This window comes from Schistocerca piceifrons, chromosome 1 (assembly GCF_021461385.2).
Source record: "Schistocerca piceifrons isolate TAMUIC-IGC-003096 chromosome 1, iqSchPice1.1, whole genome shotgun sequence".
NCBI classification, from domain to species: Eukaryota; Metazoa; Arthropoda; class Insecta; order Orthoptera; family Acrididae; genus Schistocerca; species Schistocerca piceifrons.
Genome location: NC_060138.1, coordinates 551,807,894 through 551,879,982, shown reverse-complemented (window position 1 = coordinate 551,879,982; position 72,089 = coordinate 551,807,894).

Below are 72,089 nucleotides of genomic sequence, written 5' to 3'. Positions count from 1 at the left end.
GACTGAAATGAGATTTTCAGGTTATTTTTCTTATCAAGTTCCTTTAACAAATCTAGACTGAAATCGCCACAGATTAATAACTGCTTGTTGTCGTCTGACAGAAAGCCTAAAAAGGAATTCATATTCCTCATAAACAGCCGAAAATTTTCCAGTGGGTGATCTATATACAGCTATGGTTAAAACACAATTGTTTCTCAATATCAGTTCGCAAGCATACACTTCTGTGTCCTGATGACTACAAAATCTACTTGTCTCAATCCTTTTAAAATTACGTTCAGTCTTAACGCACAACGTCTCCGACAAAGAAGAAGTTCAAAAAGGAGACCCTCAGCTGGTAAAGTCATGGCTACAGTCTTCCGGGACTCTGTAAGGATTATTCTGTCCGATGTCCTCCTTCACGGTCAAATGATCAACTCCAAGTCCATTGCGAGAGCCTCAGAAAAATTGAGGAAACGATTACGGCGTGTTCGTGGTCACAAAAATTCGAACGCGTTCTCCATGAGTGTAGGGAGTGACATGTAATAATGGTGAGGGCAAGACACCCCCTAGCACTTGTATACTAAACTATGGGACGCCTGGACCAATGCCGCGCGGGGTAGCCGCATGGTCTGGGGCGTCATGTCACCGTCCGCGTTGCTCCTCCCGTCGAAGGTTCGAGTCCTCCCTTGGGCATAAGTGTGTATGTGTGGTCCTTAGCGTAAGTTAGTTTAAGTTAGATTAAGTAGTGCGTAAGCGTGGGGGCCGATGACCTCAGCAGTTTGGTCCCATAAGACCTTACCACAAATTTCCAATTTCCTTGCTTGGACCAATTTCAGCAAAACTTGGTACGAGTATGACTCCAATCTGTAAAAAAACTGTTGGGGAGTGGAGAAAGGACCACTCCTAAACTAGTATGCAGGCTAGGATATGATTACGACGATGGAAAGTTGTTTTTTTCTTTTTTTGTGAGGGGAAGGTGAGCTATGATGAAGTAAATGATAGAGATGTTTGTGTTCAACCGGATAAGACGGAAATGGTGTACTGAGTCACCAAAACTGGTCGCCATATAATAAAAGAACTAAAACAATGGCTGCAGGTGTTTCATTTTATTAAGTGAATGTCAAATTTCATTTTCGAAGAGAGGGAGGCAATTGATTGGTTCCGAAATGAAATGGAAATTTTGTAGGCGCATGTTAGGTTTAATATGTTGACCTGACTCGCGGCCTGCCAGGTCTATAAACAACAGGGAAATCTATGGGGTTTTTGGAGCCACGTTTGCAGGTGTATTTATGTTTGTGTTCACCTTGGGTGAGAAGGGAGAAACATTTAACGAGTCAATAAAGGATGTGGCAGTAAAGGATGAGGCAACACAAGCACCAGTATCAACAGAAATCGGTGTGGAGGAAATATGTTAACGTAACCGGAAATGACCTAGATTAGTGTCGTGATACGGTATTCGGGGCTGCTAGCTTGTCTGGGTCCTTTCCTGTCGTCATGTGACCCGTCTGGTTGGACGTGGATGTGGGGACGGAAGATGCGACATGTGAAGCATAAACGTGGAATGTGTGGAACAACCTCAACCGAACTTGACATTGCCCAGCACCGCTGGGTAGGGGTGGAGGTGGAAAGGTGGTGACTTAGGAAATAGCTGGAGATGACTGAGTGTCGTATCCAGAGGCTTTCGGGGCCATTTGGTGGTCGGTGACAGCTACTATGACATTTCACTCCTGTTGTAGAGGTAATAGTAGCGATGTGGTGACGTGAAAGTAACTGACCGCGCAATGTCGAGTAGTCAGCTGGTAGTTAAACACGTAACGGCAACCACAAGCAAGGCCGCTACCAGTAAAGGTAGGCAGCCGACACAGGCCACCAGGAGGCTGTTAGTGGGCTGCGGCGGTGCGGCGTGCTAAAACCCCGGAGCTGGTGGCGGGATTGGCTCACCTAATCCTCTTAAGCTGCCGTGACCGCGCGAGTGAAGCGGTCTGCCCAGAGTCTGTCGCCATACGTTCCGGATCGCTCTCCGTGCGACACTCGAGAGACATCGAGGCGACTTCCTGACACATTAACCCTTTACCTGGCAATGTATATCCCAAATAACATTAAAATTGCATACTGTTTTCTGCAATATGTTTCAGGTTTCGTCTTTGGATTCGATAATGGGGCTTGCAAGCAACTTTTAAGTTCTTATACACAGCGACATTCTGTTGTCTCTAGTGAAAAGTTTCCAAACAGTGTGTTTCTTTAGCAGACACCGTGAAAGGTTATATGAGAACCAGTTACCGCAGTAGCAGTTTCTTTCGATTTTGTAGCCCTGTAGCTTTTTGTGCAATGCAGACTGCTTATATAAAGGAAAGAGGAAGTCTTGAGGGTGCTTTATGTTATAAAAGTGTTTGGAAATTCTTACCTGTGACATTGCAAGTGGACAGATATTATCAGGGAAGAGGAAGTCTAGCTTTCGATATTGTATAGATAACAAGTCCAGTTGCTGTACCAGTGAATGATGTTCGATATAAAAGTTTTTGTCGCTGGGCAGATTATGGGCCAAGAGGAAAAATGTATGCATTACCATCAGGGGTATTCGGCTGTAAAATGTGCAACTGCTACGTGATTTGTACCAAAAGCAATCATTTTAAGACATTTCATAGACATCTTTTTTCAGCCACTGGAAAAACTTGTATTTATGTTGTAGCACCCATGTGCCTTTTGGAGGCAATGATAATGGCAAAACACTGTATTAAGAAAAAAATGTATGTAAAATTGTTCACATAGCCAACTACATCTACTTAAGTAAGTTAATATTTTATAGTAATTTCTGTGCATGCCAGACAAACGGTTGAAACAGCGTGCCAACTCAGGGCCAAAGCAACGACCCTTCCCTTTCGCTGTCAATGCTCTTAGAGCAGGGATTAAAGATTTATTCCAGAAACATACTTTATGAGGTGGCTAAGCCATTCTCTACCTTACATTCCTAGAAAGCTACTCCAGGATAATGTTGATGGGCTGTAGTCTTTGGATATTGAGATTTTATTTAATTTTTTATTGCTTATAATCTTGCATCCGCCATCTAGAACCTAATGCAGGTCATGTTTTCGCATAAATACAGATTTGACATTAATTTCTGCTCCAGAGTAAAGTCAAGCGCCGGCACGACGTTCGGGAACGTCAGAGCAGAGAGGGCTGTGAAGGAGACTTGAGCCAACTGCACGCGGACCGACCCCTATCTAGGACGACGACGCGACGGCAGCGGCATCTACGGGAAGAGAACATAAGCGCTACATCCGACTGGCCGCGGCAAGTTCTACGGAAACGCCAAGACCAGCGGCATGGATGGAACAATCCACTGTATTACTTCACTTGTATTGGAATCGCTATACTGATTGACATGGGCCCTTTGCTTGTGACACACCTCTGTATTTCTCAGATTATTGTCATTTATTTTCTGTAATAAAACTCATTAATACGATTTGCTTGAATTTATGTCTAGCGATCCGAGAAGCCAGTTTCCTAGACACCCCATCTTTGACAACTAGGCAGGATACAACAATTTCCTTACTTGAAATTCGATTTATAGCATTCACATGAAAGGAAAAATAATCGAAATACAAGAACCCATCCAAAGCTCCTAATCCATGGTCTGTTGTTGTTGTGGTCTTCAGTCCTGAGACTGGTTTGATGCAGCTCTCCATGCTACTTACTCTATCCTGTGCGAGCTTCTTCATCTCCCAGTACCTACTGCAACCTACATCCTTCTAAATCTGCTTAGTGTATTCATCTCTTGGTCTCCCTCTACGATTTTTACCCTCCACGCTGCCCTCCAAAACTAAATTGGTGATCCCTTGATGCCTCAGAACATGTCCTACCAACCGATCCCTGCTTCTAGTCAAGTTGTGCCACAAACTTATCTTCTCCCCAATCCTATTCAATACTTCCTCATTAGGTATGTGATCTACCCATCTAATCTTCAGCATTCTTCTGTAGCACCACTTTTCGAAATCTTCTATTCTCTTCTTGTCCAAACTATTTATCGTCCATGTTTCACTCCATACGAATACTTTCAGAAATGACTTCCTGACACTTAAATCAATACTGGATGTTAACAAATTTCTCTTCTTCAGAAACGCTTTCGTTGCCATTGCCAGCCTACATTTTATATCCTCTCTACTTCGACCATCATCAGTTATTTTGCTCCCCAAATAGCAAAACTCCTTTACTACTTTAAGTGCCTCATTTCCTAATCTAATTCCCTCAGCATCACCCGACTTAATTAGACTACATTCCATTATCCTTGTTTTGCTTTTGTTGATGTTCATCTTATATCCTCCTTTCAAGACACTGTCCAATCCGTTCAACTGCTCTTCCAAGTCCTTTGCTGTCTCTGACGGAATTACAATGTCATCGGCGAACCTTAAAGTTTTTATTTCTTCTCCATGGATTTTAATACCTACTCAGAATTTTTCTTTTGTTTCCTTTACTGCTTGCTCAATATACAGATTGAATAACATCGGGTATAGGCTACAACCCTGTCTCACTCCCTTCCCAACCACTCCTTCCCTTTCATGTCCCTCGACTCTTATAACTGCCATCTGGATTCTGTACAAATTGTAAATACCTTTTCGCTCCCTGTATTTTACCCCTGTCACCTTCAGAATTCGAAAGAGAGTATTCCAGTCAACATTGTCAAAAGCTTTCTCTAAGTCTACAAATACTAGGAACGTAGGTTTGCCTTCCTTAATCTAGCTTCTAAGATAAGTCGTAGGGTCAGTATTGCCTCACGTGTTCCAATACTTCTGCGGAATCCAAACTGATCTTCCCCGAGGTCGGCTTCTACTAGTTTTTCCATTCGTCTGTAAAGAATTCGTGTTAGTATTTTGCAGCTGTGACTTATTAAACTGATAGTTCGGTATTTTTCACATCTCTCAACACCTGCTTTCTTTGGGATTGGAATTATTATATTCTTCTTGAAGTCTGAGGGTATTTCGCCTGTCTCAAACATCTTGCTCACCAGATGGTAGAGTTTTGTCAGGACTGGCTCTGCCAAGGCTGTCAGTAGTTGTAATGGAATGTTGTCTACTCCCGGAGCTTTGTTGTGACTCAGGTCTTTCAGTGCTCTGTCAAACTCTTCCATGGTCTATACAGTTTTATCTACTCTACTGTCATAGCAGGTGGGCTGCGGGTCAGGTAAAAACGTCGAAGTTAAGGCAAGGCCTGTTTAAATAGCTGTAGAACATTCTAAAGTGGACGAAATTTTCACCCTACAACGAAGTATGCGCTGATACGACATTTACTGGCAGAGTAAAACGTGTGCCAGTGCGAGACTCGAATTCGGGACCTTTGTCTTCCACAGGCTGTGGATAAGCCATGTCTCCGCAGCATCCTTTCTTCCAAGAGTGGTAGTCTTGCGAGTTTCGCAGAACTTCTGTGTGTTTGGGAGGTAGATGAGGTACTGGCAGAAGTACTGCTGCGAGGGCGGGTCGTGGGTCGTGCTTTGGTAGCTCGGTAGAGCACTTGTCCACGAAATGCAGACGGCCCGCGTGCGAGCCTCGGTCCGTCCCATAGTTTTAATCTGGCAGTGAGTTGCTGTTTTAACCTGCCAGGAAGTTTCAAATAGGCGTGCATACCACTGTAAAGTGAAAAATTATTCTGGAAACAATTCTTCAGGTGGCGGCTAAGTCATTTCCCCGCAGGAAGAGCTGGGCCCACAATTTATGCAGGAGAAATTCTATTAAGTTTGAGGGGTAGGAGAACTAATGACATTGATAAACATGCGAGGGTGGGTCGTAGATCATGCTTGAATAGCTAAGTCGCTAGAGCACCTAGAGCAAATGTCCAAGGTTCAGGCATGTCAGTTCTTAAGAAGCCATTACTGCGGAAATCTACTGCTTTGAACTATTCGAACATTGCTTGCGTCTATGAAAGAGGATTCTCAAATGACCGGCCGCTGTGGCCGAGCGGTTTTAGGCGCTTCAGTCCGGAACCGCGTTGCTGCTACGGTCGCAGGTTTGAATCCTGCCTCGGGCATGGATGTGTATGGTGTCCTTAGGTTAGTTAGGTTTAAGTGGTTCTAAGTCTAGGGGACTGATGACCTTAGATGTTAAGTCCCATAGTGCTTAGAGCCGTTTCAATTTGATTCTCAAACAGAAGGAGTAAATTCTCTAGAGCTATACCTCCAGGGAACATCACATCTGCCTCAAACTTTTCCGGAATCCACCGCGCATCAGCCCTGAAAGCGACCGCAGGTGAGATTGTATTATCTTCCTCAGTGCTGAGCAACTACACGACGAACAAGAAGATCTACTGGAAGAAGATCTTGTGAAATATAAGGTGCTAATTACTCCGACAGCTGAAGTTAAAATATGTGGGAGCCCAGTTAGGTCTTAAGTCAAATTGAGAAGCAAGCTGTGTGCTACAGTAAACAAGGCATATAATGAGCTACCGCAATCAGGAATCGACATACCAAGCTCACCGGTTAGTGAATCCAAAATAAAAGGAGCTGTTTGTTAATACAGGAAAACGGTAAACTGTCAAGTAATGTTGAAGATGGAGACTTAACGAGATGTATATGGGATGGACGCAGTAGTCGTGCCCACTTTGAGAGATGAAGCTATCACAGGGTCAGATTGTCTGACAGAGCACAAAGTAGAAATGGACTATGGAGAAAATGAAATGAGATTTTCTGATGGAAAAAAAGAGAAGAATATAAGTTTCGATGAGAAAACGACAGTAGATAGCCTACGAAAATTTACCCGCATACACCAAGTAGCAGCCTTTGAAGATGTAATAGAAGAGGAAAATTTAGTAAACTATAGCCAGAAGAGTATAATCCCTGTCAATACAGAAGAAGCAAGTGAGCTTACATGGGAAGAAGTCAACAATAAAATACAAGAAATTACGAATATTGATAGAAGAGCAGCTGAGAGGCTACTCACATTAACTGAAAGTGACAGAAAAGTTGTTGGAAACAGGCCAGGAATAGTAAAAGGCTAAAAGGCCCACCATATAATATAAAAATAAAGCCAAACAAGCCATATTTTAGGCCACCTTACCACACTCAGGAAAAGAAGCAGAGGGAATTATAGAAGATGCTAACAAATGATGTAATAGAGAGAGCTCGAAGTCAGTACAACAGCCCACTAGTTATTGTGGGTAAGAAGAATGGTGGTGTGAGGTTTGTGTTGGACGTAGGACTAGCCAACAAGGTATCTGAACTGGAAAGGGACCCCTCCTCGCTATCTGTTCTCTCCGGAGACATACGAATCCTCTACAGTTACTTGTGCTCTCTGCAGGTTCTGCCATGTGAGCCTCGTAGTCAGCAGAAGATCCACTTCCCTTAGTCATCCTCCGTGCGAATGTCGACCTCGGCGTTAGTGAATTCTCGGTAAAATTCCCAGCATCTCCAGGATGTTTCAGCTACCACCAATTGTCTTTGTATCTTACAATATCCCTTTCTAGCACCATTTCTGTTGAATAGGCCAGGAAATCTACGTAGCAGGACTTCCTAGTATATGTTCAGATGTACTAATGGTGTTTTATCTATCTATTTATCTATACCTTTGTGACGTCGGTGGCATTCGTTACGTTATATATAAAAAATTATATATATATTTTATATATTTTATTTTTAATTTATCGGCATGATTCTTTCTCTCAGGGATGTTGTCTTTTCTTGTCACTTTTACTTACGTGCATAAGTAAATATGAAGAGTGCTTGAAGGGCCTCAGTTATTCATGTAGCAACTTTAGATTTTGAACGTGATGACTAAAATATAGTTGCCGTTAACTGAATTGAATGTAATTTTGTTAATTTCTATTTATTGATTGCAAAGCAAGGCTCGAGAGGATTTCGGTTGTTGCCGTGGAGCGGCCAAGATAAAACTTACTGAACTCATGGAATCTGTATAATTTAAAAAATGAACATTAACGTAAATTAATTATCTGTTGCAATTTAAAAAGTTTCTTACAACGAAATCTCTCGCATTTACAGTAACTGTCAACACTGAAAAATTAATACTTCGGCGCGTAATGGCCGACCAGAGGCTGCATCGGAAGATGAGCTTTCCGCATCGCAAATTACTGAAAAAATGCTTATTAAAAATAATTAGTCACTGCGAGCATTTGACGTGACAACTATTACAAAGAAATTCATTTTGTGATAATAACAACAATTTTATTTTATCAGAAATACGAATAACTTACATAAAATATGTGTAACCGCTCAATGGTTGCCTTCTGTATAGCGAAACAAAACAGTGTGTGTACCGTAAAATATGTCCTTCCTCCTCGGCCGTACAATCGCGTCTCTTTCGATCATGTTTTATTTTCATAGACATTAAATAAAGATGCTACCCTTAAATTTTCACTGCAAATCAGTTGTTTCATGAACATTAACTATATCTGTTACACTAATTATATTCATAAAATACTTTAACTGCGGTTTACAATCGATAAAAATGTCAATATTTATGTGACGTACCGTCACACCTTCCTCACACGTAAACGAAGAAATTATGCTACACGTCACAGTTCATTATCTCCAACTCATTACTCATGGAAAACACACACGAACAGAAAGCACCAGCATGCCACATGCAACAGAAGGTGTTCAATATGCTTTCCGTGGGCACTGATACACGCATCACCCCGCCGAGGATGCTCTGATGTACTCCTGGAGTGTTGCGTATGATTTCGCTGCCTTCAATAATACGGGCACGTGGACTCTGAACGTCTTGTACTGGGGTTCCATACACAACAACTTTCAACTGTCCTCACAAATAAAAGTCCATTGCGTTTAGGTCCGGAGAGCATGGAGGCCAGGCAACTGGTCCATCTCTACCTATCCAATCTGTCACAGAATCTGTTATTTAGAAGCCGACGGACATTAACAGTAAAATCGAGAAGTGCACCATCGTGCATGAAGTACATGTTTCGTCGCACAGTTAAAAGCAAATCTGCTAAAAGATCAGGCAGAACAGTCTCTAGGATATTATGATAACTTCGTCCGTTGAGAGTGGATGGAAGAAAGTGAGTCCCTTCAAAATAGTCACTAACAATGCCGGCCCAAACACTGACAGAATATCTCTGTTCATGACTTGCTTCAACAATTGTATGAGGGCTGACGTCTGCCTGTACGTGCCGATTGTGTAACTTCAGATTCTGATCTCACTGAAACGACACCTCGTCTGTGAAGAGCACCGTTGCACCAAAAGTAGGGCTCACACTTTGTTGAATAAACCATTCACAGAGGAGAACCCGTGCAGGAAAACAAGCTGCTGATAGTTCCTGCACACGCTGTTCAAAATGTTGAAATGTGTGTGAATTCCTAAGGGACCAAACTGCTAAGGTCATCGGCCCCTAGTCTTGCAAACTACTTAAACTAACTTAAACTAATTTATGATAAGAACAACACATACACCCATGCCGAGGGAGGATTCGAACCTCCGGCGGGAGGGACCGCGCAGCACACGCTGTAAATGATATGAATACAGCTAGACCTCGTGTAACATTCGCGAGACAAGCGTGTGGTCAACATTCTGCGTTGCAGCTACCTGTCTTGTACTGACAATAGGGTCGTCATCAACTCCGTGAAGAATTGCCGCTTCCCGCTGCAGTGTCCTCGTCCTTCTAGGCCTCCCCCGGTCGCGAGTATCAGGCTTAAATGCGCCATGTTCCCCAATACGACGAACAGTGGCACAGTGGCTTCAAACGTTTTCCTATCAGGGCACCTCCGTCCAGGAAATCTCTCCCGGTACGCGAGCACCATTGCCGTTAGCTAATCCATACATCATACATCAAATGAGCGTCTGCCATCTCTGCATTTGTGTACACTGCCATTACACGAGCCAAGTCTGTGGTTAACTCTGCGTAGTAACCCGTATGCTTGCAAAGGTCGTACTGATCGCTGGAACAGTTTATGTTACCTGTAAACAAGAAATGACGTGCGTCCCATGGCAACAGGGACATGTAAAACAAAACACTGGCGGTGCACAACGTGACCAGGTGTCACCAAGATTCTAACGTTCTGTTCTTGCGTGTTTCCCGTGATTAATGAGTTGGAGAAAACAAGGTGTAACATGGGAACATGTTTCCATAGGCCGGCCGGAGTGGCCGTACGGTTCTAGGGGCTGCAGTCTGGAACCGAGCGACCGCTACGGTCGCAGGTTCGAATCCTGCCTCGGGCATAGATGTCTGTGTTGTCCTTAGGTTAGTTAGGTTTAATTAGTTCTAAGTTCTAGGCGACTGATGACCTCAGAAGTTAAGTCGCATAGTGCTCAGAGCCATTTGAACCATATTCATATCATTTCTTCGGCTACATGAGAGGAATGTGTCCTACAATTTGCGCCGTACATTTTTGGTACACCCTGTATATCTACATATTGATTGAGCATTTTTATTATTCTGTAGAGATATTCGAAGTATGGCCACCATGACCTGTCAGGTAGTTTAAAAATGTTCAAACGTGTGTGAAATCTTATGGGACTTAACTGCTAAGGTCATCAGACCCTAAGCTTACACACTACTTAACCTAAATTATCCTAAGGACAAACACACACACCCATGCCCGAGGGAGGATTCGAACCTCCGCCGTGAGCAGCCGCAGAGTCTATGACTGCGGCGCTCTAGACCAATCGGCTAATCCCGCGCGGGTGTCAGTCCTATTCCTCTAAATAGACCTTTGTGCCTCATAGTTATCCTCTCCTTGATACTCGAGAAAATCTGTACCCACTACGACCCGTAGTGATTTCGATCCAATTTCTTTTCCCCTTTCGTATTAGTTTGGTTTATATTTTTTGGCCATTTTCAGCAGAGTCCCTGTACGATGAAGATAAAGGAAACTTCTTTCTCTCACGATAATATCTAATCGACACAAATCTAGTATCATTCATTTACGTATGGCAATATAAACGAAGTACCACTAACATATTAGCTCTACAACTTTACTTCCGGTGTTCTGCAATAGATGGCAGTAGCGGCAAATGGTGGTGTACGTGGCAGGCACTTTTATAAACATAATGCCGACAAAACATCAGTCGATTTGTGATTGCATCATAAAGTTATTATCGATTGAATATGTCAACATACGAGTCCAGTTCTCGTCATTTGTTGGAAGTTCTAATTTTCTGCTTTAACTTGAAGAAATCTGCGGTTGAGGCTCACAAAATACAGGATGAGAAGTATGGTGAGGCACCTGTTGAAAGAACGTGCAAAGAAAGGTTTCAACGCTTCAAGAACGGTGTTTTTAACGTCGAAAGCCGGTATGGTGGTGGGAGAGAGAAGGTCTTCGAATCTACTGAAACCAACGGAAACAATCACAAGCGATAGTTCTTGAAAGCAATTGACGCGTCTGAACCGAGCAGTGAAATACAAACGGCCACAATAGAATTGTGTCCGATTCACACAATGGCGCGCGACTGTTGGGGGGGGGAGGGGGATCGGACACCAAAAGAAACTAAGATCCCACTTGAAAATGTCTTCCACAGAAGGGGACGAAAGGTTGGGTTTAAATGCGAAATTCATTCGATGATGGTATAATAGCCCGGAACGTTTCATTAACTGTGAGAAATGACGCTTCCAAATTTTGCACAACTCGTGATAAATAAGTCAGTTGAACAACTACAATAATTCCTTTGCCACTGGCGATTATGGTTGAATACATGCACTGCCAAGATTGCAATATAAGCTAGTTGTCTGACGCAATACGATCACAGATAGGCCAAGCGACAGTATACAGTCAGAAATTAATCAACGGGCGCTAATTGGCCTCATCCCAACTCATGTCTCGGAAGCACAGGATTCACGTATTTATCAGCTAACAATAAATGAGCCTTCTAAAAGTCATAAAATCGCACAAGTAGAACTAAATTCAGAGTAACCAAGAAACAAGATATAATAATATGGTTGATTGATTGGTTGATTTTGGGGAGAGGAGCAAAGAACGAAGTCATCTGTCCCATCGGATTACGGAAGGATTGGGAAGAAATTCGGCTGTGCCCTTTAGAAGAAATCGTCCCGGTTCTTGCGTAAAGCGATTTAGGGAAATCACGGAGTATAATAACATGAAAATGTTCAAGGATCCCCTTTAATGCACCGCACCCCAAGACTGGTCGGAGCTGCATGTTATTGAAAATAACATTGGGGTGACCAAAACTGACTAATAAAACATAACCATAATAATTAGTCTACCCAAATTGTCAAAGTTATCGTTAGAACTGGCACATGAGACCACTGTCTAAGTACATGCATGCTTTACTATCATCTAACTTCACTTGTTGGTACGAAGTTTTTCGCGAAGGAGCCCTTGCATAAAAAAATTGACGCGGCAAGTGAATCGAGAATTTTCTATGCAACTCACTTGATGTCTCAGTGAAATTTAATATCCAAAATATTGCCAAACAATGCTGAATCGCCGTCTTACAATAGCGGCAGGACGGGCCACAAGCTTCGTTTATTCTTCCTAAGCCACCCTCCCCCACCAACTCCGCGACCAATATGCCAGAGTGCTACCTCTCACTGCCCACAGCTGAGTCGCAGACGTCATCCACCGCAGCGCCCTTCTCGCCTGCAGGCAGTCTGGAACAGCGCTGCGAAGGCGCGCTCCTATCAGTTGCCGGCCGCTGCGGGGAGCTCAGCTGCCGGCGCTCGTCGTGACGTTCGTAACATCACATGTACTGCTTGACGATATATTTTTTTTTATTTATTGATTTTCAATTCCCCCCGAAGGGGGCGTGCTGGCAGCAGCTTAGTACGCTGCTCTACAGCCTACAGACTTTTTTTAAAAAACGGGAGAAGAAAAGAAACAAGAAAAACAGGCGATAAAACGGTGACTTAAAGTGTAAAATGGCGCAAAAATGCGGAAAGTTAAAACAGAAAGCAAAAGGGGTTGGCAATGTTAATAAATTACACAGGAATCAGACAAGTAACATAGTAGACACACAATTAAAAAACATGGGGACAGTCTGGTTTCTGTTCACAAGAGATGAAAAATCACACCCAGCGACAGTATGATGGCCGTTCGCAACACTTCCCAAAAGACACACACGGAACACTCACTGTAAAAACACTCACTGTAAAACACTGCACGAAAATAAGCGTCAAATGAAAAACTACCAAGAACGAAAGTTGTCTAGCTTGAAGGGGGAAACCAGATGGCGCTATGGTTGGCCCGTTAGATGGCGCTGCCATAGGTCAAACGGATATCAACCGAGTGTTTTTTAAATAGGAACTCCCATTTTTTATTACATATTCGTGTAGTACGTAAAGGACCACTGCATGACGGAATGGCGATGTAGTTCCAACATGATGGATGACCGGCACATAGCTCGCATGTGGTTGAAGCGGTACTGAATAGCATATTTCATGACAGGTGGATTGGTTCACCGGATCTGACGTCCACGGATTTCTTTCTGTGGAGAAAGTTGAATGGTATTTATCATCGCGATCCACCGACAACGCCTGACAACATGCGTCAGCGCATTCTCAATGCATGTGCGAACATCACGGAAGGCGAACTACTCGCTGTTGAGAGGAATGTCGTTACACGTATTGCCAAATCTAATGAGTTTGACGGACATCTTTTTGAGCATTTATTGCATTAATGTAGTATTTACAGGTAATCACGCCGTAACAGCATGCGTTCTCAGAAATAAGTTCACAAAGGTACACGTATCACATTGGAACAACCGAAATAAAATGTTCAAACGTACTTACGTTCTGTATTTTAATTTAAAAAACCTACCTGTTACCAACTGTTCGTCTAAAACTGTGAACCATATGTTTGTGACTATTACTGAACAATCTATCACAAAGCGAAAAAAGTGGTCCAACTAAACCATTCATATTTCTTTACGTACTACACGAATATGTAATAAAAATGGTGGTTCCTATTTAAAAATAACGCAGTTGATGTCCGTTTGACTTGTGGCAGTGCCATCTAGCGGGCCAACCATAGCGCCATCTGGTTTCCACCCTCAAGCTAGACGAGTTTCGTTCTTTGTAGTTTTTTCGTTTGATGCTAATTTCGTGAGATATTTGACCCGGTTACTATCAGTGGACCACCCTGTATAAAGATTTCCTGTCTGCTGTGTTTAAATAAACCTTTATGGCTACTTCGTAACTCATATTGCTTACAGTTCATTGAGGAATATTGAAAAGAAACTAAACATTACACTGAAGACTAAAACATATTCTGTGTACTGCTACTACGAACATTTATTGCAGACGCGCATTGAGACAATGTGAATGTCACCTCACAGATGGAAACGCCCAGTGAGAAATATGTCTGGTTGACACAGTGTGTAATCAGAAGCATGGTATGCTGTAATAAAAAACGTTTTTAAAAGTTATGAAGTATAGGAAAAAGCAGTACTGCCTTTGTCATCAGTTAATAACAAAATTTGAAATCGCTATCGCATTTCTGCACGCTCCCTACACAGAAGAAAACGGTGGTACTAACATCGTTTAAAGTCTTACGTGAACGCAGTTCGCGAAAGTATGGTCGGAGTTCGTAACGAAAATTTAAGTGAGGAGAAATAAGACGAGAGTCCCATGAAGTAAGTGGACAGGAACGACACAGGCGAGGGAGGCAGCCAGCCAGGTAAAGGCGACAGACCGCCAGTGGCAATTGGGCTGCGGTCGTAAAGAGAGGGGCGAGAGTTCGCAGGCGTCTAGCCACGGCATCAGGCAGCGTAAACAGGAAATGAAGCTTTGCTCCGCGTCCTGTCAGTGACAACGAAGCTAGACGCTGCTGTGTAATAGCCAATACCGTGTGTGTGCGCGCGCGCGCGCGTATGTGTGTGTGTGTGTGTGTGTGTGTGTGTGTGTGTGTGTGCGTGTGTGTGTTTGATGAAAGCGTGCGAGTATAGACTCGTCTGCAAACCCAGTTTGCGTCTCAATAGGACGTGGTCGAATGAAGTAAATATATTTGCGATGCTAAGAGGCTTTTAAAAATGCACAGTCTGATCGTTAGTACCGTGACGCCACTACGAGCTCGCCAATGTAAAAGGAGGCGCTAGGTATTATGTTGTCAGTAGAGAAGCGATAACAGCTGAAAGGGTCCGTCAAGAGGGTTCAGGTACTTCCAACATGGACTAGTCATTAGACGCCACCTGAGCAACCCTTCTAAATTATTTATTTCTAGTTTCTGCTACCAGTCACTTTTTATTTTATGTTTAATCTAACTTAATACAACGCGTTTCGAACATGTTCTGTTCATCTTCAGGCGTTTATACATACATACATACGGAGAAATGTTACTTAAAAAGAAACGGTCTTAAACTAGATTAATCTAGAATTCTTTGTCCATTGTTTGTTACTATGGCGACTGGTGTGGGGGGGGGGGGGCAGTGTATGGCTAGAAATCGAAATCAGTGATGTCTTCTGCTGGTTTTCTTCCTTGTGGTTGACTATGTATGATATCACAGCCTGTATAGGATGCAGATAGATTTGCATCAGTTATGTGTTTCGAAATTAGTGTGAAAGGCTTTTATATGACGGTTGATCACTTACGATTTCATCATCTTGGTGCTTCACTTGCATCACTGGTGTAATGGCCGAGCTGTAGATTGACATTACACTACTGCACACTGTATTTTTGTCACTGATTGCCAACGTAATTCACCACAGTGGAAGACTGGTACACATCTTCTTCAGCACCGGAGTCAGAGGTCATTCAGTTTCACGCCCTCCTTCTTCCTGTTCCGTTTGTTCAAAACGATTCCTATGTGGTCAGTAATGGATTTAATGAAAGGCGGGAAAACTTTCGATTTCACAGGATTTTGTGCATCGCTATAATTTTTGCGCGGCGGTCATAACGTTCTTTTCGCGTCAGCGGAGAAAGAAAAATGCAACGCATTCGTGAGCTGATTTAATTCCGCGTTAAGCCGCTCTGGTTCAAGATGTCCCTTGCCCTATCAGCCAACGTTTTTGTGGTGCCTTGGATTTGTTGTGGGCGGTGGTTCGAATCCCAGTGTAGGAAACACTGTGTGTCCGTGGGTTTTCTGGAAACACTGTTGCCTAAGCTACTACCTTCCTTCTTGAAAACTAGCACACCAAGAAAATTTAATCTTTTGCCTGCCTCCTCCTCCATGGTAAACACCTCACCAATGCGTTGCTCGTCCGGTGAGCGTTAAGACTGCCGCGCAAAAATCATAGCAATGCACAAGCGCCTATTCAATTGAAAGTTTTCCTGCCTTATTCTAAGGTCGTTACTGACAGAAGAGGAATAATCTTGAGAAAATGTAACTGCAGATCCAAACGGAAGATACAGGATCACTTGAAGTTGGCCAAGGATGCTCGCAAACCGTTAGAAACAGCTGGGAGTTGTAGAATTATGTGTAATTGTGAGGAGGTGCATGGGGGGTACTACAAAAAGAACTGTCAAAAACAGACTAGAAGAACACAAGAGAAACTGTGGAGGCGGAGAGACTGACAGGTCAGTTGTTGCAGAATATGATTTGCAGCCAGGAGACCAGCACATTCATTTTGATAGGAGTCAAGTGCTAGCAGGCACAAGCGGATACTATGAAAGGCTGTGCAGAGAGGCCATATAAGTTGTTGCACCCCAGGAATTTCAATAGGGAGGAGAAGTTCGTGAGATTGAATGCCATCTGGTTCTACATCTACATCTACATCCATACTCCGCAAGCCATCTGACGGTGTGTGGCGGAGGGTACCTTGAGTACCTCTATCGCTTCTCCCTTCTATCCCAGTCTAGTATTGTTCGTGGAAAGAAAGAGTGTCGGTATGCCTCAGTGTGGGCTCTAATCTCCCTGATTTTATCCTCATGGTCTCTTCGCGAGATATACGTAGGAGGGAGCAATATACTGCTTGACTCCTCGGTGAAGGCATGTTCTCGAAACTTCAACAAAAACATGTACCGAGCTTCTGAGCGTCTCTCTTGCAGAGTCTTCCACTGGATTTTAACTATCATCTCCGTAACGCTTTTGCGATTACTAAATGATCCTGTAACGAAGCGCGCTGCTCTCTGTTGCATCTTCTCTATCTCTTCTGTCAACCCTATCTGGTACGGATCTCACACCGGTGAGTAGTATTCATGCAGTGGACGAACAAGTGTACTGTAACCTACTTCCTTTGTTTTCGGACTGCGTTTCCTTAGGATTCTTCCAATGAATCTCGGTCTCGCATCTGCTTTACCGACGATTAATTTTATATGGTCATTCCATTTTAAATCACTCCTAATGCCTAATCCCAGGTAATTTATGGAATTAATTGCATCCAATTGCTGACCTGCTATATTGTAGCTAAATGATAAAGGATCTTTCTTTCTATGTATTCGCGACACATTACACTTGTCTTCATTGAGATTCAATTGCCATTCCCTGCACCATGCGTCAATTCGTTGCAGATCCTCCTGCATTTCAGTACAATTTTCCATTGTTACAAACTATCGACATACCACAGCATCATCCGCAAAAAGCCTCAGTGAACTTTCGATGTCATCCACAAGGTCATTTATAAATATTGTGAATAGCAACAGTCCTACGACACTCCCCTACGGCACACCTGAAAGCACTCTTACTTCGAAAGACTTCTCTCCATTGAGAATGACATGCTGCATTCTGTTATCTAGGAACTCTTCAATCCAATCACACAATTGATGTGGTAGTCCATATGCTCTTAGTTTGTTCATTAAACGACTGTGGGGAACTGTATCAAACGCCTTGCAGAAGTCAAGAAACACTGCATCTACCTGGGAACCCGTGTCTATGGCCCTCTGAATCTCGTGGACGAATAGCGCGAGCTAGGTTTCACACGATCGTCTTTTTCGAAACCCATGCTGATTTCTACTGAGTAGATTTCTAGTCTCCAGAAAAGTCATTATACTCGAACACAATATGTGTTCCAAAACTCTACAACTGATCGACGTTAGAGATATAGGTCTATAGTTCTGCACATCTGTACGACGTCCCTTCTTGAGAACGGGGATGACCTGTGCCCTTTTACAATCCTTTGGAACTCTACTCTCTTCTAGAGACCTACGGTACACCGCTGCAAGAAGGGGGGCAAGTTCCTTCGCGTACTCTGTGTAAAATCGAACTGGTATCCCATCAGGTCCAGCGGCCTTTCCTCTTTTCAGCGAATTGTTTTTCTATCCCTCTGTCATCTATTTCGATATCTACCATTTTGTCATCTGTGCGACTATCTAGAGAAGGAACAACAGTGCAGTCTTCCTCTGTGAAACAGTGTTAAAGATGTATACGTAGGTATTCGGTGAACTGTGGACTGATAGCAACGGCGGACGACGAAAACCGACAACGGCCGATTGTGCGCGGGTATTCAAAGAGAGGCGAACGAAGTCTTGGCGCGTACGTTACAGCACGTGACACTTAACGAGTGCCAGCACCCGTCTCCAGCTGGGAGCGAGTAACTGTTTCAGACGTGTTTAATTATTCTTAATCGCTCGCTCAAATATATGCAAGCCCTCGATAGCACACGTCAAAGTTAAGTTCTTTAGCGGGCACATTTTCATTGACGTTTTAATTTCTCTTGGGAACTGAACGTAGCCGAGCGTTCGCGAAATGTGGCAGACAAGGCGACTTCCGTGGCGTAACGAGTTCGCTGTTAGGCCCGTATTTCTCGTGTTTCCCGATTCGAGCCATTTGACGTCACGCCACTGCCTAAGAGCACACGTAAGCGGAATTTTGCTGCAGTCAGCGGCGAGCCAGGGTGTGAATCGGTCACTCAAAGAATCTACGATCCCCCTTGAAAATATCCTCTGTAGATGGTGACGAAATGTTCAGTTTTAATGTGAAATCCATCCGATCACAAGGCATAATAGCCCGGAATATTTTATTAACATAAAAGTTGATGTTTTACAAGTACCTTTATTAGACATTCAAGCTCAGTTCGACTCGATGTCGAACTTGAGTAGAGCCATTGTTACCGTTAGAGGTGGCTGGCCTGTGTTCTAAATTTCGCGCACTGTATATCTCCCAATCACACAATAAGAAAAATATCGTTATTTCCCGCCCTTCTTGGTGTTGCAGTTTTAAGGGCCATTAATTTAATTGACGATAGATTTCAACTGGAGTGGCAACTGTTTGCGTTTGAAACTCCAAAGGAATTAAATTTTGGAGAGAGTAGCTGCAGGAACTTTTAAATTAATGTGAGTGGAAGACAATTCTCATGGAAGCAAATAACGAGATGGAGAACTAATACATTACGAAACTTTCGCGGCTGTCCTATCAGATCGCCAAGCCGGACACGAAACCACAGCATTGTGTAACAGATCATAGGTTCCGCGCCACTCCACACAACTCTGGGACAACTCACTCCTCACAGTTCTGCGACAGCTAAGAACTGCATTGGTTACAGTCATTCAGTAGATGGAGTAATCACGATGCGGCATTCGATGTAACTGCAGCATCAATATTCATGAAGTCATGCTAAAGTTGAGAAAAACGAGGTTATGTAACCACAAAACAGCATTTCTAGTATATCTCGAGATGACCGATTAGCGTTTATAGTTCACCATCTCTTTCTCCTAACCACCGTCTTTCTCTGGGACTGACTGCGGGTAAGGGTGAAGGAGCCACAGGTCAGCAAAGAGAAAGCATTAAATGTGATCCTCATTCTTGTCATTCGTGAACAATGCACAGTGTCCTAGAGTGCCCCCCTTCCGTTGCCAACATGAAGCATAATACCACTCTAGTACAGACAGATATCCGGAGATATAGTCGCATTCCTTTGATTTCACTATGGTAATCATGGCTCTACTTCGTCAGCCCAAAAGGATCGAAACTGGATTGACAAAAAACTTATCCGAATCTGTGGAAAAAATTAATATTTGGGTCAACATTTGTAAAACTCTAATTCCTCTGTCTCAAACCCCACCATATGGGGAGCCAGGGAGAGTTTTAGTTTTAGCGAATCAAAATTTACGAAGTAAATAAGTATTTTTTATTTATCCGTAACCATTTTCCACGCAAAAATGAGAACATGGATTTTCTTGAATTACAGCGCCAACTACCAAGAATCAAAACAATTGTTTAAGACAAAATGTACGTAGTTTTTTATGTATAATCTGATTCTGCAATAAAAAAAATTGGGGTCCCATTTGAAATTTTAAAGTTGCCTCCCACCCCCACCCCCAGGGGGCTGGGGTGGCAGTCTAATTTTAGCACCAACAGATGTCCCCCTCGAAAATAATCAACTTTGGATTCTACACATTTTTTGTCTGAAGCTTATTTTTCGAGTTATCCTGGTTTGTCAACTTAAAATTTACACCCAGTATATATATATATATATATATATATATATATATATATATATATATATATATGTGTGTGTGTGTGTGTGTGTGTGTGTATATATGTGTCGACAAACTCAATTATTTTTGCCTGTTACCGATATCCATACTGTTAAGATATTGGTCCCAGGAATTCCAAGATCGAATCAGAACATGTACAGTGCATCTTCAGACTACCTCAGACATATAAAAAGCAGCGAGCAAGGGACTTCAGTTTATGTATGCAGAGAGAGGAGATTCGATAAAACCTGTTTTACTTTTTATTGACCTATTAAACCATGACTACAACGTACATTTTATGTTTTTATGGGGTAATGTTCGTCTATTACGCTTTTGACGGATGATCAATGCAATGTTTGTTCAAATGATAAAAGATATTTTTGTGTGATACAATTACACTTTAACAACTTTCAGAACTTTTACCTGACTTGCACTGTCAAACGTTGCTTCTAGCCGAATTGCATGGTTATAGATCAACAGGAAGTACCCTATAGGTTTTGGTTCAAATGGCTCTGAGCACTATGGGACTTAACTTCTGAGGTCATCAGTCCCCTATAACTTAGAACTACTTAAACCTAACTAACCTAAGGACATCACACACATCCATGTCCGAGGTAAGATTCGAACCTGGGTCCGTAGAAGTCACGCGGTTCCAGACTGAAGCGCCTAGAACCGCTTGGCCACCCTGTCCGGCTTTAGGTTTTGATGAGTGAGTTTTCGAATATCAAAATATGCGACACAAATGACCGAAACTTTTGACTGCGTGGGCTTAGAAGCCTGAATTTCTCACACCGCCAAAGTACCATAGACTTCAGTATGTTAGAACTTGATACGCCAACATCTACCAAACTAAATGGAATCTTTAAGAGACGGACAGACAAGCGGATAAAAAATGACAAAAATATTTTTTCGTGTTATATAATTACAAAGTAACAATTTTTGAATTTTTTTCCTGTACTTATACTGCGAAAACTTGCTTTTTGTCAAATATCATGATTCTAGGTCAACGGGAAGCACTGACTACGTTTTGATGAGTGAGTTTTCGAGTATAAAAATGTGTGACATAAATGGCCCCACCTTTTTATTGAAGTTTAAAATTTTTGCACCTCCAATGGATCATAGACTTTAATATGTGACATAGATATAGACATGATACGTCAATCCGTTCCTGAGGAAAAGGGTTCTTAATAGTCGGACGAGACGGACGACAAAGCTATCCTATAAGGCTTCCGTTTTTGCAGACTGAGGAACGCAACCTTAAAAAGAGAGAAACGTTAAGGTGGTGGTTTTAATGCCTCAGGTGTTCTACATGGTCTTCTTCCAATGGAGTACAAAGCACAGAAAGAGCATACAGCCATGTGAAACCATCAGAAAAATCCTTGTTTGGGATATTGTTCAACTCTCTCGTCACATTGTCTTGAACGTCAGTCATGTAGTCAAAACGTTGGCCATTCATGTAAATTCCTGCACTTTGTCATTCTGCGGTAGGTACGTAATAAGAAGACTCATCATCCATGATGACCGAGCGAGCTGGCGCAGTGGTCAGCTCACTGGACTCGCATTCGAGAGGACAACGGTTCAAACCCGTGTCCGGCCATCCTCATTTTGGTTTTCCGCGATTTCCCTAAATCGCTTCAGGCAAATTCCAGGATGGTTCCTTCCCCTTCCTTCCCCAGTCCGATAGGATCGATGACCACGCTGTTTGGTCCCCTCCCACAAATCAACCAACCAGCCAATCAGCCGTGATGCCTTTTTTCCGAAAAGAATTATCCGTGTTTTGCGTTCCAGTCAAAAACACGTGTCCACGCGTCATTCTTTTGTTCGGGACCTGGAGAGTGTCTTGAATATTTCATTTAGAAACATCTCTCCACTGCGATCTGTGGCATGGATGTATGTGTCGTCCTTAGGTTAGTTAGGTTTAAGTAGTTCTAAGTTCTCGGGGACTGATGACCTCAGAAGTAAAGTCCCATAGTGCTCAGAGTCATTTGAATTTTGCGATCTGTGACACAACAACTTTGATACATTACTGTCACATGTCCACTATTTAATAATATCTGTTCACAATTGCCTAATCTAACGCTCGTCTGTGGTTTACAGTTGTTAGTTCAAGCTACCATCGTAGTTACTACGCTAACGTTACTTATACGCCAGGAGAAAAGCAGTGTCCGGATTTTTTTAGACGGATGGTGCATGTTAATCAGAAGAAGATGCAAAAAACAGGGTAAAGAAGAGCCGCCTGACGTAAGAATGCAGAAATGGGTCTACTGAGAAGCAAGTTTTCTTGAGAACGCTGCATTTGTATCATATTTATTGAAGAGAAAAATAGGTAATATAGAAGGTTGGAGTTCAACTGATGTGTCCTGCGAAAAGAAGAGGAGATGATTACAAAGTGACAACTGGAAGACGTTTCATATGGTCTGGTTCAGTTTTGGATACCAACGGGTGACAGTCATGGCTTTGCCTGCACTTTATATGAAGGGCATTCATAACGAGTAGTTCTGCAGAGTCTCCGCTTGGCAACTGCTACAAAATGTAGCAATCTATTCCTTGCATTTTCCAGTACGATGACGTACCAACTCAGAATTCGATTGAAAGTAGGCATTTATTCTCTCATGTGGGTATCAAAGCTTAATGTAATAGAATTCCTTAACAGAATGATAAATCTGCGGAGCCGCTGGTGGAGTCGACAGTGCCGATTGTAGAGATAGAGAAGACTGTGGGATTACAGACGTACTAAAAAGTTTTGTTGACGCACAGATGGAAATCATCATCCGGATGACCTCATTATTTCTTCTTGGCATTCCTTTGTAACCGGACAATCAGAACACCTTCGTAACGAATACTGCGAGAACCAGTCTGTCCAAGAAAAAAGTGAAATAGTGTAAATGTAAAGCTGTATTTCATCCGTTTTTACTTTCATCTGGAACAAACTGTATCTATCAGGATTTTACCTGAAGCTGATCGGTATGTCAGAGTGAAAACTATTATCAAAAACAAATATCATTGTGTTACACACGATGATTAATTTCTTTTCGGCGAGTCAACTGAAGTCACGGTTCACCAAGACATTTCTCATGCAGTATGTGATAAGTTCGTTTCTGTTTTATTCTTTTTTTAGTGGCTCTGCTTTGTGGATAAGAGTATACACAGCTGATAATCGAATTTGTATTTCATTCCTACCTTAAATAATGGGAGTTAATATATTATGCAATTTATCTGGATTTAAAGGTCGTTTATAAGGCGATCTTATGATTTTGCATTGCAAAATAGCGTTGAAGAGTTGCACAAATACACACACTTTTTTAAAAAAAAATAGATCATGGTCGCTTTTCACTGTAAAAGCTATTTATTCATACAAGCTGCTACAGTGATTTAAACAAAACTGCTAGTTACATAATCCACTATTTGCAGTGGCAACCGTGTGGCCATTCTCAGGTGGAGCACTGCGAAAATTATGCTTCAGCGCATGTCAAAACCTAAACAATATTCTGACATTTACATGTTTCAACATCACATTCACAGCCTGAGTGTTTAATGTTACCGTTGTTTTCATGTTTTGCATAAGTAACATTTTGCAGTAGTTAGTTTTATGGATAAATAATTTTTACAAACAAAGGCAGTCATGATGTGTTTTAAAAAATTGTTCATGACTGTGAACAGCATGCACATGAAGTTAAAAGTCAAAATTGTTACTGACTTAAAAGTCAGAATTGCTAATGACTCTTATGGTACCTTGATCGAGCAAAGAACCCCATTGGTTAACACACTGCTTCATGTCGAGAGTTGCCCCGTGAGAGGAAGAAGGCCACTTGTGTCAGCCCGACCGGGCTCGAATTCCTTCGGTGACGTCATGATCACACCATTGGTACGTGAATTGGCGTCCAAGCTGTGTGCGGTGGTGGGCAATTAGAAGCTGGTGGCTTGCGAGAAGTGTGATTTATGTCAGATAATGGCGAAGTACAGAGAAAGGCCCCCTGGTGAAAGGAAAAGACTGAAACCATAAGCACCATTACAGACCCATTTCTAATTCACTAACGACACTTCCCAGCGTCTCACCCAGAGACCACTCACTCAGCTGTTACCACAGCGGCTTTCCTACGTGGCCTCGCTTTGTGTCCTCATACCACTCTACTTCATTGTATTCTTTTATTAACTCTGCTTGTATCTACCAACCCCCTCCTTATTCATAGTCTGGAGCAGCTGCGTCATGCAGCCTAAGCTGGCTTTTATAACACAGTTCAACATTTTTGTCTAGTAGGCTGCTCATGAAAAACACTACTCCGTGAATATACACAATGAATACCGTCTCAGGCACTTAGTGGAGGTGTTCAGGAAATTCACCAAATGACTACTGAAACTGGAGACATTCAATAAATGTCTCATTCTGAATCAAGGAATTACGATTCTAATCATAGACGGTAACAAATCGGCCAAACATTTATTTAGAGGAAACTGAGCAACTACGACAAGCTCGAACCTAATACTCAGATGTATTTAAGGTCTAATACACCATATTATCTAAATGGCTTAATGCGTGTTCGAAGGTGAAGTGAGGAGCAATAACTGACGCAACTACCAACAGTGGTCAGACTTAAATAAGCCAGTTGTAACTGATAATCTACGTTCATAGAGCGCCATATGGTAAAGTGAAAACGACAAGACATCTGCATTTTGAGATGGCAGCGGTGAATACACCTGTGCCTACTGCTCCATTTTGACAACAGACACATATTCTCACAAATGGTAGGTGTGTTCCAGAAGCTGATGCAACACATGTGTCTGCGGAATGAACATTCATTCCGCATAGCCGTCAGTATCGATTTCCTGTGTTAAAGTACGACTTAGCCTCCGTGGCGAGCATGCGGAGATCAGGTAAAAGCAGAGCACTTGATAACCCAGACAGCACTATGTCGTAAAGCTTTGTACAGAAGAAAAACTGACTGGCTGTACCGGCCACACTCATAAAACTTAGCAGCTGGCTGCAACCGCTAATAATAACGTGAAAGGCAACCTAAACGCCCATTCAACAATCTACTACGAAAGAAAGGTTTTTTAATCGAAGTCGTCACCAAGACAACTTTAACGCGCTACGGAACGAGTCGGCTGCAGTTGTTTCAGGGAGATATTGCCAATTCCCAAAGGCAATGACAGCTACCAGTAGGCAATTCTTGCATTCATGCATAAAATGTCGCAGCTGGCAAGCATAATCCAACAGCTCCCTTCTTTCACCCCACTGGTTTCTGTCTCATTTCATCCCCCCGCCCTGCCCCTCTTAAGCCTCTACGCTTGAAGACTTTTCAAGACTTTTATAACGACTATAGCCTAATGGAGCACATTAATTAGTGCACACATCCAGATCTATGGATTATCGGACGTCCTTCTTGCGTCCAATAATACGACAGGAAGCAGCAGAGCCATACTTAAACATACACAGCTTGTGGTAAATAATGTTTATTATCTTGCAAATTTAAATACAATAAAAGGGATCAAATTAACAAGCACAATAAACATTTTTCTTAAATCCCTGTTGAAATATGCATAACAAATACCTAAAACATTAAGAAAATTTCTGTTGATATAAGTATTTAATACAATAAAGTCTTGCCAAACTCTGAACCCATAAGACTATCCTGTACAATGACTTCTCTTTTGCAATATAAATTCACACCAATGTATAACATTAAGGCATAACATATGCACGCAAATAACAATAAGGCAACTTCTAAAACTTGAATACTCGGCAATGAAGACACCGGGCACACGAACTTCTAAGGAATAATTCAGTTCTTGCCAGTACAGGAGGCGTTAATTAAATAACAAACAGTTAATAAAGAAACAGCACCTCGGCGTCTAAACATCCCCTGAGAACATACGCAAATGAAACCCTCCGTAGTAAGAATAAAACTTCAATTAGCATACAACGTACAAATGTCATAAAAATGGCTGATAAGCGGTACAGAATTAATACGGCAGAGCCTCCAGCAATCTGATCGGGCACTAATTACAGAGTGAACCAGTTCTGCAATTTTAAATTCCAATTTCGAGCGAAAGGTACATTCGCCAAGGCGGTGGAGGAACGAGCTACAAAGTTTAACGACCTGACAGAGCCAGGAACAGGGAGAACAGCAATACTCAACTAAATAACGAGATCGAGACAGAAGGCCAGGATCAAGGAACCAGGTCTAACGAAACACAGTCCCACTGGCAACGGCCAAGTCGTCAACCCCCGATGCCACGTCCCACCGTACCGGAGCAAATACACTGCGCTCCGCCCAACTGAAACACAAATCAACTACAACAGCACACTTGCGACTGCACATTCAAATTACATAAAGAATAGAACATAACACTGAAACAGGGAGGCTCATGAATTTATTTTTCTTTTTTTATAAAAACTCAACCCTTAAGAATTCATTTAAACATTGCAATACACGCGTAAATCAGATTATTGCTTGAAACTTAATAGCGACAGCTGAGTATTACTTTAAACAGACAATGGCCCACCATAAATACACTTTCATGGAATAGTACGCTACTGGCCATTAAAATTGCAACACCAAGAAGAAACGCAGATGATAAATGGGTATTCATTGGACAAATATATTATACTAGAACTGACATGTGATTATATTATCACGCAATTTGGGTGTATAGATCCTGAGAAATCAGTACCCAGCACAACCACCTCTGGCCGTAATAACGGCCTTGGTACGCCTGGGCATTGAGTCAAACAGAGCTTGGATGGCGTGTACAGGTACAGCTGCCCATGCAGCCCCAACAGGATACCACACTTCATCAAGAGTAGTGAATGGCGTATTGTGACGAGCCAGTTGCTCGGCCACCATTGACATGACGTTTTCAATTGGTGAGAGATCTGGAGAATGTGCTGGCCAGGACAGCGGTTGAACATTTTCTGTATTCAGAAAGGCCCGTACAGGACCTGCAACATGCGGTCGTGCATTATCCTGCTGAAATGTAGGGTTTCGCAGGGATCGAATGAAGGGTAGAGCCACAGGTCGTAAAACATCTGAAATGTAACGTCCACTGTTCAAAGCGCCGTCAACGCGAAGAAGAGGTGACCGAGACGTGTAACCAACGGCACCCCATGCCATCACGTAGGGTGATACATCAGTATCGCGATGACGAATAAACGCTTCCAATGTGCGTTCACCGCGATGTCGCCAAACACGGATGCGACCATCATGATGCTGTAAACAGAAACTGGATTCATCCGAAAATATGACGTTTTGCCATTCGTGCACCCAGGTTCGTCGTTGAGAACACCATCGCAGGCGCTCCTGTCTGTGATGCAGCGTCAAGGGTAACCGCAGCCACGGTCTCCGAGCTGATAGTCCATGCTGCTGCAAATGTCGTCGAACTGTTCTTGCAGATGGTTGTTGTCTTGCAAACGTCCCCATCTGTTGACTCAGGGATCGAGACGTGGCTGCAAGTTACAGACATGCGGATAAGATGCCTGTCATCTCGATTGCTAGTGATACGAGGCCGTTGGGATCCAGCACGGCGTTCCGTATTACCCTCCTGAATCCACCGATTCCATATTCTGCTAACAGTCATTGGATCTCGACCAACGCTAGCAGCAATGTCGCGATACGATAAACCCCAATCGCGATAGGCTACAATCCGACCTTTATCGAAGTCAGAAACGTGATGGTACGCATTTCTCCTCGTTACACGAGGCATCACAACAATGTTTCACCAGGCAACGCCGGTCAACTGCTGTTTACGTATGAGAAATCGGTTGGAGACCTCCCTCATGTCAGCACGTTGTAGGTGTCGCCACCGGCGCCAACCTTGTGTTAATGGTATGAAAAGCTAATCATTTGCGTATCACAGCATCTTCTTCCTATCGGTTAAATTTCTCCTCTGTAGCACGTCATCTTCGTGGTGTACCAATTTTAATGGCCAGTAGTGTATTTCGTTACTAGTTAATTAAGGTGCAAATTTTGGTGCTTAATTACCAAAGTTACCATAATTTTAGATATACCATCACTCAATGATGAGGAGCTCGCCTGATTTCCTTACGTCTAGCTGCAGATCCGTCATCAAGTGGTAGGAAACTAAGATGGAAAGCCCAAGCTCCGTTATCATGTCACGTGTGAATTAATTTTGCCATTTCAGACTCGTCACTGAAGACAAGATTAGTTAACTATTAGACATATATAAGCACACAATTGCACCTGTTTAACTCGAACACACACCATATGCCCAGGCGGACAGTTAATGCCAGGCGACGCTCCGGCAAGCTCGTCTTCTCAACATGCACTGCGTGGCGAGAAAAGCCAAACACCACGCCTCGCGCCGGAGCCCAAAACCTTTCCGCCGTCTCCGGCCGCAGCACTCCGGTAGAACCACGCGCAGTGAGATACGCGCACCAAGCAAGGGCCGATCTCCCGACCGTGCTGTAACCGAGACCGACAGACTACGCAGTGAGAGCTGCTGCCTTGACGCTGCAAGTTTAAATATCCGAACCCGAGATGAACAACCGACTCGCGGTCGGCCGAAGCAACATCGATGGCAAAGATGACACTACAAGAAAGGGGTACTGGCGCCAGCCGCACAACGTATCAGATAACATCACAGACCCGCAGACTGTGAATATCAGATAGGTAACAGCCATTTCGCAAGACTGACAGCAGAATTCGTATTCTACCACTGTAGATTTATCCCTCTCCAGGGTGTACGTTAAAGTATGCAACATAATACGTTATATACACTGCTCTGTCAAACTTAAGAACGATCTAGATAAAGTAATGTAACATATTATAACTCGGTGGAAATGAATGAAAGCGCCCGGAACGTGTTGTCAGGTGTCTCCCAGACGTGCAGAGAAAACTGGACGTCACGTGGTGTGAGGTCAGCGTGACTGTATCGCCAAACGAGGCTGGCTCCGCAAGACGACGCAGTTGAACCAACAGTAAAAGACAGGGTGTGTCAATCAGGGCGCGGTTACGGCCCACTCTGGCGGTGTTCTTCATTACTGCATGTCGTTGAGACATTTGATTGACTTCACATGGGGAAGAACCATCGAGAAACTAGAAGAAAGACGAAGTGTGACGAGTGTAGCCCAGGAGTTTGATTCATTGTGCATGGGGAGCGTTCCGAACTATACGTACTGCTGCCGGAAGGAGAGGAGGCGGTCCACCACGTTCAACTACAGCAGCACATGACCGTTACATTGTGCAACAGCCAGGAGGTACAACGTGAAAAATCGGGTGCCATTTCAACCACATTTAACAGAACTGCAAGGCACGCAGTCTCAGGCTCCTCAGTGGGATGATGGGAGTGGTCTCTTTCCACGGCGACCAGTATCCGTGGCATGGTGTACTCACTGGTCAACGTTATTGTGACACTGTGTACCTTCCCCATGTCTTTTCATATGTGCCTTCGACCCGGACTACATTTTTGCCCATGTCAATACGCGATCTTGTCGAACATCACAGAAGGAGGACTATTGAAACGAAAGGATATTCGACGAATTAGCTGGCCTGCCCGTCCTCACTATTAAGTCCCATCGAGTGCGTCTGGCACGCGTTGGGGAAACGTATTGCAGCCTGACCACTTGCATCAACGACCGCCCAGAATTTGTCAACCGCGATGGTGGGCGGGCCGGCCGAAGTGGCCGTGCGGTTAAAGGCGCTGCAGTCTGGAACCGCAAGACCGCTACGGTCGCAGGTTCGAATCCTGCCTCGGGCATGGATGTTTGTGATGTCCTTAGGTTAGTTAGGTTTAACTAGTTCTAAGTTCTAGTGGACTAATGACCTCAGCAGTTGAGTCCCATAGTGCTCAGAGCCATTTGAACCATTTTTTGATGGTGGGCGGATGGAACGCCACATCACGAGAAATCCTTACCAACCTTGTGGCCAGCATGGAAGGACATTGAGGAGCATCTGTTGCTGTCTGTGGTCAACACATACCCTGTTAGAACCATGTTCCGCCTCTTGTAACGTCCAGGGTACCATCATAAATAGCGAGGACGTAAGTGTAATTATTGTCTTTGAATCAAAGTGTCAGTTTTGTTGGACTCATTGGGTATTTCTTTCAGTTACCTTCTGTAATCCACTGCAGCAATTCTTTCTACACTGAATCGCCAAAAAAACTCGTATCGGTATGCGCATTCTAATACAGACGTACGTAAATAGGCAGAATACGGCTCTGCGGTCGGCAACACCTATAAAAGACAACAAGTGTCTGGCGCACTTGTATTGGTTTCTGCTGATACAATGGCAGGTGACCAAGATTTCAGTGAGTTTGAACGTGGTATTAAAGTCGGCGCACGAGCGATGGGACACAGCATCTCCGAGGTAGCGATGAAGTGGGGATTTTCCCGTACGACCATTTCACTAGTGTACCGTATCAGGAATCCGGTAAAACATCAAATTTCCGGCATCGCTACGGTCGGAAAAAGTTCCAACGACGACTGAAGAGAATCATTCAACGTGATAGAAGTGCAACTCTTCGGCAAATTGCTGTAGATTTAAATGCAGGGCCATCAACAAGTGTCAGCGTGCGAACCATTCAAAGAAACATCGACTCTGGCTCTCGGAACCGAAGGCCCACTCGTGTACCTTTGATGACTGCATGACACAAGGCTTTACGCCTCACCTGGGCCCGTCAACACCGACATTGGACTGTTGAGGACTGGAAACATGTTTCCAGAATGAGATTTTCACTCTGCAGCAGAGTGTGCGCTGATATGAAACTTCCTGGCAGATTAAAACTGTCTGCCAGACCGAGACTCGAACTCGGCACCTTTGCCTTTCGCGGGCAAGTACTCTACCAACTGAGCTACCCAAGCACGACTCACGCCCTGTCCTCACAGCTTTACTTCTGCCAGTACCTCGTCTCCTACCTTCCAACTTTACAGAAGCTCTCCTGCGAACCTTGCAGAACTAGCACTCCTGTAAGTTTGGAAAGTAGGAGACGAGGTACTGGCAGAAGTAAAGCTGTGAGGACGGGGCCTGAGTCGTGCTTCGGTAGCTCAGTTGGTAGAGCACTTGCCCGCGAAAGGCAAAGGTCCCGAGTTCGAGTCTCGGTCCGGCACACAGTTTTAATCTGCCAGGAAGTTTCGTTTGGAAACATGTTGCCTGGTAGGACGAGTCTTCTTTCAGATCAAACTGAATCGAGCGGATGGACATGTACGGGGATGGAGACAACCTCACGAATCTATGGACACTGTACGTGAGCACGGGACTGTTCAAGCTGGTGGAGGCTCTGTATTGGTGTGGGGTGTGTACAGTTTTATTGATATGGGACCGCTGATATGTCTAGATACGACTCTTACAGGTGACACTTACGTAAGCACCCTGTCTGATCAACTGCATCCGTTCATGTCCATTGCGCACACTGATGGGCTTTGGCAATTTCAACAGGGCAATGCGACACCTCACAGGTCCAGAATTGCTACAGAGTGGCTCCAGGAACACTCTCCTGAGTTTAAACACTACCGCTGGCCACCAAACTCCCCAGACTTGAACATTATTGAGCATATCTGGGATGTCTTGCAACGTGCTGTCCAGAAGAGATCTCCACCCCTCTTACTCTTACGGATTTATGGACAGCCCTGGAGGATACATGGTGCCATTTCCCTCCAGCACTACTTCAGACATTAGTATAGTCCACGCCACGTCGTGTTGCAGAACTTCTACATCTACATCTACATCTACATTGATACTCCGCAAGCCACCCAACGGTGTGTGGCGGAGGGCACTTTACGTGCCACTGTCATTACCTCCCTTTCCTGTTCCAGTCGCGTATGGTTCGCGGGAAGAACGACTGTCTGAAAGCCTCCGTGCGCGCTCTAATCTCTCTAATTTTACATTCGTGATCTCCTCGGGAAGTATAAGTAGGGGGAAGCAATATATTCGATACCTCATCCAGAAACGCACCCTCTCGAAACCTGGCGAGCAAGCTACACCGCGATGCAGAGCGCCTCTCTTGCAGAGTCTGCCACTTGAGTTTATTAAACATCTCCGTAACGCTATCACGGTTACCAAATAACCCAGTGACGAAACGCGCCGCTCTTCTTTGGATCTTCTCTATCTCCTCCGTCAACCCGACCTGGTACGGATCCCACACTGATGAGCAATACTCAAGTATAGGTCGAACGAGTGTTTTGTAAGCCACCTCCTTTGTTGATGGACTACATTTTCTAAGCACTCTCCCAATGAATCTCAACCTGGTACCCGCCTTACCAACAATTAGTTTTATATGATCATTCCACTTCAAATCGTTCCGTACGCATACTCCCAGATATTTTACAGAAGTAACTGCTACCAGTGTTTGTTCCGCTATCATATAATCATACAATAAAGGATCCTTCTTTCTATGTATTCGCAATACATTACATTTGTCTATGTTAAGGGTCAGTTGCCACTCCCTGCACCAAGTGCCTATCCGCTGCAGATCTTCCTGTATTTCGCTACAATTTTCTAATGCAGCAACTTCTCTGTATACTACAGCATCATCCGCGAAAAGCCGCATGGAACTTCCGACACTATCTACTAAGTCATTTATATATATTGTGAAAAGCAATGGTCCCATAACACTCCCCTGTGGCACGCCAGAGGTTACTTTAACGTCTGTAGACGTCTCTCCATTGATAACAACATGCTGTGTTCTGTTTGCTAAAAACTCTTCAATCCAGCCACACAGCTGGTCTGATATTCCGTAGGCTCTTACTTTGTTTATCAGGCGACAGTGCGGAACTGTATCGAACGCCTTCCGGAAGTCAAGAAAAATAGCATCTACCTGGGAGCCTGTATCTAATATTTTCTGGGTCTCATGAACAAATAAGGCGAGTTGGGTCTCACACGATCGCTGTTTCCGGAATCCATGTTGATTCCTACATAGTAGATTCTGGGTTTCCAGAAATGACATGATACGCGAGCAAAAAACATGTTCTAAAATTCTACAAGAGATCGACGTAAGAGATATAGGTCTATAGTTTTGCGCATCTGCTCGACGACCCTTCTTGAAGACTGGGACTATCTGTGCTCTTTTCCAATCATTTGGAACCCTCCGTTCCTCTAGAGACTTGCGGTACACGGCTGTTAGAAGGGGGGCTAGTTCTTTCGCGTACTCTGTGTAGAATCGAATTGGTATCCCGTCAGGTCCAGTGGACTTTCCTCTATTGAGTGATTCCAGTTGCTTTTCTATTCCTTGGACACTTATTTCGATGCTCTCGGTGGCCGTACACGATATTAGGCAGGTATGTCAGTTTCTTTGGCTCTTCGGTGTATATATGGTCCAAGTTTCAGTGAACTGCGTTACTTGGCACGCGAAAGTTAATTCCGTCCTTAGGTTTTGCACATCAATGTATGAATGTTGAAGATTTTTACAGTAATAACGGCTCAGCATAAAACCATGGAGCATTTGTCTTGTGTTGTTGTAGGATTCATGGAGTCAGTTCCCTCCAGCACTACTTCAGTTCTTATTCGAGTCCATGCCACGTCGTGTTGTGGCACTTCTGCGTGCTCGCGGGCGCCCTACACGATATTAGATTAGGCAGAGGTACCAGTTTCTTTGACTTTTTAGTGTAAATCGGGAGTCCGTGTAGTTTGTCGCCTTCCTCAATCATTGTACCGTGGTACCAACTGTCTGGTTGTAAACATGGTGTCAGCCGGATGTCTTCTGGGCCGATACTTATTCCTTTACAACCTTTCTGCTTCTCTGTTGCTTTTATTTGGTTGCCTTTAGACGAAATCATACCTGAAAGTTCCGTTACCTTTTGCAACTCCATTTAGTTAGCGCTGAACGGCATTAGTACTTCAACTTGTAGCCACACACTGCAGTCTACTACAGTACAGACATTCATGACGGTACCCAGCAGGCCATCTACTTTGGATTATTTGAGTTGTTATCTGAACCTCCAAATGCACGTGCTCATCGGGATTGCCTACCGTACAACCTTAGCAACAACAGTACCTGTACATGTATTCCACTGTATAAGGTCCAAAAACAATTTTCGCATATGACCTGCCACTCGGTCGTTTCCGGACGAGGGCCCCTCATATCAAACTGATACATTTATCCTTCTCCACCACCCGTGAAAGCTTGTAACATCATTTACCTGTATTTCGAAGAAGATTTTTTTCAGTTGTGTCTATCAGGAAAATTTAATCAGCAGGTTACGTGAATATGAAAAAGTTGCTTAACTTCGGGAAGTAATAGCAGTCAGAAGCTTTATAATATTTTGACGAGTATTAACAAGAGATTAATTTAGTGTTTCGGGGTCAGGAAAGAAATAAAGACTGTTTGTTGTTACATTCGGTTCAATTGGTTCAAATGGCCCTGAGCACTATGGGACCCAACTTCTGAGGTCATCAGTCCCCTAGAACTTAGAACTATTTAAACCTAACTAACCTAAGGACATCACACACATCCATGCCCGAGGCAGGATTCGAACCTGCGACCGGAGCGGTCTCGCGGTTCCGGACTGTAGTGCCTAGAACCGCACGGCCACTCCGGCCGGCGTTACATTCGGATAGCCTGAGAAATAGCCCTATGGTCCTATGGTCATATTGTCTATTAACGCTGGAAAATATTAATTTCAAGTATAACTGGATAGGAAATTTTTCGTGACAGAGTTGGTTGTCTGGGCGATGGGAAAAATCAAAACTGAATTTTACCACAATATCTGAACGTGGCCATAGAAAATAATTTTCGTTTCTTTACCATTTTCTTCCTCCAATGAGGTGACCCTGCAGATATTCACGAAATTAATTATGTACAGTATCATTCATCAGGAGAAGTTGTGGTGGTGACGAGACAGCACACGGTCTTAACATCATAAACTATATTCTTTATCATCGCTTCATTTGCAAAAGCGACCCGCTTTTCATCACAATTCCCATCAGCTACATTACCCGCTCCTCATTATGAAGGGAACTGCTGTGAGAGGACAGTAAAGATGACTCAGTTAGATATCCTGCAGAGTATATGCGCTCGGCGACGAGTCCATCCGCGTAATGGTTTGGTAACCGTTTCAATAATATGGAGGCTCCGCTGGCAGGGCGAGGTCGCCAGAGCGGGACGTGATGTGAACACAAACGACCGGGCTCGGCCGGCTGTAGCGCCCCCCTGCTAACGGCGCGGTCGCCACAGCTAGCTGCATAAAATATCCGCGTCGCGGCGGCGGGCGCTACGGCGCCCACGGCTGCAGCGCGCCGCAAACTGTGAACGAATGCGATGTGGCCGCCCGCCGGCTGTAAACCGGGCTCTAAACCCCGGCTCCGGAAACGGAATAAGATTGCGCAGCGCTAGCGATTCCAGCTCCGCTGTATAGCCTTGACCTTCATACAGTGCTGAGTTCGATACCTCGACTGTCCACTGAAAGTTTAAGTCAGTATTGCGGACCCAGTTTGTTCTTCGAAATATGTTTCATTCCAAAACACAGTGGTGCTGTTTCACGAAGGAAGGCAAGGTACAAGCTGCTTCTAAAAAGAGCAGTGAATCGTATCACAAAACAGATATCACGGTTCACCTTCAAAGTAATCTCCATTGGACACAATATACTTTCGGCAACGTCCGTAAAGCTGCTGTGTGCAGCCAGAAAAGTCAGCCTTTGGAATAGAACGAAATACTGAATTTGCTCGCCTTAGATATTAAACAAAGTGTGATTCAGACTTCTGCGCAATGCCACCACGGTGATGTCTTTTGCTCGTCAACTACTTTTCTTTTTTTTTTTCTAATGCTGACAAACCCGGCATTACCGTGGTCTTCACTTTGCCACTTTTCTATTCTAAACGGAAAGAAATGAACCGTGTTTGTTGTGTAATATTGGTAAAAATTTCATTTCCATTTATTTCTGAAACCACTTTTGAAATTACGAAGCAGTCACATGTAAGATGTCAGGCAAATCCAACACCTTCCATGAAAATCCTGACATGATAGCAAATCCGGCAGTATGACACGTAGCTCCGAATAAATCCTGACATTAAATTAACCAAAGTAATACGATCAACGAGTGAGCAAATGGAATACCGCAGACTAACACAAGAACGCCTAAATTCATATCATACCTTCCCACCGTGAAACAGACGCAGTTCCGAGGGGAGAAACGAGAACAGAAGCCGAGAGCAGAGTCGTGTAAGCGAGAAGGCCCTACGATAAGGGACGGACACCCACGCCTCAGCCGACCGCCAAGACCACCCCCCAGCCCATGTTAAAAGACAGATCCCTCCAGAAGAACAGTATATATCTTAGGATAACACTAAAAGGGCCACACCACCTGAAAGTTTTAGCGAGAGACTATACACGTCTCTGTTACGTTGCAAACATTAAAAACATTGCCCCGCCACGAAAGGTATAACGTTTCTCATCGGATAGACAGAATTTTTGTAGGCGGAGCTTAAGGTTAACATTGAGACCCTGATTGGTCGGTTGAAAACACAGCCAGATAGCTTTTCTTAAACCAACTTCCGTAAATTGTAGTAAGGAGAAGTTAGAAAGAGTTGCTTCTGAGACGGCGACGTGTGTGGAGCTGCGCCGCCCGCCGCCCCCTGACGCTGAATAACCACCGACAAGTTAATGAACGCACGCGATGCCGCATAAGAGCGCATAAGGCTTCACTCAGAACTGCAGAAGTCTCATCTGTTACATCCCCTTTTTACGTAATACTAGTGTCGATCGTCAATTAAACTTCGTGGTATTCACATTTGCTATTAGAAGTTAAAAATCTGAAACGCGATGATTTTTCTGTTATATAATTATTGAGAAGCCACATCAGCCACTGTATTTTACGACAAGTTACATAAGTAATTAAAGATAATTGAGGGTCACTGTAGACCATTTTTGATAGTTTTCTCTTTTATGAAACTTAATTTCAACCTAGATTATAGATGTGATATGGCATAGGTCATCCTTCGATCCATTATAGAACTTGGAAACCCATTCAGGGAATATTCGTTCACATTTTTGTTGAACGCAGTTGGTTTTTATCATCCTGTATTAAAATATTTCCTTTTATCAATAGTGCAATTTATAAACAATGTTTTGTGAGTAGAATAAAAATTCCAGTGGTAAACTTAACTACTTTCTCGACGTTATTTTACCAGCTAACTAAAAATAGGAAAGCCTTGAACCCCTTCCACTAAATTTAGTTACAGGGAGTGCAGTGGAGCTGACGCTGAAATCATTAAGTATTTGATTATATCATCGCTAGTCTCACTGAACTCTTCTGAACTCTACATGTCATGTGTGGTCTGGCGTCTCCTTACCAGCAACAGGTACCAGGTTCAGACTACTCAATTCCCTAAAAAACACGCTCAGAGCGTCGATGCGCGAAAGTGGTAGGGAGACACGACTTAGAACAAACAGACACCATGTATAATGTTAGACACACAAAGAAATATGCATAATGTACAAATGTGTAACTGTTTCGTGTATCTACAATGTGACTTTGAAAAATTTCATAGCTCCTTAGGCGGCTATCGTTTTTCCTGCAGCCGTCTGCGCTGTGCAGTTGATAGCTGCCAAAAGCGCCGCCGGGTTTAAGGAATCTCCTGAAGTTGACTGTTCATTCTTCAAAAATAAAGAGGTCTTATACGCTGCAAAACATCTTGTGTATTAAATATCTAAATGTTAAAAGGAAGATTTGACCTCTCTTTTCCTGTACGTGGCTCTGTTCTTCTTAGAGGTAAAACGCATGCTGTCGGACAACAGTCTCTACCTACACTGCTCTAAATTATATCATGTGGAATACATTCGTTGAACTTTTAAGGTGTCAGAATAAATTAAGGTCAATTTCGCACCTTAGATCATAACAGGAAGGTGAATATGACACCCAACTTACTTCGGCGGTAATGAGCACATTTGCCTATAAGTATATAATGCAAAAGGGATGACACTCAATCGTCGGTATTAACACACCACTCCTATATAATGCATGTCAGTGAGCAGAAGCTGAAACAAGCAGCGAGAGGAAACGTTTTGTGTGGAAACCAGCGCAGGCTGATGCAGAGACTGCACCCCAGGAGGCACTACAGAAAGCTCTTAAGGGGGCGCGTCCCACAGCGAGAGTCAGTGACCGGACAGGTGACGCATACTGCAGGGCGAATAACGGGCCACCAGAAGTAGGACAGAAAGAAGCTTTAGAACACTGCGTTTCGGCATTCCAAATGGATACGAACAAAACCAGTGACGCATTCGATCATGTGAAATGCAAGTGGTACACACGTGATAGACACACGTAACTTTTTAGGCATCTGGGGCAGGTACAAAACGTCCGACTGGCAGAAACGCACCGGGAAGGAGTAAAGTGCTGAGATTTCGACGCAGTTCAATGGGAGGACCCTTGCGATTGGCAGAGAGAGTTTCCACAAAATAAGAGGAACGCTCTTCTTGGACGAAAAAAGCCATGACATGGGGAGAGAAAGAAACCAGGTGGGGTGAGAGTTTGGCTATGAGAAAGACGAGGGCGATATTTTCGGGGACTCTTCTCTGAACTGGCGTCAAATGCAGAACGGAGCGCATAATGCTCTGTATGACACAGAGGAGAAATTTATGTGAACACTGCATTCACAGTGGCTGACGTCCAGCTAGAAATTAGCTGTAGCATCGTTGAGCTCCAACTGTGGAGATATGAAGCAGCCAGTTAGTTAATTGTTCTTGCGAGAGCTGAGAGGGCATTATAATATGCCTGTATATCACCATAGTCTGAGACTAGGGATGAGTTCATGTTTTCTCGCATATCGAGAAACCTAGGGAGAGTTTCTGCTGGAAAATTCAGCAAAAGCTTAATTAGATTTTATAGGAATTTCAGTGGGCGAGAGCAGCCATGCAGACGACAAATCATCGCAGCGAAGGTAAATACCGCGAGCAGAGGCGTAAACTCGAGCGACCTTGGAAAATCTCTTGCTCGACTTATCACAAAACTAACCATCCTCCGTAGACTTGACTGTCATCCTAAAAATAGTACCAAACTTTGAACTGGAATCGGATGACTTATCGTAGTACTGGTCAACAGCGTAACGTAATTGTAAGAATAATTTTGTGTAAAGAACTTTCTGAGACTTACAATTTAATACTGTTGTGTTCAGAATTAATTCACTTCCAGAGATCGATAGGTGTCATTTTGACAACTGTCTTAACATTGTCACATTATAAACTGTGTAAAAGCGTGTATTTCCGTGAAAAAATTGCAATATTAAACAATGCCATTGCGGCTTACACAGTTGTTTTCAGTCATAGAATAAGAAATCACCTAACCATAACCTTACAAACTAAACGTTTTATTAAAAATACTTTGGTGGCCACCTGTACACCGCAAAGTAAATATTCTTCTTAACGAAACGTCGTTTCGTGCTGAATGTAAGCGCGGAATGACAGTGTTACCAGCCACGTGCAATACATACTGTCGACCTATTTGTCATAGCAATGCAATTTCGTACACATGTAAATGAAGTAAACAGTTTAATAACAATCATTTAGTAACCACCCAAATCACATAACACCAATTTTGTCTGCAAAAAAAATAACTCTCTCCTTTATTTAAGGTCTATAGATAGCCCTATATCGCTTTACTGTTTTTATGGCATTCCTTTTACATTCACCATATATCCAGATTCTCCTCATTGGTGTTCATGTCTGCTCGCAACGAATGTTGAAGCATAAATGAGCGGCCTGCAGCACAGACAAGTAAACTGACAAATGTATTGACACTCGACACAGCGTAAGCACGAGATCTCTGCTCGGCGGTGTTTGCACCGATAGTGTCGATCTCGGCAGCCATGCTCTTAAATTCTATGACATTTCTTGAATTTTTTACGACAGATTTCAACGTCAACATTAACCAATGCTATATCACTGTAATTGCCTTTTCAAGAGCTATCGAATATAGTCGTAATAAGTATAAAGTTCCACTTAAAAGAAAAGTTCTTGCTTCAGTATATCCTTTGATACCAGCGCTAAAAACATTAAAGAAACAAAAGAAATGCGTGCCCTCCACGCTCTGGCATTTGTCACAAACCGCGTTTCGATATGTGTAACCGCTCGCGAAATAAAGGGGATTATGTTATGTCTTACGTGACTCACCCTCTATACTTGTACGGGAGAGGCTCATCGTGGATCAAAAACTGGTTTTCAGCAGGTTTTTTTGTATACAGTATTATCATTAAGTCAAGAATATTCTTAAGTACATTGTATAAATTTTCATGTATGCTACATGTTGTTGCAGTACATTTTTATTCTCTCCCTTTCAGTATTCTCATATTATACAGGGTGGTCCATTGATAGTGACCGGGCCAAATATTTCACGAAATAAGCGTCAAACGAAAAAACTACAAAGAACAAAACTTGTCTAGCTTGAAGGGGGAAACCAGATGGCGCTGTGGTTGGCCCGCTAGATGGCGCTGCCATAGGTCAAACGGATACAAATGCGTTGTTTTAAATAGGAGCCCCCATTTTTTATTACATATTCGTGTATTACGTAAAGAAATATGAATGTTTTAGTTGGACCACTTTTTTCGCTTTGTGATAGATGGCGCTGTAATAGTCACAAACGTATAAGTACGTGGTATCACGTAGCATTTCGACAGTGCGGACGGTATTTGCTTCGTGATACATTACCAGTGTTAAAATGACCCGTTTACCAATTGCGGAAAAGGTCGATATCGTGTTGATGTATGGCTATTGTGATCAAAATGCCCAACGGGCGTGTGCTATGTATGCTGCTCGGTATCGTGGACGACATCATCCAAGTGTCCGGACCGTTCGCCGGATAGTTACGTTATTTAAGGAAACAAGAAGTGTTCAGCCACATGTGATACGTCAGCCACGACCTGCAACAAATGATGATGCGCAAGTAGGTGTTTTAGCTGCTGTCGAGGCTAAGCCGCACATCAGTAGCAGACAAATTGTGCGAGAATCGGGAATCTCAAAAACGCCGGTGTTGAGAATGCTACATCAACATCGATTGCACCCGTACCATGTTTCCATACACCAGGAATTGCATGGCGACGACTTTGAACGTCATGTACAGTTCTGCCACTGGGCACAAGAGAAATTACGGGACGATGACAGATTTTTTGCACTCGTTCTATTTAGCGACGAAGCGTCATTCACCAATAGGGATACCTTAAATCGCAATAATATGCACTATTGGGCAACGGAAAACCCACGATGGCTGCGACAAGTGGAACATCAGCGACCTTGGCCGGTTAATGTATGGTGCAGCATTGTGGGAGGAAGGATAATTGGCCCCCATTTTATCGATGGCAATCTAAATGGTGCAATGTATGCTGATTTCCTACGTAATGTTCTACCGATGTTACTGCAAGATGTTTCACTGCATGACAGAAGGTCGATGTACTTCCAACATGATGGATGTCCGGCACATAGCTCGCGTGCGGTTGAAGCGGTATTGAACAGCATATTTCATGACAGTTGGATTGGTCGTCGAAGCACCATACCATGGCCCGCACGCTCGCCGGATCTGACGTCCACGGATTTCTTTCTGTGGGGAAGTTGAAGGATTTTTGCCATCGTGATCCACCGACAACGCCTGACAACACGCGTCAGCGCATTGTCACTGCATGTGCGAACATACGGAAGTCGAAGTACTCGCTGTTGAGAGGAATGTCGTTACACGTATTGCCAAATGCATTGAGGTTGACGGACATCATTTTAGTTTTTATTACATTAATTTGGTTTTTACAGGTAATCACCCTGTAACAGCATGCGTTCTCAGAAATGATAAGTTCACAAAGGTACATGTATGACATTGGAACAACCGAAATAAAATGCTCAAACGTACCTACGTTCTGTATTTTAATTTAAAAAACCTACCTGTTACGAACTGTTCGTCTAAAATTGTGAGCCATATGTTTGTGACTGTTACAGCGCCATCTATCACAAAGCGAAAAAAGTGGTCCAACTAAAACATTCATATTTCTTTACGTAATACACGAATATGTAATAAAAAATGGGGGCTCCTATTTAAAACAACGCATTTGATATCCGTTTGACCTATGGCAGCGTCGTCTAGCGGGCCAACCACAGCGCCATCTGGTTTCCCCCTTCAAGCTAGACAAGTTTCGTTCTTTGTAGTTTTTTCGTTTGACGCTTATTTCGTGAAATATTTGGCCCGGTCACTATCAATGGACCACCCTGTGTACGAATATCTTCCCTCTTTAGTGCCGTCCTTTCTGCTCCCCCCTCTCCCCCCGCCCCCTTCCTGAGTAGAGCCAACAAGATGGCACTACTATATTCACTGACATGATAAAAGTCATGGGATGCCACCCGGTGTAGAGCAGCAACTCGGTGTGGCATGGACTCAAGTAGTCGTTGCAAGTCCGCTGCTGAAATACTGACCCATGTTGCCTCAATAGCCATCCATAATTACGGAACTGTTGCCGGTGCATATTTCTATGCACGAACTGACCTCTCGATCATGTCCGACAGATGTTCGATTGGATTCATGACGGGCGATCTGGGTGGCCAAATCATTCGCTCTAAGTATCGAGAATGTTCTTCAAACCAGTCACGAATAGTTGTAAACTGGTGACATGGTGCATTGTCATCCATAAAAATTCCATCGTTGTTGCAATTTTGTCATATGATGACATGTTGGAGACCGTGGCTGTTTTTGAAGACAAATGTTGATGGTGTTAGGACATCAACCAGCCACAAGTTTACTTTGAGTTCCTTTATTCAAAGGAAACCGTTACCGATTTCGAATCGTTGCGATTCATCATCAGACGGTTTACACGCTTTCTTTCTGACATTTGGTGTGTTTTTATAGATTAATTGTCCTAAAATATAAATAAAACATAATTACAAACACGCCACACACAGATGGTTGCGTTGCAGATTTTCGTTGCATGTGACTTACGTGAAACGTCGGTTTCGAGTGATTGTTTCCGTAACGTTCATCCAATCGATGTAAATGCATTCCCACTGCATCCTCGTTGTTGCACACGTAATAGTTCTCACTGTACACTTTAGATTTGTCGCTGAGATCATTCCAACCACGCACCACATGTTTTGGTACACACAAAGAGCTTACAAACATATGGGTGTCACAGATGCTATGATATATCGTAACATTTGACTATGATGTCCTATGTTTGGAAAGGATCATATATTCTTTTACAAAACTGTAATGTCTTTTACATTAGTACAGAGAGATTGAATATTTTTTATATATATAAATCTGTTATTGCTAATTTAATTATAAAGTTTTTTATATATATATAGAACTGTGTAGGTAAAATAGTACATTATTTTATTACATTTGGCAGCATGAGAATTAAAGTAACATATAAATTTTCTACTTGATCTGCAGATAGGTGTATTAATATTATTTGCTTTGGAGGCTGGAAAGTAATTTTTGGAAATTTTTCAGGATAGGGGTGTTAGCCAACTCTGTTTGTTCGTTAAGGATATAGTCTGGGTTGCTGTTTTTGTGTGTGTGTATTTCTAATTCTTCTAATATATTCGTAGTGGCTCCTTTTTCTGTTAGATGCAAAATCTTTAAGTTGTCCTCAATGTTTCACACTGAATGGTTTTCTTCAGCAATATGGGCTGCGAATGCTGATTTGTTCAAGTTACCAAGTCTAAGAGCGTCAATATGTTCTTTTTATCTAATTTCAAAACTTCTGCCTGTCTGTCCAATGTAGAATTTTGGGCATGTATCACATTTGAGTTTGTATATTCCTGATTTACGGTAGGAACTCTTGGAGGTGTTTATATCATGGATTACTTTTTGTTGTAATTTATTATTTGTGGAAAAGCTGATTCTGATATTTTTCTTCTTTTTAAATAAGTTTGCTATTTGGTATGAAAGTGGGCCTATGTATGGGAGAGTAGCATATTTAGGTTTGGCTTCAGTGTCACACTGATTTGGCTTGAAGTGACTGCTGTGAAGTGGATCTGTGGGTTTTGTCTGCATTTTGTTGTTGAGTTTTTCTATTATTGTGGGTTTATATTCATTATTATGAGCAACTGTTTTAATTATATTGATTTCGTTTTGTTGTTCTGTGTCACTCATTGGTACTTTTTTAATTCGGTGTAGCATCGTTCTGAAATATGCCATTTTTTGTTGGCGGGGGTGGCAAGCTGAGTTGCTAATACTGACATCTGTGGTGGTAGGTTTTCTGTAAATACTGAATTGACGTTTATTGTTACTATTGCAAATTTTCAGGTCAAGAAAGTTAATGCTTTTGTTAGTTTCATGTTCAACTGTGAATTTAATATTTTTGTGCATTTTGCTAAGATCTGCTGCTAATGTATCTATTTCATTGCTTGTACCATCAAAAAGCAGTATTGTATCATCAACATATCTTCTGTAGTATATTATTTTGTTTGAGATGTGCTGGTTGGCAGAAAAGAATTTTTGTTCTACACTCCTGGAAATTGAAATAAGAACACCGTGAATTCATTGTCCCAGGAAGGGGAAACTTTATTGACACATTCCTGGGGTCAGATACATCACATGATCACACTGAATCACATGATCACACTGACAGAACCACAGGCACATAGACACAGGCAACAGAGCATGCACAATGTCGGCACTAGTACAGTGTATATCCACCTTTCGCAGCAATGCAGGCTGCTATTCTCCCATGGAGACGATCGTAGAGATGCTGGATGTAGTCCTGTGGAACGGCTTGCCATGCCATTTCCACCTGGCGCCTCTGTTGGACCAGCGTTCGTGATGGACGTGCAGACCGCGTGAGACGACGCTTCATCCAGTCCCAAACATGCTCAATGGGGGACAGATCCGGAGATCTTGCTGGCCAGGGTAGTTGACTTACACCTTCTAGAGCACGCTGGGTGGCACGGGATACATGCGGACGTGCATTGTCCTGTTGGAACAGCAAGTTCCCTTGCCGGTCTAGGAATGGTAGAACGATGGGTTCGATGACGGTTTGGATGTACCGTGCACTATTCAGTGTCCCCTCGACGATCACCAGTGGTGTACGGCCAGTGTAGGAGATCGCTCCCCACACCATGATGCCGGGTGTTGGCCCTGTGTGCCTCGGTCGTATGCAGTCCTGATTGTGGCGCTCACCTGCACGGCGCCAAACACGCATACGACCATCATTGGCACCAAGGCAGAAGCGACTCTCATCGCTGAAGACGACACGTCTCCATTCGTCCCTCCATTCACGCCTGTCGCGACACCACTGGAGGCGGGCTGCACGATGTTGGGGCGTGAGCGGAAGACGGCCTAACGGTGTGCGGGACCGTAGCCCAGCTTCATGGAGACGGTTGCGAATGGTCCTCGCCGATACCCCAGGAGCAACAGTGTCCCTAATTTGCTGGGAAGTGGCGGTGCGGTCCCCTACGGCACTGCGTAGGATCCTACGGTCTTGGCGTGCATCCGTGCGTCGCTGCGGTCCGGTGCCAGGTCGACGGGCACGTGCACCTTCCGCCGACCACTGGCGACAACATCGATGTACTGTGGAGACCTCACGCCCCACGTGTTGAGCAATTCGGCGGTACGTCCACCCGGCCTCCCGCATGCCCACTATACGCCCTCGCTCAAAGTCCGTCAACTGCACATACGGTTCACGTCCACGCTGTCGCGGCATGCTACCAGTGTTAAAGACTGCGATGGAGCTCCGTATGCCACGGCAAACTGGCTGACACTGACGGCGGCGGTGCACAAATGCTGCGCAGCTAGCGCCATTCGACGGCCAACACCGCGGTTCCTGGTGTGTCCGCTGTGCTGTGCGTGTGATCATTGCTTGTACAGCCCTCTCGCAGTGTCCGGAGCAAGTATGATGGGTCTGACACACCGGTGTCAATGTGTTCTTTTTTCCATTTCCAGGAGTGTATATGGTTGATGTAAATGTCAGCCAATATCCCAGCTAAGCTACTTCCCTTTGCCAAACCATCATGTTGTTGGTACAGTTTGTTGTTGAAGCTAAAGTAATTATGCTCTAGAATAAGTGAAAGTATTTCTATGAGTTCACAGATCTCTGCAACACTAATTTTCTTATATTTAAGCAGATTGTTTCTTATGATGTTAATAGTCTCTTTTACAGGGATGTTCGTGTACGGGTTGACTATGTCTAGTGATGCTAATTTAACTGTTGGTGGGATGTGGATGTCTTTAATTAAGCTTATGAGTTCATGTGTGTTATGTATGGTGTAGTTATTTTCAAATGTATAGTATTTGGTAATGAGGTCTTTTAATTTACGGCTTATCAAGTATGCAGGGCTGTTTCTTGAGTTAACAATCGGGCGAATGGGACAATTTTCTTTATGAACCTTTGGCTGTGCACGCAGTTTTGGTGCTGAGGGATTCATTGTTATGCAGTTACGTATTTCATATTTGTTCAGTAAAAAGTTACAGTTTTGTAGTAGCTTTCAGAGTTTAGTTTGGAATTTTACTGTAGGATCTGTCTTTATTTCAGTAATATTGTTGCTATGGAAAAATTGCAAGGTTTTCTCTACATATTCTCTTTCATGCATTATGATTAAAGAATTTCCTTTGTCAGCTTTTACTATGAGTGCTTTACTTTCAGACAGTTTGCTGTTAATGTTTTTCAAATCTTTAAGTTGAGTGTTTTTGCGGGTATTATTTGTTTGAAGTTGTTTCCTTATCAGTTTATTTGTCTTGTATGCAACTGCATTTTTCTCACATGTGTCTAGTTTTGCTGTGTCACAAGCAAGTTTTGTGCAGGCTATGAGGTTTTTAACACTGTGATTATTGAGATTTGTTCCAATATTATGTTTCAGACCTTTATTTAATAAAGTGAGTTCACTGCTGCTAAATTGGATGTCAGTTGTATTAATGACTCTATCAAAAAATTTGTGTTGGCTTAGCTGTTTGTTATTATCAAACTCTGGATTGTTCATAGATTTTAAGGCTTCAATTTTCTTTTTGTGTTTGGATAGGATAATCTTTTGTTCTTTGTCTACTTTATCGTCTATGTGCTGTAGGATGTGCGAGAATTGTAAAGGTGAGAGGCTGTGTCCTAGCTGCAGATGCAAGTTGTACATGACATTGTTTAAGTGTTCTTTTTTCTTGTATTGCATTTTAATCTCTGTTTTTAGCCATATATTTTCACATTTTTGCTTAGCAAATCTGGCAGCTTTAGTTTTGCAGTTAATTTTGACTTTGACATATTTTGGGACTATTTTAAGTGACATACACTCTTTGTTGAATTTAATGTTAAGAGACGTTTTCATTAGGTTAATTTTATGTTTATTGAAAGCATGTGTATTTCTCATTACCTGACGAGGTAAGCTTAATGCAATTTTGTCATATGATGACATGTTGGAGACCGTGGCTGTTTTTGAAGACAAATGTTGATGGTGTTAGGACAGCAACCAGCCACAAATTTACTTTGAGTTCCTTTCGGTTTCGAATCGTTGCGATTCATCATCAGACGGTTTACACGCTTTCTTTCTGACATTTGGTGTGTTTTTATAGATTAATTGTCCTAAAATATAAATAAAACATAATTACAAACACGCCACACACAGATGGTTGCGTTGCAGATTTTCGTTGCATGTGACTTACGTGAAACGTCGGTTTCGAGTGATTGTTTCCGTAACGTTCATCCAATCGATGTAAATGCATTCCCACTGCATCCTCGTTGTTGCACACGTAATAGTTCTCACTGTACACTTTAGATTTGTCGCTGAGATCATTCCAACCACGCACCACTTGTTTTGGTACATACAAAGAGCTTACAAACATATGGGTGTCACAGATGCTATGATATATCGTAACATTTGACTATGATGTCCTATGTTTGGAAAGGATCGTTGTTAGCGAATATGAAGTCGATGAATGGATGCAAATGGTCTCCAAGTAACCGAACAGTTTTTCAGTCGTCTAGGGTACAACCGATAGGGTCATGAGCACAGAAGAGGCGCTGCAGGCCATGTCGTGCTGTTAGCGGTGGCACTCGCGTCCGTTGTAAGCTGCCATAGCCCATTAACGCCAAATTTCACCGCACCGCACTGTCCTAGTGGATACGTTCGTCGTACTTCTCGTACTAATTTCTGCGGTTATTTAACGCAGTGTTGTTTGTCTGTTAGCGCTGACATTTCTACGCAGACGCTGCTGCTCTCGGTCGGTAAGTGAAGGCCGTCAGCCAACGCGTTGTCCGTTGTGCGAAGTAATGCCTAAAATTTGGTATTCTCCGCACACTCTTGATACAGTGGATCTCAGAACACTGAATTCCCTAACAATTTCCGAAATGGCATGTCCTATGCATCCAGCTCCAACTAACATTCCGCATTCAAAGTCTGTTAATTGCCGTTGTGCAGCCATAATCACTTCGGGAAACTTTTCACATCAATCAGATGAGTAGAAATGACAGCTCTGCCAATGGACTACCTGTTGTAATACCCTGTGTATGCGATTCTACTGCCATCTACATGTGCCCATATCTCTATCCCAAGATTTTTTTCGTCTCAGTGTAGATTGTGCCATATATGCACAGGGGTCAAAAACGACCCTACTGCGACCTGACATGGTCGCCTGGACACCAGCTGACCCGCACAACACAGGTGCCATTGGGGTATCACAGAGCATACGACAGGCCTCTATAGCAACAAAAGTAGAAAATAAACATTGGGGTCGCAGCCGTATTTGCGGCCTAATTTCCTACGCTAAGCATGTGATGGAAATAGACCCGACCTAGAGAACTTTGTGCGGACTTGTTATCTGAATGATTTCCAGTAACAGTTATCAGTGCAAGTTCATTTCTGGAAAAAGTTTGCGACCGAATGCAAGATGTAGGTATTTCATATGTATTACGTTATTTCTCAGTCAGATATAGCAGTAAATTACATAAATTATTACATTATTATGATAATATTTGTTTTTCTAACTGAAATCAGTTGAAATTTTTTGTACGTCCGTAACGGCCCTGTGGAAACATTATTATGCTTGACATTCTTATTATTTTCTGTTTGAGTTGCCGGCATGTGCTTATTACTGATGAAATAAGCGAATTACTGGAGGTTGTAGATGACAATGAAGATGTTCAGGGTATCAATGTTTACATGGACCCATTTAGAAGCAACGAATCTGAAAACGAGAATTGCGATAGGATGAGTAGGTTGAACCGAAATCAATTACTCGTTCCAAACGAGATGACAGTACTACAACCATCAGTGAGTTCAGTCCAACTACAAGGACGGAAAAAAAATCACAACACCAAAAATAGTTAATGTAGAGTAATGAAATTTCGGGAATAAATTTTTCTGGGTAACATATTTAAGCGTATTAAGCGATTAAAATTGGGAGACCACAGGTTAATGTAAGCGCGAGATAAGCCATAGCAAATGTGACATGCTGGTACATTAATAACCGGTGTAACCGCGAATATGTTGAATGCAAGCATGCAAACGCGCATTCATTGTGTTGTAGAGATGCCAGATATCAGTTTGTTGGGTGGGTTACCATGCTTGTTGTACGTGGCCCGTCAGTACAGGGATGGTGTTTGTGGATGATGTTGGAGTTGTCGTCCGATAATGTACCATACGTGCTCGATTTGAGACAGATCTGGTGACCGAGTAGGGCAAGACAACACGTCGACACTCTGTAGCGTATGCTGGGTTACAACAGCGATGTGTGGCTGAGCGTTATCCTGTTGGGAAACACCTCCTGGAATGCTGTTCATGAATGACAGCGCAACAGGTCGAATCACCAGATTGACGGACAAACCTTGAAAAGGGACCGTCGCTGGGGGTATATTACGTGAAACAGATTCTGGCAGAAGTTGCTTTCATTAAAAGTTATCTTTTTGCGGGGAAATTATCTATTCTTAGTTATAGGTATGTTTAGGGATATTTTACTTATTTTTTATGTCATAGGTTCTCAGAAACCTCCTTCATCTGTATTACAGCCCTCTATGTGTGTGGATATTGAACACGAATAATGCTCAACGGATTCTTTTGGAGGGATCAATGAAGGGGTTTTCCGTCACAGAACGCAGCATACCTATTGACAGTCTGTGCCATTAATATTTATAATTGTTAAAAGGATATCGGGTTTGTTCAAGCATAGCAAACTGAAGTTATTCTGAAAAAATTTGCTTTATCTCTTTCATAATTTAATGGAGGTGAAGCCTCTTATTACTTTACACAACTGCACGCAACACGCACGCTATTTCTGGGAAAGGTGGAATTCTTAACAGACGGGATTGCATCTCATCAGCCACTAGTAATTTTCCCGCTACTTTAATATTAAAACACATAGGACAGGATAGACAAGAGCTCAAACTTGCACCTAGTGCACAGATTCAATACCAGCATGCAGTGGGGTGAGGACAGAGATCGGCTTGGCATTAGACGATAAAGCTTTCTTTTCTATACTCCTATTCGGTATTGTATAGCAACTTCAGTTAGATTTTAGCCAGTATCAAAGGATACTGCATGTGCACGTGGTGGCTATGACCACGTGGGTTCAAGGTGGCTTTCCACATGCTTACAAGATTTTAATCAAACGGTTGAAACTGTGTAAATGCCTGTACCGTGAGGCGGTAGCAGTTTATTTAAATAATCTATTGCTTCTACTCGAGTTTCTCTATAGGCGAGCGTAGCTGCCTTGTTACTAGTTCGTCACACGTGGAGCACGTGGCTGCTATTTGTCTATTTGTATACAGAAAACACACATTAAAAATCAATAAACCCTTCCAAAATTCCTAACACAAATAAACTGAAATTCACACGGTTTGGTACCTAACTCTATCGTATAGATGGACAATTTCACTATCCAAGCCTGACGTTGCCTACCCTGTGGCGTGAACACAAAAACATACATATATCACTCTCAATACACAAAAATCATACAACAGAAAATTATCAAAATAACCATGAGCGGAATCATTGGTTTCCCTACTCAACGCTGGGCTGAAAAAGAGTGGGTTGGTCACAAATATCTAGTATTCCGATACCTTTTTCCATTACTAATCTAGACGGACATGCTGAAGGCACGTCCACTCGCTTACCCTTTCTTCGCCGAACAGCCCCTTACCATGGCGGAGCCCTAAGAGCCTCTGGTCTTCGGTGGAGGGGGTAGCCTGACCAACCTCTCCCCGCTAAACCCTATGTTCTCACATTCTCTTTGACAAAGTTTTACCTGTGGTCGATCTCTGCCACTCAAGCCCAAGGAAACAAAGTTGGCACTACTACAGTCTACCAAGAGTTGTCTGCTTCCAAACTAATGGCTGACATCGCTTCAGGGAGGATGGGAATAGGTTGTAAAGGATATTTCGCGCACTTGAACATATTAACATTAAATAAATATTCTACACCATAATAAATATTCTACAACATAATAAATCAACGTTCCATCCTACATCATGGGAGTTTCGTGGCGCCCGCGGTGGGGCCGCGTTACGAGAGAGAGAAAAACGACAAGTGGCCGCACCCGTGAATATCTATCGATTATGCTGTCCATTTAAGAAGGTACGATTGCAAAACATCGTATTTAATCATGGAACGGTAAATACAGTACCGTTTCAACCTGCAGTGCGGGTGAGTCGGAGAACCACCGGAGTCCTCCTGCTGGCATACGAAATCACACCTCAGACCATAACTTCAGGTATAAGTCCAGTGTGTCTATCATGCAGACAGAATGGATGCGAGCCCTCAACTGGCCTCCTTCTAACCAGCACATGGCCGTCGGTGGCACTGAGACAGAACTAGCTTTCATCATAAAACACTACAGACCTCCACCAGGCTCTCTAATGAGCTCACCCTGAGAGCAATGGAGTAGCAAATGGCTGTGATTTGTTATCTGTGGAGCTGTCCTTGAAGTAACCGATTTATAATAGTTCGTAGTGTCACTTTGGTGCCAACTGCTGCTCAAATTGCTGCTGCTGATGCAGTACTTCCGGCCGCTGTGGTCGAGCGGTTCTAGTCGCTTCAGTCCGGAACCGCGCTGCTGCTACGGTCGAAGGTTCGAATTCTGCCTCGGGCATGTATGTGTGTGATGTCCTTAGGTTAGTTAGGTTTAAGTAGTTCTAAGTCTAGGGGACCGATGACCTCAAATGTTAAGTCCCATAGCGCTTAGAGCCATTTGAACCATTTGATGCAGTACTATGAGTCGAACACAATGTTGTCGGTAGTGCCACGTGGCTATCCAGAGCCCGATCTTCTTGCGACCGTACATTCTGCACTATATCTGTAGATCGCAGAAGGAATGTCCAGCTTATTGTAGCCCCATTACACGACCGCGTTCAAACTCAGAGAGTTGTTGATAATGGCGTCTGTGTCGCCTTAAAGGTATTCTGAAGTAACATCAGCTCACCACGTCCACTCTCAAAGATAACTAACGCTTACAACCGTTACAGCGTGTAGTTAAAGCAATCCTGATTTGCATCTTCGTAGTGGCACTGCTATCGCCACTCCTAAGCGGGCGGCACGAAATTTGAACAGAGATCATCTTTCAGATGTAGAAACACATCCCAATTTCATTTATATCGCATAAATCCTTCTTGGTTTTGCGATTTTTTTTCCGTCGTAATATTTCTCAAATTTGTGAACCTACTTCAACTACATCTGAGACCAGTTCACGTAGGTCTCGGTGGTGGCATCATCGCCCTGACGAACAGTCTCACTCAGCTAGGTAATCTGACAGGGTCAACAATGGAAGACATTCCAACGTCAGGCCACGCAAATGGATAAAGAGCTGTTTGCTTCCGCAGCAGGATGAATGGTCACCGCCATCTCCTTGAGTAGTGCTTACACTCAACAAAGATAGTAAACCGATCGAGTTCTTTGAGATATTTTTCAGCGATGTTATACGACACATTGTAAGGCACACGGTATTGTACGCACGTAATACCAGTTTCTGACTTTTGGGGTAATGAAACACACTGTTTTCTCCAGTAGATATATTGATTGTTAACAGTCCGCGCCTTTACGTAGACGTCGCATGTATTGGGAGCCCAACGAAGACACCCACAATGTTTTAGTGGCCAAATTGAGGCAACGTAACCAGTTCGAAGAGATATTTACTTACAAAATTGCTAAAATTCAGCCATTGTTTGTCACAATGAAAGAAAAATGTCTTGAGTGTGCTTCCACTAAGAAAAACTTAGTACTGAAGAACTGATATCCTGTTATGAACGTATGTCTGTAAACAGTGCATTCATGGAAAACCGATCCTTTTCGGATTCAAAGCAGCAACTCATTTAGGGTACTGTTAGCAGGCTGACTTACATGAGGGATTATCTGAGCCACGAGATACGGGCTTTAGACGTCATATTGTTAGCAAACTGACAAATACAATAAAGATTGAATATCCAGAACCTGAATTTTATTTGTATTGTGACAAATCTTGTACATCCCAAGGATTACTAGTGTAGATTTTGAATGAATCATTGTGAAAATTACTGGAACTATTCGTCAAAACAGAGTAGACAGAAGTCCACTAATGAAGGTCATATCTTCAAAACGCGCTATAGGCTGGTCACAACCAATAACATATGCACCATTTGATGGAATGACAACATCGTAGTTACACAGTTGGCTAATGAATTTGGAGTACATGCCGTTCTAAAAGCATACCTATATTCAGTCGCTATGAAACAGGAAATTAATATTGATCAGGGAAACATTGTACGTCACTATAATGGATTTATAGGTGGAGGAGACAGACTGGATGCTAACATTCGAGATTATCGGATTGTCATAAGAGGTAAATATTTTCTCTTGCATTTGGCCAGTTGACGTCGCCCTCAACTATTCTTCATTGCTTGCGATATCAACAGGTGTAAACGTAAAAACTCTGGAATTTCGCCCACTATTGCAACATCTTTACTCCAGATATATGGCAGTCCTAAAATTCAGCTTACGCCACAGCGGCAAATGACGATGCATTTACCTGTTTGTGCAAGAAATGATTTAGTTCAATGTATTATTCTCACTGGTCAGGTTGTAACACTACAATTGATATTGTAAATAACTTGTACTGATTAATTCTGAGTAATGTAAAATGTATATTCCTTATTACGAAATGTCTTTGATCTACTGCAAAGAAGTAGAGTTGTGTGAAATGTTTACTCTTTGCGTCTTAAGTTCTTTGTATTATTTGGAGGGCAATGGCATTTAAATATATATATTTTTGTGTTGACTTCTTAATATGTTTAAATGATGAGATTTTTTAAAATAAGTTTGTTTGTAACTATGTAATAGATGGTCCATACCTAGGGACTTTGCACTATATAAAGTAAAACCCAGAGTAATTCCCCTTTCCAACGGAAGTGGTTTGGCGTGAGCGAAAGGGTGGTATTGGCGCTCAGCCTGGCCGGCAAACGAGAGAGCAAATTTATTCCGCCAGCAGGCAGTAACCGATGAATGAACAGCGCAGGTGCCGTGCGAGGCTTACAGTACTGAGATGAAATGGCCTCGAATGTAATTTGTGGCTGAAAATAGTGCTTTCGCTTTGGGAAAGGCTCTCAAAATTATATCAACGACGCCAAGAAGAAGTAAATAGAGCTTATTAATGCTAACGGAGAAACCACGTAGCCGTCACATACTCCCCATCACGACTGCGCAACCACTTCACCACACATACGAGAGGTTAGAACGGTATAATTTTATGAACCAGTACTTCTGTGTTTGGTTTGGTGAAATTATAATTTTAATATTGAGAAACTGTGTTTGAACAATGAGTATGTCCTGTGCACTTATCCAAGTAGGATCCTCTCCTTGTAAGTGATTAAATCCGAGTATCCTCGTCATAAAGAACTGGTTAATTTTCTAATTTACTTACCTGTGCCTAATATTTAGAGAGAAAATATTAATATGTTTTTGATTAAATTAACTGTTGCACAGACAAAGAAAGGCACTTAATGATTGACTTCTTAGAAAGTTTTAACAGTTTCACATTGCTTTCAAATTATGTGCGACAAAGTTTTGCGCTAGTGCACTTAATATGCTTGGTAAGAGTTACTTGTTACACATGCAGATAAAAAGAGACTCTTTATGTCTGATCATTTTGAATCTTAACCATGAACTGAGCTTTAATATGAAATGAGGGAAGAGTATTACTTGGGGAAAAGTGTTTTAATGCGCATTTGCTTTAAAACGTGTAAGTAAAATTCACTTGCTTCACAAGTGGTGTCAAAATGCAGTTGGTTTAAATATTGATGGAAACTGAACTTTCACTTGACGTCATGTTTATAGCAGTAGATAGTATTGTCAATGCCAGTAGTGTTGAAACATTGCAAGATTAATGATTTCAAATTGGGGAGTAATCTTACTTTTACCATAATACCACATAATTCAGAAAGCGTGTATAATTTTGCTTTTATAATGAAGGGATAGTTTGTGGGACCACATTTAATTCTTTTATATCAGAAAGACTAATCATAATAACTGTTTTATAACCAAAGGAACATAAAGTCATTACAGAAAAAATGAATCTGGAAGGTTGTATACAGTGACTTTATTGATGTGTACTGTAAATGTGTGTTATTTGAAATTGACTATTAACATGTGCTATATTGTCTGGTGTGGGTCGTGAAAAACCAGTTTAGAAAATTAGTTAAAGGCAGAAGTAATGATTAAGATGAATAAGGGAAAGGCCTGATATGCAATCTAGTGACTCCTCACCTTTAAAAGTGATAACTGCTGCTGCCCACTGTATTTCGTCCAGTTGTGTGTATTCATTGCACTTCACTAATCAGTAATTAATGAAAGTTCCTCTTGCAATAGTAAGAATAGATTCTTTCTGAATAAGGTTTCCACATTCTATGCCTAATTAGGGTGGCAACAGTATTATTGTTTCATTCATCAGTAATCTATTACTGAAATTTCTTGCCAAATTTAGTCTTTCTGCAATCAGCCAACTACTATCATTACGAAGTTAAAATTCGATGTCCTATTTCTGTTAGGAAAACACGGCTAAATCCAAAACTCCTCTCAGAGGGTAACACTTACTGCATGCTTAGGCTATATTTGATATCAATAGCCCGTGGTTGTGTATTGCATAACCTCCATGTGACAGTTTGAAAGTTCTGTTACTGGGAAACTGTGTGGTTCACGCATAATCACGACGTCAGTAATGTTATACGTGGCTTTTCCCGTGACAGGACTATTTGTTCTGTTGGGGCGTAGGTGTTATAAGGTCAGAAGAAGATTTGCCCTTTGTGAAAATAAAACTGTCAAATCACGATGCAAATGTAACCTATATTTGCATGACAAATGCTTTGCAGAGTTTCATGTACAATGATACTATGTTTTATGTTCCTTACTTCCTAGTATGATTACTCGATAGGTCATAACTTAAAATAATAAAGTCTTCTTAACAAATTTCTATTAATAAACACTGATTAGCATAAATATGTTTTATTTTGATTATTCCTGTTCCATTGTAATGCACCACCTTATTTGCACAAACGGTCATTGTTTACCCACTGTAAAAACCTGCTTTCAGAACTGACCATTACAAATTATTGTTACATTTGTTTTCTGTGGTCACTCGTAAATGATATATGTGAAAATCATACAACTCCATGACAAAAAATCTCTGAGTATATATGCGTTTTATAGGCGTTATATTTAGGATTCCCTTGGCGAGATTGGAATTTGGTTTTTGTGCGCCAAACCTTGCTCCTAATGTGATTTTAGATGGACAATTTGTTGTCAAAAATGCATTATGAACTATAATCTACTTTAAGTTTCCTGAAAATAATGTTATATTATATTCTCTCCTGAAACGACAGAGATACTTGGAGATTGAAGCTTTTTCCTGAATTTGTTTCTTTATGAATAAAAGTTTTTAAGAATAAAAATGATTTTTAATGTAAGCTTTTGATGTACGTATGTATGCTAGGATTTTTCCCCTCTATTTTTCCTTTAGCACTAATTCTTCCATCATTTCCTTGTATCTTCGTACTTCATATTCCCACCTTCTCACCTGGTTGACTTCTGTCCTGTCTCTCTACCCCAGCCACAGCTCCTCCAACCGTCCATTCCCCTGTTTAGCTTCCGTCCGTACTTCCAACAGCCCCCTCTCCCGTTCCCCTCTCCCTCTCCTCCCCCCCCCCCCCCCCAGGCCACCCGACGCCAGCTCCAAACACCAACCGCCCATTCACTTCACACTACACTGTTCCTTCCCTTTACTTTTTCCTATTTGATACGATGTTTCACTCAGTGCAGATGATTGATGCACTGTTATTCTGTTGTATGAAAGGTGCTGAATGTGAAGTAAAGTTTTTTCCAGAATATTCTTAGCGAGCCATTTGGTGTAGTTTACTATTCAGTGTAGATATTATGCTATGCTATGTAATTCAATATTGAAAATAATGTTTTTCTGTAGATTCTTTATATACAGTAGGATCTTTAAAAAAAAAATTCGTAAGTACAATTTGTAAAATTACATGTAAGATATGTGTGGTTCCAATTTTATCCTTCTGGTACATTTTCATTTCTCTCACATTCATTATTCTCTTACTATACACTATTATTTTCCCTCTCTAATGACATCCTTTCTTCCTTTCCCCCGTTCTCCCCTCCCCTATCCTGATGATCCAACAAGATGACACTACTACAAAGGTAAGATAAGTGTTATATCACATATCCTCTTGGCGAGACTGTATTTTGGCTTTTTTTGTACCAAAGTCTGCTCCTGCTCTGGCACTATGCACATACAATAAAGTTTGTTCCTAGCTCTGGAGACAATTTCCAGAACAAGAGTTATGAATGATGATTTTAAATGGCAGTCATTTCAGCTGTATTTGAACGCAAAGGCACCTAGGACCAGAAGTTCGTTTCGTATTCGATAAACTGTGGAAAGAAGCTGCAATAAAATGTAAATTGCGTAAGTTATATTTTAGTATAATTTAATTCATTACGATAACATATTCTTCATTAAAACAACATTGAAGCAAACTCCTTATCTGAATAGCTTCAGCAAGAGTTACACTGTTCCTTCTTGATGTGTGAACACCAGAAACAAGTCACTGTACCCCGACACGTTGAGTATATTCTCTTTGTCTATAGCAGGCTCATCCAAGAATTGCGCCCGGTGGAAGCGCCCGCGCCCCGCGGGCGCAAGGCAGTGTAGTTCAGCGCCCTGTCCGCGCGAGAGACAGCTGAGGAGCGAGTCAGACCGCACAGTAGGCTACTGCTCTGCGCTGGACTGTTCCGCAGTCAGATCCAACGTAAACAAAGTAACAGAGGAAGCGAAGCTCTGTAAAAGAGGTCCATGAGCGGTATAACAAGCAAACCATTTACTGTTTAGGTAACAACTAGTGTTCGTGTGGCAGAATTACTACGCAAAGCTATAGAAAACAATATCCAAAAGAAGAATCGAAGAATAACTTAGTAGTTGATAATAAATTCAGTTGGGAAGAGCACACCACAGAACTGCAGAAACGCCTTAACAAATCTGTATTTGCAATTCGAGTGCTAGCAGACATAGGCGACATAAAAATGAAAAAGCTTGCATACTTTGCCTACTTTCATTCCATAATGTCACATGGTATAATATTTTGGGGTAACTCTTCAAGTCAAACAAAAGTTTTCAGAGTCCAAAAGCGTGTAATACGTATTATTTGTGGAGTAAATTCACGGACGTCCTGTAGAAACCTCTTCAAAGAACTGGGTATACTAACTACTGCCTCTCAGTATATTTATTCATTAATGAAATTTGTCCTAAATAATATATCTCTTTTTCCAACAAACAGCTCAGTTCATACATACAATACCAGGAACAAAAATGATCTGCACAAGGACTTAAAAGCACTTACTTTAGTTCAAAAAGGGGTCCACTACTCAGGAATACACATCTTCAATAATTTGCCAGTAAACATAAAAAATTTAGTTACAAATAAAGATCAGTTTAAAAGGAGCCTGAAAGACTTACTAGTGGCCAACTCCTTCTACTCCATTGACGAATTTTTTAATAGAAACAAATGATGTATTGTGTATATTCATACTATTGGTATTGTTATTTCAGCTTAAAAAAAATTGACATGTTCCACATCCACGAGGATCTCCTCAGCACGGATCTATGGAACGAAAAACTAATCTAATCTAATATAATCTAATCTAGTTTTCTGACCCACAGGTTGATTCTATTAGTACTGCACATGCACACTCGTCATATGTACCATAGGCGTCTTCTGAAAAATATATCAGTTTCTTAAATGAACTAGTCATAAATATTCTATTTTAGAAATAATTTTATGTAAGGGATATAGAGTCTCATTCTTACTGTTAATAGTTACAAGTAAATATTTTCTGTTGTACTTCGTGCTACAGCTCTTTGTGTCCCTTCTCAGAGTTTAGAAATCGGATGCTTAGTTTGCTGTTTCGTACGTAATAGTTTTAACTGACCAAGTTTGAAAACTTATTAAAAAATAAAATTAAGGTTATAAAGCTCTTTAATTCCTACAGTCAACATTGTTAAAGAAGACAATTAACATTTTACACGTTTTTCTTTTTCGAGGAAACGATTTGTCTAGGTTTGGTACAACATTCCGTGATACTGCTCACCTCAAAGAATTAGTCAAATTTTTATCGCCAAGTAATGAACAGTTCTTAGTTTTAGCAAGCTTTAAAAGAGAAAAAGCGCTCACAGATATACGAGGAACGAAACACTGAGAGAACTTTGGCCGCGTGCTTGTGCAAAAGACGATATTTCTATCGTGGAAGACAGCTGTAAAAGTCATCCAGAGTTTTACACATAAGAAAGCGGTCCTTCAGGCGGATATTGCACTGCTGGCCAATCAGCTCTAGTTGAAGCACTTGTGAGAGGTCCTCTGCCCGAAGGGAAAACGGGCTAACAAATATATCTAAGGCCGGTTGAAGCTCACTTATCTCCAAAAATTTGTTTTCAAACTGTTCTTGTAATTCGCAAATGATTTGAACATAATCTGAAAAAATCCACATCTTCTTTAGCGCAATCTAGGGCAGGAAAGCGTCCACAATTTTTCTCGCGCCAATGTTTTTCCCACAAAATAAGTTTTTTTAAATGGTTTAATCGTCTGCACTAAATCCAGAGTGATTTTCGCCCTGGAGTGAAATGTTCAAAGTATTTAAATGACAAGTAAGGTCACTCATAAAAGCCAAATTCGCCACCCACTTAGGATCACAAAGTAATTCTTCTGGACGTCCTTTCATTTCCAAAAAAGTATTTATTTCGCCCCTCAAGGAGAAAAACGGATGAAGCACCTTTCCTCTGCTCAGCCATCTTACTCCGGCGTGGTAGGGGATGTCAGGGTATTCCGCTTCGATATCAGCCAGAAATTAGTTAAACTGGCGATGTGTGAGTCCATGTGATCGAAGATAATTAACCGTTCGAGGAACTGTGTCCATAACATTTTTTATGTTGACAATCTTCCACAAAGTGCCTCCTGGTGTATCAGACAATGGGCTGCCGCGAATAAGGAACAGCCAACTTCATCCATTCTCGACTTGACGTAACTCAGAAATCCAGTGCGTATCCCTCGTAGCGCAGGGGCTTCATCCACTCTTACACGGATCAGGCGTTCCCGTTTTAAACCCACTGACTCGAACACGTTTTCCACGGCTAGAAAACTATCCAAACCGTGGTTGTGTCTTTTAATGGTATAAGTTCGAGAAATTCTTCTGTGACACGCAGATTTTCGTCGACACCTCGAATGAATATGACGAGCTGAGATATGTCCGCAACGTCCGCGGACTCATCAAGAGCGATAGAAAATGAAGTTTGCCGTTCTCTCCATTAATTGCTGCTCCATATCTGAGGACATATCTTCGACTCGGCGAGCAACAGTTTGAGGCGAAAGAGCTAGTTTTTCAAATTTTTCCGTGAGGTCTGTTGGACAAATACAAGCCGCCGAGTCGACCAGGCAATCCTTGATGAGATTCCCAGCCGAAAAGGGTTACCCTACTTTCGCAATTCTCAGCGAGAATTTGTAACTTGCGTGCAAATTTTGCCCGCCTGTTTCCTGCCCCTACCACGGCAAAAAAGGAACATGCAATTATTTTTGTACAATCCTGTTTTTTAAAACACTTTTACCATTTTAAGACTTAATTGTTTCTTTCATTGAAACTCAAATAAAAACTAACAAAAAATATTGGTTTTAGGTGCGTTCTCTCCCAGTTCCTCTTAGAAGCGGCGTTAGACGCTAGCAAGGACAGCGAAATGTGGTCGTAAAATAATTTTGTATCTGTTGGAATATTTGCGTTTTAATTAATTGAAAACATAGATCAAACTACAACATATGTTTTCCCATCCATAAAAACACAAATATACAAAAACAAAGAATGACTCTTAATGACACTTTGCTGCCTGAGAGAGCGTTTGTGATGGCTTTTCAGAAAGTGGCAAAAAATAACGTACCTGTAACTTTTTCTTATGTCTGTGCGACGCGATTTAATGCAACCCAAATATAAAAATTAACGGAAAAGTAATGTTCCTTGTTGCTGACAATCTGATATTCGACAGCTGGCACATTGCTAAGTGACATATCACATTATAAAATATAGTTTAATTTATCATCTTTATAAATAATTCAGAGGCATTACTTCACTGTAATTCTGCTTGAAATTTTCTTACAGTTCTTTAAGCTTTGACTGGCGTTCCTCTTGCGACAAATTTTCGAACTGATATTTGTGACAGATATTAAAGTGCCGTTCAATCGAGTACTTTTTTTTTAAATCGTGAGGTTCCGATGACATACTAAACATTTGGCCTGATTTTCGACAGCAGTACAAAGGTAATTAATTTCCCACTCAGTTTTAAATAGTGCGGACGCACCGCTCCTCTTTCTTTTTGTCTGCTGCTGTTGACCATTCATCTCGATCCACTGTAGCCTTAAGTCTGTTGACTAACATCTTTGTGTCGTATCAATGCTTCTGACCGCTGCTGGCGCGGAGGTGTGTCTTCCGTACGAAGCGCGCGTACAGCGACATGGCGAGACACGGCGGGCGGTCCGCACGGCCAGCTAAGCGACACGGCTCGGCCACTGCGACATCATACGAATTCGCCCGGGGCGCTGGCCGCGGGCGATCGCGGGCACTGGCGCCCCAGGGGCACAGTTTGGACGAGCCTGGTCTATAGTGATATACAGTAAGTACGCTTATCCAAAACACCGTGCATGAAAACGGGATTCTTCTGAATCTGATGCTTCGGATTCTGTTGGTGATAGAAAGGTAGGGTCACGTGTTTTGGAAAGTCCTTGGGCCAGGGACCATTTGTACACCCAGCAAAATGTTCGTCTTACTGTCACTATCCTGTAGTACAGACTCAAATTATGAATGACATAGAGCTCCTCCTGCTTACGCAAAAGGAGCAAATCGGTTGGTTCTCTTTGCATTTGATGTGGTGTATGGTGGGTCTTAAGGTTCTCATAGAGGCACCGTTAGTTCACGGGCAGTTTCTCAGAAAAACAAAAAAAGAATTACCACTTTTTCGTATCAAAACCGAGCCACGGATTCCCAGATGGCTTGCACAGCAAATGGTTGAAAATGTTACAATATATTTCTAAGATTCCAATCTCGAACAACCTCGAAAACTTTCTTTTTATCTTTATCCGTTTCTGAAATACAGAGATTTAAATTTATGCTACTTGTACACTCAGAATATGCACGTAAAACACGGTGTGGGGCGAAAACGTAGTTCATAAAGTGACGTAGCATGGAGAAATATGTTGTAAAGTGTCTCCGTTATCATCAGAAGGGTTGGGGAAACCCCTTCCTGTAATACTGAAGGACATGAAAAATTTTTGTGCACGTAAAATTCCGTCTGAGGCGTAAAATTGGTATACCGCTATTTCAGTTTCACATAAGTAAATTACGAAAATTTTACTGACCCATAAGGTTCTTTCCATACCAGTGACATGCCCTGCTGTGGCAAGGAAAAGAAGGGAACCAGTGGAAAAATGCTCCTATCGGAGCACAAGGAAGGCGAATATGCTCCTGTTTAAAAGGCTGACTGAAAGTGAGGTACCAGCTACCTCTTTCTGCCTTCCTTAACACACTTAAAAATATTCACAAAAATTTTGGCACGGTTTTTTATGCTGAGAGAGAAGGAGACATTCGCAATGGACATGGAAAAGTAATATATACTGGAAGATAGTGGACATTGATTGTGTTGTAGAACTGAAAAAGCCAATAGCAGTTTGAGAGAAAGAGAGGGATACAGTGGTAGTAGAACGTAGTTCACAACGACAGAACAGCGCTACGAAACGAGTGAAGGAGACAGTGCCAGCGAGAGAGGAATAAAGAGATAGAGAAAGGGGAAGAGAGAGAGAGAGCCGTGATAATGAGAGGCATAATCTGTGACAGTGACAACGCGGAAGAGAGAGAAGAGACAACTACAATGGGCAGGAATGAATGAGATAGTAGCAGTAAGAAAGAGCACTAGGGAAACAGTTACAGCGAAAGGAGGCAGTAGAAGCAGGACAGAGCAGAGAAGACTGCGGCTGTGAAACAGGAGACAGTGACAGAGACACACAAAGAGACAATGACAATGAGTTGTGCTGAATGAGTGCATCAGAATGGGCAAGTGGGAGTGGATGAGTACGATCGACTTACAGCGATTGACCAGTGGGTGTGAGCGATTTAACATTTAGGGGGGGGGGGAGGGGGGGCTTATGGAAGTGAGAGGGGAGCTGCATGGTAAAAAAGAGTGCAAATATGTTCGTATGCCAAAGTTTTAAAGGTACTGAGGAAGGTAGAATGAGGCAGCTGGTACCCGACTTTTCACTCAGTTAACAGGAGTATATTCGCTTTTTCTGTGTTCCGATAGGACCATTTTTTCATTGATGTAAAACATAAACAGCTTTTAAAATCTGCTTTCTTATCTTCCGTTTCAGTGAGTTTATTTAGTATTCACTACTTTGCCGCTTCGATTCCAAAAGCACTTTCGATAGGTTTCTGGCTCGTGAAGGAGAACATTTCTTTTCGTTCGACTGATCGAGACTTTCGGTGGCATATGGTTGCATTACGTGTCTGAACAGCGGACAAGCTTCCATCTCATGTCGTACAAGACAGACGTCTTGAAAGTGCATCCATAACTTCGTTTTCCGTATGCTTCGACTCAGATGAAAGCGAATTTACAGTGTGCATCACACACAGTTAGCGGTGTGAACAAAAGCACAATTCACTGTCCTGAGAAAAGTCATGTTATACCTTTTAATATCGTGTCGGATCTGTTTTTGTCCGGCGTACTGCAACAGGAATACATAAATACAAGTCTCTGAGGAATGAAATAAATAGGAAGTGCAGAGAAGCTAAGACGAAATGGCTGCATGAAAAATATGAGGAAATCGAAAAAGAAATGATTGTCGGAAGGACTGACTCAGCATACAGGAAAGTCAAAACAACCTTCGGTTAAAAATTAAAGGCAAGGGTGGTAACATTAAGAGCGCAACGGGATTTCCACTTTTAAATGCAGAGGAGACAGTGGATAGATGGAAAGTGTACATTGAAGGCCTCTATGACGGGGAAGATTTGTCTGATGTGATGGAAGAAGAAACAGGAGTCAATTTAGAAGAGATGGGGGATCCAGTGGTACTTTCAGAATTTAAGAGAGCTTTAGAGAACTTAAGATCAAATTAGGCAGAAGGGGTAGATAACATTCCATCAGAATTTCTAAAATCATTGGGGAAAGTAGCAACCAAACGACTACTCACGTTGGTGTGCAGAACGTAGGAGACTGGCGACATACCATCTGACTTTCGGAGAAGTATTACTCACGTAATTCCGAAAAGTGCAAGAGCTGACAAGTGCGAGAATTATGGCGCAGTCGGCTTAACAACTCACGCATCCAAGTTGATGACAAGAATAATATATAGAAAAATGGAAAAGAAAATTGGGGATGTGTTAGATGACGATCAGTTTGGCTTTAGGAAAGGTAAAGGCACCAGAGAGGCAATTCTGACGTCGCGGTTGATAATGGAAGCAAGACTAAAGAAAAATCAAGACACATTCACAGGATTTGTTAACCTGGAAAAAGCGTTTGACAGTTTAAAATTCTGACAAAAATAGACGTAAGCTAAAGGGACAGACGGGTAATATATAATACACTCCCGGAAAATGAAATAAGAACACCGTGAATTCATTGTCCCAGGAAGGGGAAACTTTATTGACACATTCCTGGGGTCAGATACATCACATGATCACACTGACAGAACCACAGGCACATAGACACAGGCAACAGAGCATGCACAACGTCGGCACTAGTACAGTGTATATCCACCTTTCGCAGCAATGCAGGCTGCTATTCTCCAATGGAGACGATCGTAGAGATGCTGGATGTAGTCCTGTGGAACGGCTTGCCATGCCATTTCCACCTGGCGCCTCAGTTGGACCAGCGTTCGTGCTGGACGTGCAGACCGCGTGAGACGACGCTTCATCCAGTCCCAAACATGCTCAATGGGGGACAGATCCGGAGATCTTGCTGGCCAGGGTAGTTGACTTACACCTTCTAGAGCACGTTGGGTGGCACGGGATACATGCGGACGTGCATTGTCCTGTTGGAACAGCAAGTTCCCTTGCCGGTCTAGGAATGGTAGAACGATGGGTTCGATGGCGGTTTGGATGTACCGTGCACTATTCAGTGTCCCCTCGACGATCACCAGTGGTGTACGGCCAGTGTAGGAGATCGCTCCCCACACCATGATGCCGGGTGTTGGTCCTGTGTGCCTCGGTCGTATGCAGTCCTGATTGTGGCGCTCACCTGCACGGCGCCAAACACGCATACGACCATCATTGGCACCAATGCAGAAGCGACTCTCATCGCTGAAGACGACACGTCTCCATTCGTCCCTCCATTCACGCCTGTCGCGACACCACTGGAGGCGGACTGCACGATGTTGGGGCGTGAGCGGAAGACGGCCTGACGGTGTGCGGGACCGTAGCCCAGCTTCATGGAGACGGTTGCGAATGGTCCTCGCCGATACCCCAGGAGCAACAGTGTCCCTAATTTGCTGGGAAGTGGCGGTGCGGTCCCCTACGGCACTGCGTAGGATCCTACGGTCTTGGCGTGCATCCGTGCGTCGCTGCGGTCCGGTCCCAGGTCGAAGGGCACGTGCACCTTCCGCCGACCACTGGCGACAACATCGATGTACTGTGGAGACCTCACGCCCCACGTGTTGAGCAATTCGGCGGTACGTCCACCCGGCCTCCCGCATGCCCACTATACGCCCTCGCTCAAAGTCCGTCAACTGCACATACGGTTCACGTCCACGCTGTCACGGCATGCTACCAGTGTTAAAGACTGCGATGGAGCTCCGTATGTCACGGCAAACTGGCTGACACTGACGGCGGCGGTGCACAAATGCTACGCAGCTAGCGCCATTCGACGGCCAACACCGCGGTTCCTGGTGTGTCCGCTGTGCCGTGCGTGTGATCATTGCTTGTACAGCCCTCTCGCAGTGTCCGGAGCAAGTATGGTGGGTCTGACACACCGGTGTCAATGTGTTCTTTTTTCCATTTCCAGGAGTGTATATACAAGAACCAAGAGGGAATAATAAGAGTGAACGACCAAGAACGAAATGCTCGGATTAAAAAGGGTGTAAGGCAGGGCTGCAGTGTTTCGCCCCTACTGTTCAATCTGTACAACGAGGAGGCAATGGTGTAAATAAAAGAAAGGTTCATGAGAGGAATTAAAAATGATGAAAGGACATCAATGATACGATTCGCTGATGAAATTGCCATCCTGAGGGGAAGTGAAGAAGTACGTGATCCGCTGAGTGGAATGAACAGTCTTTTTGAGTACATAATATGGGTTGAGAGTAAATAGAAGACAAAAAAATGGTTCAAATGGCTCTGAGCACTATGGGACTTAACTTCTATGGTCATCAGTCCCCTAGAACTTAGAACTACTTAAACCTAACTAACCTAAGGACACCACACAACACCCAGCCATCACGAGACAGAGAAAATCCCTGACCCCGCCGAGAATCGAACCCGGGAACCCGGGCGTGGGAAGCGAGAACGCTACCGCACGACCACGAGATGCGGGCAAATAGAAGACAGACGAAAGTAATGGAAAGTATCAGAAATGAGAACAGCGAGAAACTTAACATCAGGATTGATAGTCACGAAGTAGATGAAGTTAAGGGATTATACTGCCTAGACGGCAAAATAACCAATGGCGGACAGATAAAGGAGGACATCAAAAGCAGACTAGCACTGGCAAAAAGGGCTTCCTGGCCAAGAGAAGTCTGCCAGTATAAATCATAGGCTTTATTTGAGGAATAAATTTCTGAGGATGTACGCTTGCCGGCCGAAGTGGCCGTGCGGTTAAAGGCGCTGCAGTCTGGAACCGCAAGACCGCTACGGTCGCAGGTTCGAATCCTGCCTCGGGCATGGATGTTTGTGATGTCCTTAGGTTAGTTAGGTTTAACTAGTTCTAAGTTCTAGGGGACTAATGACCTCAGCAGTTGAGTCCCATAGTGCTCAGAGCCATTTTGATGTACGCTTGGAGCACAGCATTGTATGACAGTGAAACATGGACTGTGGGAAAACCGGAAAAGAAGAGAACTGAAGCATCTGAGATGTGGTGCTACAGACGAATGTTGAAAATTAGGCGGACTGATAAGTTAAGGAATGAGTAAGTTCTGCATAGAATCAGCTAGGAAAACGCTAACAATGAAAAGGGGCAGGATTATAAGACATCTGCTAAGACATGAGGGAATGAGTTCCATGGTACTAGAGGGGCTGTAGAGAAAGACAGAGATTGGAATATATCCAACGAACAATTGAGAACGTAGGTTGCAAGTGCTGCTCTGAGATGAAGAGGTTAGCATAGGAGAGGAATTCGTGGCGGGCCGCACCACACCAGTCAGAAGACTGATGACTAAACAAAAAAAAAACAAAAAAAAAGTCGTTGGAACTCCCCTCTAGAAGTAGTGAGCCATGCTGCCTCTATAGTCATCCATAATTGCGAAAGTGTTGCGGTGCAGGATTTTGTGCTCGAACTGATCACTCGATTACGTCCCATAAATATTCGATGGGATTCATGTCGGGCGACCTATGTGGCCAAATCATTCGCACGAATTGTCCAGAATGTTCCTCAAAGCAGTCGCCAACAATTGTATCACAGTGACATGGATGGCGTTTTGTCACTCATAAAAATTGCATCCTTTTTTGGGAACATGAAGTCCATGAATGGCTGGAAATGGTCTCCAAGTAACCGAACATAACCATTTCCAGTCAATTATCGGGTCAGTTGAACCAGAGGACCCAGTCCATTGCATGTAAACACAGACCACACCATTATGGAGCCACGACCAGCTTTCACAGCGCCTTGTTGACAACTGGGGACCATGGCTTCGTGGGGTCTACGCCACCCTCGAAACCTACCATCAGCTCTTACCAACTGAAATCGGGGCTCATCTGACCAGTCTACTGTTTTCCAGTCATCTAGGGTCCAACTAACATAGTCACGAGCCCAGGAGAGGCTCTGCAGGGAAGTTGTGGTGTTAGCAAAGGCACTCGTGTCTGTCATATCCTGCCATGGCCCATTAACGTCAAATTTCGCGGCATTGCCCTAACGGGCACATTCGTCGTACGATTTCTGCGGTTATTTCACTCAGTGCTGCTTGTCTATTATCATTGACAACTCCACGTAAACGCCGCTGTTCTCAGTCGTTAAGTGAAGACCGTCGGCCACTGAGGCATCCGTGGTGAGAGGTAGCGCCCGTATTTGGTATTCTCGGCACACCTCTTGACACTGTGGACCTCGGGCTATTGAATTCCCAATGATTTCCGACGTGTAGTGTTCCATGCGTCTAGATCCAACTACAGTCCTGTGTTCAAACTCTATTTATTCCCTTCGCGCGACCATCATGAAGTCGGAAAGATGAATCATCTGAGTACAAATGACAGCTCTGCCAATGCACTGCCTGAGCCGTGCATGGCTCGTGTTCGCGCCATCATCTATTTTAGGCTTTGTTTTTAACGTACTTCCACCTCACTACTTTAATTTAAATTACTACTGTCACTGAGTTGCTGCTTTGCCTGACCGTGACCGGCGCTAGCAGCGCGTATCGATATATCCCCTCTCGTAGTATTTTTGCTCGACTGCTATGACTTCCCGGTCGTTGTCTCTCGGAGGGCAGATCGGATAAGGGGTTCGGCTCTCGAGTTCGGGTCTGCCAATCAGTTGGAACGCGTCTGGAGCGCAGTCCGGACCTGCCAGTCGGGAAGTTGCAATACGGCACTAGTGCAGTCGGGTTGGAGCAGCAGTGAGGCCTGCGTCAACATGGCTCGACCGACCTTTGCTGCCACGCACCGCTTGAGCCGGGTCACGGTCTTGGTGAATTGGCTGACTGCACCACTCGGAGAACTTCCCTTGTCCGCACCAACCAACCTACTCAAGTTTACAGTCACACACGAGGACAAATCTGGAGTCGATGTACACACACACAGCCAACTCATAAACGATCGGCGAGCCAAAACGCGTCGTTCGGTTGGACGACCGACTGACGATCCATCAAGACCCTGGCCGGGCTCAAGCGATGCGTGGCGGCAAAAATCGGGCGAGCCATGTTGATGCAGGCCTCACTGTTGCTCCCATCCGACTGCACTAGTGCCGCATTGCAACTTCCCGACTGGCAGGTCCGGACTGCGCTCCAGACGCGTTCCAACTGGCTGGCAGACCCGAACTCGAGAGCCGAACCCCTTACCCAAACTGCCCTCCGAGAGGCAACGACCGGAAAGTCATAGCAGTCGAGCAAAGATACTACGAGAGGGGATATATCGATACACGCTGCTAGCGCCGGTCACGGTCTGGCAAAGCAGCAACTCAGTGACAGTAGTAATTTAAATTAAGTAGTGAGGTGGAAATACGTTAAAAATAGGGTGTGAAATAGATGATGGCGGGAACACGAGCCACGTGCGGCTCACTGCTCTTTCATATCTTACGTATACGATACTACCGCCATCTGTATATGTGCATATCACTAGTATGTACTACCGCCATGTGCATAACGCTAACCCATGACTTTTGTCACCTACACGTACATGCTCCTAGCGCACAGTGATGACCCAGCAGCGAGCAGCAATGTTAAAGGAGCGAGACTGCAGTCCCAAAGCAATTCAGAAGAGAGTAGGGGTGACATGATTAAAAGTTTTAAGAGCGACAATAAAATAGAGACCAAGGTTTACCGCAGGAAGGAGCACCGTTGTGTAAGGTGATAGTGGTCGCCAGGTTTCGCCAGCTTCCCCGGCCCGGCCGCGATCCATCTTCGGCAGGACTCGAGCTCAGTGGCGCGTGGGCGGCAGATCGCGAGTATCGAAAATAAAGCGGGAGGCGCAAACTCCGCCGCAAAGCCAGCCGGCGGCGTAACGGCGCGCAACTTGCCGCCGGTCCCGGCCCCGGCCCGCGGGTGCCGTTTATTTTTACGGCGCGCAACTGCGCTGTGCTCCCGAGGACGTCGCGTCGCCGGAGGAAAAACGCGAACGGCCGATGACAGAGGAGACAGCGAGGAAAGGCCGAGCGAGCGCGAGGCGAGAGCCGAGAGGCGAGAGGAAGGCGGCGGCTGGCGCGGTCAGGCGCTTACACCGGGCGCGCCGGGGGCGGGGGGGGGGGGGGGGGGGGGAAGGGGGGGGGAACCCCCAACACCGCAGCCAGAGAGGCGAGATACTGGTGGCGCGCACTGCTCTCTGTGGCGCTCCAGCACGGAACCGTAGGCTTAGATTGCGAATGTGTTTCTTTTTTGTTTTATCTCTTTACGTGTATTTGTTCGCTTCACGATTCATTTCCTCACTCATAAATTGCGCCCATCGTTTTAGAACCGTGCATCCTCGGTGTTGGCGTATTGACAATAAACTGAGCCCTGCCTCTCGGAAAATTTTGTTACCTCTGCTCGCCATTTCAAAATTACCTCCAGTGTGTCATGTGTTCAGGGTGGCTTAAGCTTTGTGGAAAATTGTAATTTAGCCTAAAACCAGGATTAAAACGTTAAAAAGTAATTTAAATGATAAAACCAAAGTTGGCCGAGAGAACGGTTAAGTAACGTGCTGGAAACTTTGTCTTTCTTTCTGAGAATTGATATGTTTATTTTCCAAAATTTGAACTTGGTTTTTAACGTGTACTGTTTCATAGAAATAACTATGATTATGAAACATGGACTATGGGAAAACCGGATCAGAAGAATATCGAAGCATATGAGATGCGGTGCTACAGAAGTATGTTGGGAATTGGATGGACTGGTAAATTAAGGAATCAGAATGTTCTCCACACAATTGGCAAGGAAAGGAATATATGGAAAACACTGACAAGAAGAAGGGACAAGATGGTAGGACATCGAGACATCACGGAATAAATTCCTTGATACTAGAGGGAGCTTTAGAAGATAAAATCTGTAGTGGAAAGCAGAGATTGGAATACACCCAGCAAACAATGGAGGAGGTACAGGGTGGCGCACGAAATGTGTTACCATTTTGTTTTTGATATAAACTTTACTGTCAATACAATCTGAGAGGAGCATATACTACAATGAAGAGCTGTCCATGGAGATTTGTTCTAACTAGGCACATGCTCAATATGTCCACCATTTCGTTTCCTAACTTCCTTCAAACTAACACTGAAGTTAGTAGAAAGAGATTTTCACTCTGCAGCGGAGTGTGCGCTGATATGAAACTTCCTGGCAGATTAAAACTGTGTGCTGGGCCGAGACTCGAACTCGGGACCTTTGCCTTTCGCGGGAAAGTGCTCTACCATCTGAGCTACCCAATCACGACTCACGCCCCGCCCTCACAGCCTTACTTCTGCCAGTACCTCGTCTCCTACCTTCCAAACTATACAGAAGCTCTCCTGCGAAACTTGCAGAGCTGCAGAACAGCTCTGCAAGTTTCGCAGGAGAGCTGTAAAGTTTGAAAGGTAGGAGACGAGGTACGGACAGAATTAAGGCTGTGAGGGCGGGGCGTGAGTCGTGCTTGGGTAGCTCAGTTGGTAGAGCAC